General features: G+C 40.1%; 1 long non-coding RNA gene across 1 annotated transcript; it reads right to left on the bottom strand.

The window, feature by feature from the left end:
* Positions 1–15,574: 15,574 nt before the first annotated feature.
* LOC134547694 (uncharacterized) lies at positions 15,575–53,914 on the bottom strand. Its single transcript, XR_010079553.1, has 3 exons — positions 53,854–53,914; positions 17,780–17,918; positions 15,575–17,215 (listed from the first exon to the last, which is right to left on the bottom strand). It is a non-coding gene; the product is annotated as an uncharacterized LOC134547694 (long non-coding RNA).
* Between the last annotated feature and the right edge of the window lie 18,175 nt (positions 53,915–72,089).

Here is a 72,089-nt window from a genome sequence, read left to right as displayed (position 1 = left end):
TTTCCAAGGTGTAAACAATATAAACAATATTCAGGACGTATGATCTTGGCAAATGACAACCTAACGGACAAAATCCTTACCAAATATAGACATATGGGACTATTTACCTTAAGCTTAATGTTAATTCTATGTAAGTTTTATTGCTTTCAGTGTGCTGGTTTTTTGCTATGGTTTCATGGTGTTTTCTGTTGCAAAAGATAACATGAACTGTGTATGTCAGTGAGACACCTCCACGTAATGCACAGCTGTTCTGTTTATGTCTTTAAATGTTTTTGCACAATCTTCTTTATTTTCTCTCTTGCTGCCTAATAAATCACTACATTTAAGATTTGCTGTTTGACCCCATAGCAGACAGTTTGCACTGAAATCAAGACATACAATTTTCTAAGCCACTCTGTGATAGAGGCCAAGAGTGGGTGCTGTGGAAATAGTATTCCTTAGCATGACCTGACATGAACTTTTTTCATAGAAACTTCACAAGGCTCAGTATCCATACCATTATTTTCAACACTGTTAGAAGAACATTTCTTCCAAAAATACACCAAATATTTGAACTCATTTTTATTTCTGTATTATCCAGAATTTCCTGTAACACTGAGTTAGCCTTGTGTGAAAATAGGTGTTTTTTAGAATTCACAGTGATCATCTGTGATCACTTTACTTACTTCCCTGTATTCATTTGTAATTTTTCACTTCAGGAGGGGTACTAAAATGTTTAAAAGTGTATAGACATGCTCCTGATAGGAAAGAAATTTCAGCAAATGTATATCAATCTCAGTCACTATTGCCATTCTAATTCTTCTTATGGATTTATCCTTAAGAAGAATTGTTAGGGAGGCAATAGAAACTTATCCATCTAAATCCCTTAGGATTTTTAAAGAGTGTAATGAGCAATTTCATTTCCTGTGTTGAGACACTGTGTGTCTCAATATAACTCTCCTTATATTCTTCCATCATGGCACTTCAGCCTGATCAAATATCTTCTGTCTTTGAAGCTTCTAAGGGCCTTGTTCAGTTCATCTCAGTAACATTTGTATAGTGGCTGATCAGAACTATTACAGAAACAGAAAGTACTAATCCAAAGCTCACTGCAGTTAATGGAAAGATTTCCATTTCCACAGGTGCCATATGGCTCATAGGCTTCAGAAAGGAAGGGACCTGACAGCCTTCTTAAGAACATTTCCTTTTATATATTTATTATATGCTGGAGGCTTTTTCTGCAGGGCTAGAATGTCTGACATCTGCTCTTGGATGCTACCCTCAAAGATACTGCATGAGTGTAAATAATGGCATATTTTGAAGGCTGCTTATGTAATGGTGATACTGAAAATATAAAACTGTGCTGAGACATCAATGCAAAACATAATATGTCATTTATCTAATGTATTGTTTTATCACAGAAGCCGAACAGTTAAGGGCACAATATCTTTCCAGTCTGTTCAACTGTATTATTTGTCAGCTGGAATGTTATAAGCACAGCATCAATCATCACAAGCACAACATAGCTGACCTTGTAGTGTATACATATAAATGATTTAGCAGATTCCAAAGCTGTAAATTTACTTGAAGTTTATCAGAAATTTACAATGCCTCTAAATGAGGGAGTAGTGGGCAGGTAAAAGGTATAAAGAAGAATGCTTATACAGTAGTGTTCTTGCTTGTCCTATCTTGACACACCTGAACCATCCTCTAGGGCTGGCTGTCTTTAGCTCCACAATAGTAAAAAATACACATTTAGTATGTATCCCCAGCCCAGAGTCCAACACAGAACTCACAATGCTAATGTTTGTCCTTCAGGAAGATACTTAATGAAGAGGGGAAGAGATCTATTAATGTATTACTATGAGTCTCGCACAAGACTTCCCAGACTAAAGCTTACAACTTAAGGATTTCAGATTTTGAATAATGAACTTTTTGTTCTTCCTATCATTTTTAACATCTTACTTTGGTTTCCTAGTGGAATATCCTGATTGACCAGTCTTAAGACTGAGCAGGTGTAAGAACCTTACCCATTCTTCCATCAGTTGTGGCAATAACTGGACAAAAGCAACAAATTATAGTATAAAAAAATCCAGTAAGGATATGTAAATACACCTATCTACTACCCAGTGATAATGTTCCTTTTGCCTACTAACATGCTGTTTTGAAACATTAAACAAAAAGTTTGCCTTTGACCTTTGTTGATAAATGGATCAGTAGAGGAATTCAAAGTTATTTAAAATTGCAGATGGAGAGAAACCTCCCCAGGGAAAAAGTGTTCTGCCAGCATCTGCTGGCATGTAAAGGTAACTGCTAATCCCCAATTGCAAGCAAGTTATGTAAGGATTTGAGGCATTTTTAAAATTTCAACACGTTTTCAGGGTCGGATTTTAATTCAGATTGTAAACCTGTGGCAAGAGATCTCAGTTCATGTGTTGTCTGCAAAAACTGCATTTGTTACCTGATGTGCAACAAGCCAATAATTCATGCTTATGTGAGACATTGGTTATTCATTTCAGAGCTGTGCAAGCCTGGGTGCTTGTGGAATTCTTTAAATCAAGTACACCAAAACTTTTTACTATTTATACATTTTATTAAACAAAGGAATTAGTGTTCATTGGCTACAAGTTACACAGTTCTCTTATTAATTAGTATTCTGTCTTCTGTTGGTTAATGATTCTCTCGCCTCTCATGCTAATTAGTCCCCATGCTCAGTGTTTCTCTTCTTTTGGGTCAATGGGTTTCTTGTGTCAGTGGCCCTGAGTCAGTGGTTGCAGATCTCCTCTTGCCAGAATTACCTTTTACCCAGTTGGAGCTGATGTCAGCATAGTTGCTGAGTTGGGTTTATTAGTTTCTGCCTTTTTTTTGGGAGTTCTGCCAGTTGTTTTTGTGGCCCATAAATGCTTCAGCCTGTGACAGGAACAAGTTTTAAAAGACTAAAACTGAGAAAATATGAAGGAGACCACAATTTCTTTTCCTTGTCATGTTAAGAATTTAGTCAAGCCCCTCAGGTTCCTCTACAAGGAAACTGCTGCATTTGCTGGAAAAAATTGGTAGACGTATAAGGTGGTAAGTACAGCAGTAAAGTGGTGATGACGATAACATCATGACTGGGGCAAGAGATAAAATTTTCCAGCAGCTGGACTTCTCCATCATAGACTACAAAACAGAATTAGGAAATATTCTAACATTTATGTGGAGAGATTAGTTATTTTGCCCATTCAAACACATGAAAGCTTTTTTTCAAATGAGGAAATATTAATTACTGAGTAACCACACAGTGTTTTTCACTTCCTCAGTTTTCTTCAGGGGGCTTGAGACATAATATTTATAGTCTTTGTGGGAAGAAGTCACTAGAAATTCTACCTCCAAATGGTCAAAGGAAAAAATACATAATTGCAGTAGCACTATCTTGGTTTAACCCCAGCTGGCAATCAGGCACTACACAGCTGATCACTCAGTCCTGCACCAGTGGGATGGGAAGAAATTGGAAGAGTAAAAGCAAGAAAACTCATGGGTTGAGATAAAGACAGCTCAATAGGGAAAGCAAAAGCTGCATAGACAGGTTAAGCAAAACGAAGATCTAATTCATCACTTCCCATCAGCCAGTGAGTATTCAGCAATTCCCAGGAAAGCCAGGCTTCATCATGCATAATGGTGACTTGGGAAGCATCATCACTCCAAATATACCCCTCTTCCTCCTTATTCCCCCAGATTTCTATACTGAGCATGATGTCACATGATGTGGAATATCCCATTGCTCAGTTGGGGTCAGCTGTCCAGGCAGAGTCTCCTTCCAGCTTTCCAAAAAATGGGAAATGCACAAGTCCTCAGGATCTGATGACTATTCCTACAAGTATCAAGAGAGCTGGCCAATTCCCATGTAAGCCACTCTAAATTATCTTTAAAGGGTCATGGTAACTGGGGGAAGCTCATGAAAACTGGAGGACAGCAAATAACACTCCTATCTTCAAGAAAGGCAAGAGTGAGTATCCACAGAATTAGACAGGCAGTTTCTCTTCAGTGCCTCAGAAAGTGATGGAGTAAACACTCCTGGAAATCATTCCCAAACATGTGAAGGACAGAAAAATGATTTGGAATAATCAACATGGATTTTCAAAGGGGAAATAATACCTTTCCAACTTCATAGTCTTCCGAAGTGAAATGACTGTCTCAGTAGATAAGGGAAGGACAGTGAGTGTTGCCTATCTTGACTTTGTGAGGATGTTGACACTATATCTGTCACATCCTAACAGAAAAATTGATGAGACATAGACTAAAGAAATAGTCAGGAGGACTGAAAACTGCATTGCTGGACTCAAAGGGCTTGTGGCCAGCAATGCAAAGTTGGGCTGGACACCAGTCCGTAGCAGTATACCCCACAGATTGATACTGGGCCCACTTCTGTTTGCTATTTACTTTTGTGATTTAAATGGCGCAGCAGACTGCACTCTGCAAGTCCACATGCAATATAAAATGAGAAGAGTGATTGGTTCCACCAGCTGGTTGCACTGCCCTTCAGGCAGCCCTCAGCAGGGTGGAGGGTTGGGCCTGGCAGAGCGTCGTGACTGAGTCCCTGGTGCTGAGGCTGTGCTGCAGTACCATGGCCAGTTGTGGTACCCCTAATGCAAGAGAGAACACAGACACACCACAGAGAGTCCAGCAAAGGGACAGAAAGATGGTTCAGGGCTTGCAGTATCTGTCAGATGGACAGAACAGTGTAAGAGAACTAGAACTCCTCAGCCTGGGGAAAAGGAGGCTCAGGGGGATCTTACCAATGTGAGGAAATGGAGAAAAGGGGAATTATACTGTTCTCATTGGCCCCTGTTGGCAGGACAAGAAGCAATGGGTAAAACTTGAAACACAGAAAAAAGATGTTTAAATATAAGAAAATAACTTTTATAGTGAGAGTCAAAGTCTGCAACAGGTTGCCCAGAGATGTTATGAAGACTTAATCTTTGGAGATATTTGAAACCAAGGTGGACATAGTTCTGAATTATCTGCTCTACTTTGAGATACGTGTTGGACTAGACAGTATCCACAGGTCTTTTGCAATGTCATCCATTCTGTAATCTGTTTATTGTAATTCTACCCTGAGTATTTTTATCCTCTTTGGCCCCTGATTAAAACAAAAAATTATAATATTAAAAGCAAATGGCATGCACTGCTGATTGATAGAACATAATTGTTCTTGAGACAATGAATCTCTGGAAAGAATGGTTCTCCAACCTTTCCTTAGTCAATCAAATTGATAATATCATATCATTTTCATATGATATCAAACTGATGATATGAATAAGGATTCTATAGGTTTATGAGGTTTGGAGAAAAGGTTGTCTAAAATGCAGAATGTTATTTTATGTGTTAACACATTAGGTAGCCAAATACTGTTCACATATCTTTGTAGATTACTACTGAAAATTGAGAAGCAACTACAGAATTAATTATGTAATGCTGCCCACATGTTTCTGTTTTTATGCAGAGAAATGGGTGCAGATATTTTGTAGGTGTATACAGTATCTTTTGTTAGTGCACATGGTTTTATCAAGGATCTTTAGTCTGATTAAACAATAGATATAATTTCATTCATTTATCTCAGATGACTTGTGGGCAAAACTTTGAACATACAACTTTCAAGCAGAACTTCAATAATCTAACAACTTATGATTTCTTAGCTTTGTTCTCAAGACAGCAGGCCCTAATTTTATCTAATGAGAATGTTGCTTTATGGTCCTTTTAAAATCTTTTTCATTAGTAGCAAATGAACAGCTCCCTAGATGGGTGGCCACACACTCTGGCTATGTTCTGGGTATTCCTGCACAAATTAGACAAGTGCAGTGTCATAATTTGGAACAGATATTTCCCTACCCAAATTGTTACCAGATTCCAGAGAATGCTTCTCATGCTAGTAAGATGTTCAGTCAGCAAGATATATGAAAAGCAAGGCCTTTGTTGATTCCTTATTAATGGATAATATTTCTTTTGAGAATGACAGTCCTGATTTCCATACATAAATGGAAAGATAAATAGTCTGAGGGTCAGACTGTAAGGTGTGCACCCCAATAAGGCAGCTTGTTATCAGCAATGAGCAGGTGCCTGAAGCTGGACTCAGAGAATATAATGCCTGGATGTCTGGACCTCAGGATACTCACCCATATGTAGAGTTGGTCTTCGAAGCTGTCATGACAGCAGGCAGTCTGGGGATGCACAAACAGGAAACAACTGATAATCAGAGAGGTGCTCACATACCTTTTGAAAGATGCCTGGGACAAGCGGGAGCTTTGAGCCTTTCTTATGAGTCCCAGACATCTGGAGAAATCATGGTAGTAGTGGAGAAATATTGTAGTAGTGTTATTAATTGCATCAGGATAAAGATACTCTAGCAAGGTCTTGTCTCCCAAAGTTCTCTTATTCAGTCTTAGTAAGTTTTCTTATTCAGTCTGAGTCTTTGTGATGGTGCAGAAGACAAAGTTCCTAAGAGACTAATCAATCTAAGTAGTAATACTGGATTCCTGTGGCATTCAAATGAAGGGGAAACTAATGTAAAATCACTACAGGATCCCTTCCTTTTTTGTGACCATCTTAAATTTTCTAAGAAAATTTATGTAAGAGGCAACTTCCTTGCAAGCACTTTTGACTCTCTTTGAGTACAAGTGCATAACACACTGAATGTGGGGAGAAAAGGTCTCATGCTACTGTCAATATCTGGTCTTCCATGCCAGATTTCAAGATTAATTTTGTTAGATAATTTTTTAACAGTAGTCAGACAGGAACATTACTATGTCTCCATCCTGTGTGATATGAATGCAAAGTGACAGTTGTGGGCACAATTTAAGGTTTAAATGGCAGCTGTTAGGTTTTGACCAGTCCATAACTTTACTAAGATATATTTTCTTAATTGTATATTTTTAATATGATAGATTTTTAATCAGAATATAAATTCCATGTCCATACCAAGCATGGCTAATTGTGGTCTTATTACAGTGCCATAAATACAGAAACTCCTACAGATCTGTCTCCTAAGTTTTACCTACTGTTTGAAGTCACCCAACATGATCTTTTATATGCATCATACATGAAGGAAGAACAAGCCTGTCAGTCATGCAGGATCTCATGCATGATCAGAAACTCACCTGGGATTTCCGAGAGTATTCTTCAGCTGTTCTCCTGAAAGAACATTCATTTTCATTACCAGCCTGCTTAAACACGAAGATGGCTAAGAAGATTAAACTTCTGTCTTAAGAGGATGATTCAGTAACATAATTATATGAAGCTGTATACAATTCTGAAACTGTACCATGGTTTTTGTGGAGCGATAGAAGCATCAGGCTGTTGTTGTATGTTGAATGAACTTCAGCTGTCTTTGCTGTAATACTGAAAGACAACTCACATGCTATTAATGAAAGACTCAGAGTAACATGGGTCTGTTGGTATCTCATTTTAAAAATATGTGTGTCTGCTAAAATGAAAACTGCTCTTTGTTTTTAATTTACTTTGTGTGAGTCTGCCTTGTCAGTCTCTCTAACAAGACATCTACCAAAAAACATTCAACAAAGAGAAAAAATTTCCATGTTTCAGTCAAAAGAAAAATGATCAAGTCTCAGGATAGCACGATTTTAACTCAGATAAAGTCTTAATCTAAGTAGAATATGGATTTTATTCTCTGTGCCATTGGTCCATATTTGTGCATACATAAAAATATATTTCTATTAACAATATCAAACATGAACCTATAATTTAAAAGCCTGCCTTTTAATGGGTATCCAAGTCAGAGTTTAGTAATGCTGAGCCAATAAGTATCATACTGTTTGAAACATTTTATCTGGAGATTCAATGCTCTCAACAGATCATATTATAATATTCCACTCTCTGAACTATATACAAATAAGAAAAAAGACAAAACCAGGAAATGGATATTGCAAATTTCAGCATGAAGGTGCTATACCTGGTATGTATATATTTGAGCACTAATATCATTAATAAAATACTGGACTCTTAGAATTTCTTCATAGAAAAGCATTGTGCTTGATTTGACTAGTCTCAAATTGCGTTGTATTTAATTTAATCAATGACTTTCCAACAGCAAAGACACAACCTTAAACCCTGTATCTCTTGAAAACAAAATTTATTGACTTCAGGTCTCTATGTCAGATTTTGAGAAAAGGATCAAGAGTTCATATTTTTCCCAACTCAGCATGTGTAGGTGCATATTTCAACAGAGCACTTTGGGGGGACTTTAATTTGTATAATTTGCTCTTTTAATTTAGAAAAACAATACAAAATAAAATAGTTTATCCGTGGGTTGCATGAGATAAGGCCAACTCTCAAAAAGTCAGGGCCAATTTACTGCAATTTGGAGAATAAAGTAGTGGGAGTTACTATGTAACAGATCCAATTGAGTGTGAGAGAGCAAAACTTACTTATACTTTTTGTTTGAGTTCTGAAAATTAATCCTCATCCTCATTTAGGAGACATTCATGTAATAGCATAAAGCCTCTTAGTCCTTAGGGAAGTGCCATGGACAGCGCTTCCCATTACATCAGAGATTGAGCTGTCTGTACACTGAAATCAATACAGCCAAGAAGCTGATTTGGTATATCCCCTTTCTCAGCTGTGATTCATCATTACAAGTCATTTTGCTTTCAAAGACTTTTTTTTTTTTTCCCCTAGTCTGACTGTTCTGAGCAACCAAAAATACATGTTAGGAAAACAGCATGTTACCAGATTAATTTTCCATTGAGAAGCCAACACCTATTTACCTCTTTCCTTTTGAAGATGGTCTACAGAAACTTGAGAAAATAAATTAAAACAATCAGGATATGTCCCCATTTTTTTCCAACCACTGCTAACAATGTTAGCAGTTCACTCACAATGTAGCAGAGAAATTTGCAGAAGTAATGGACAAAGGATGAATATGAGAGTAAGACAAAGGAAAAAGCTTGCTATAAAACCAGTGAGGTTGATTTTGTCTAATCCCAGCCATGTAAGAATTAGACTTCTGAGCTAATCTATTGGTCTAGGATGTCTCTGCAGTCAGAACGGAGAAATAATCACCTCATGGTGGTGGTTCAACTGTTGATATTTAGTGATAGTGTTCAAAATTCAGCTCCAGATTATACCATCAGATACCTATTTTATGGTGAGCTGATTGACTTTTAATTTTGATTGATTCTGTTGACTAATAGTCCATTGAATAGAAGGATTTAAATCCTTATATAAAATTTAATAAACAGCGTACCTACAGACATTTATGTGTAAATACCTGCATTTGGGTGTCTTAATTCTGAACTGAATTCCTTCAAGGCTGGGTAGCAGAGAGAATCCCTGCAGAGTCCTCTATTGTCAACCATCTGTTGTATGCTGCCACCTGTAGTATGCTGACACTGTTAATTCATCATAGAGGTAAGACAAATGTATTATTTTAAGTTTCAGAGAAAGAAGATTTATCCAATGCACTTTAAACACATTTGAGATGGACTAGTAATGCACATAGGGTTGGGTACCTCAGTGCAATAGATTCACTCTGATCCATCAAACCATGTCTTCAGTTGGAAGGGACTTTAAAGATCATCTAGTTCCAATCCCAATCCCTCTGCCATGAGCAGGGAAGCCTTCCACTAGATCAGAGTATTCAGAACTCCATCCAACCTGGCCTTGAACACCTCCAGGGATGGGGGCATCCACAGCTTCTCTGGGCTACATGTTCCAATGTCTCACCACCCTCAAAGTAATGAGTATTTTCCTAATATCTGAACCAAACCTTCTCTCTCTTATTTTGAAGCCATTCCCCATCTTCCTGTCACAACACACTCTTGTAAAAAGTCCCACTCCACTTTTCTTGCAGGCTCCTTTCAGGTACTGGAAGGCTGCAATTAGATCACCTCTAAGCCATCTCTTTCCCAGGCTGACTAAAGCAAATTCTCCCAGCCTTTCCTCACAGCAGAGGTGCTCCACCCCTCTGATCATCTTGGTGGCCTCCTCTGGACTCGCTCCAACAGCTCCCTGTCCTTCCTGTGCTGGGACCCCAGAGCTGATGCAGCCCTGCAGGTGGGCTCTCACCAGGGCAGAGCAGAGGGGCAGAATCCCCTCCCTCACCTCTGCCCACGCTGCCTTTGATGCAGCCCAGGACACTTTTGGCTCTCTGGGCTGTGAGGGCACAGGGCTGGGTCATGTCCAGCCTCTCACACACCCTGCACCCCCAAATCCTTCTGAGCAGGGCTGCTCTGGATCTGTCCATCCCCAGCCTGTGTTGATACCGCGGGTTGCCCCAACCCAGGTGCAGCACCTTGCCCTTGGTCTTGTAAAACCTCATGAGATTCCCATGGGCCACTTCTCCAGCTTGTCCAGGTCCCTCTGGATGGCATCCTGTCCTTCAGGAGTGTCACTGCACCACAGCCTGGTGTCATCTGCAGATTTGCTGAGGCTGTACCCGACCCCTTTGTCTATGTCATTAATGAAGATATTAAATAATATTAGTTCCAATATGGACCCTGAGGAACACCACTTGTCACTGATGTGCACTTGGACTGTGAGCCTTTGACCACTACCTTCTGGATGTGACTGTCCAATCACTTTCTCAATCATCCAACAGTCCATCCATCAAATCCATGTCTCTCTAATTTAGAGAGAAGGATGTTTTGTGTTCTCTGTCAAAGTCTTTACACAAGTTCAGATGATATCTGTAGCTCTTGCTTTGTCCAGTTATATAGTCACTCCACTGAAGGAAGGCCTCTGGGTTGGTCAGGCAGGACTTGCCCTTGGTGAAACTGTGCTGGCTATTTCAAATCATCTCCTGTCCTCCATGTGCCTCAGCATAGCTTCAAGCAATAATCTTGAGTTAGAGCTGATTTTTATTCATCAGGTCCCCGATTTAAGTGCCTAAACCAGAACTGGCCCTCCTTTACTGGGAAGAGACCAAAACCTGTCCATTTAATCTCATTCTTCTTGTTGCCAGCAGAAAATGCAAAACTCTTTTACTTCAAATTATTTAATTACTATTTTTTGATCAGATAGGAAGGAGGAAAAGGAAAAAAATAAATCATTATTCCAGTGAACAGACAATTTATTTGAACTATGAGAGAATTTTTTTTCACTGTTTTGGTGATTTAATTCAAAAAAAGTGGATTAAAAGAAAGGTAGGTTTCTCAAGAAATCAGGCAGATAAGGCAGAGCTTTTGAGGTTCTAATGCCTCAAGTTTAACTAATATGTAGTGCATAGTCTGAGTGACTTGTAGATCTGCAGGGCACAGCACTGTGTAATATCCCCACTCAGACAGAGGACAACTGTCTTTGTGGAGCACAAATCTTGAGGAGACCTGCCCTCACTTTTATCTCCCACTAAGTTGCTTTAATTTGCATGCCTGTGCACATCTATGCTCAGTGGCTGCTTTGACACACAAATCTGTTTCTGAATACATCCAGTATGCTCATGACCTTCATGGTCCTGGTCAAATTTCCCTCCCAAAATTTTAGGAGACGCACCTTTGAGTGCTCAGAGTGCTGCAGATGGATGTGGGCCTCCATTTCTGTGTTGTCTCTGCTGGCTCCATGAGGGTAGCTCAGATAATCTTCAGCATCTCTGTATAGGCACCTGAATCATTGCTGAAATACCTAAAACTTGTTCTTCTAAATCTAGGATAATAATCCTTCCTACAGCCAGTAAAGAGAAAAATATACGTAGAGAGGGTGACTCAGGTAACTAACTCATCTTAGACACCTGTTTTATGATGCTTTGAGTCATTTGGTGAAGATACTTTTAATACACTATTATATATAAAGGGAGTAACTGAGTTGGACTTCAACACCTAACTTTTTAGACACAGATTTTAGGTGAAATGAATCTTTGTACTCAAAGCTAACACTGTAACTTAGCATCATCATATAAATATATGTTTACTTTTATTTTTGGCCTTAAACCGAACAAAGATGATCCTAATTTTCTAACTGATTTTAATAGCTGTTAAATCAATGTGAATAGACTGAAAACCTTGGGGGATGGCGGGAATTCTGAGAAAGGAAAAAAGGTGTTGTAAACCTCTCCTCCTCACAAAAAAACCCAACCAACCAACCAAAAAAACCCAAGAAAAAACCTCAAAATAAAAAAAAAAAAAAAAGAAAGAAAAAGAAAAAAAGAAAAAAAAAAGGAAAACACTGAAAGTAAAGGGCGTTTGTACAGAAATTGTTCGGGTTTAGAATCATAAATTTCGTAATTCTAGAATAGAAAGTAAAATGTTTGTTTCTTCTAAAATCTATGTTTGATATTGTGCTATCAACAAGAGGCTGAAAAAGCCATTGACAATGCACATCTATACTCTAGAAACAGAAGTTTGCAAAGGAAAATCAGGTCATGATTCCACAGGAGGGTGTGTAAGAATGAGCTCAAACTAACTAATGTAAAGTCTGCTCAGATGTTTCTGGTGTATGCTGAGATGAGTTGCCCACAGAAGAGGCAAAAGAGAGACTTGACTTTTGTTAATGAGTAGCTACATAAGGAACAGAAAACTGATAGCTGAAAGCTTTCCAAATCCAGTAAGCAAAGTTATAATAAAATCTAAAGATTAAAGCCTGAGGTGACTAAAATTTGGATTATGGTGTAATGCATGAATGGGTTAGGTGCAAGAATAAGTTTAGATAAAGAAAAGATGAAAATTCAGGTAAACTTGGTAGCCAGAGATTTGCTAGAGAGATCACAGTGTAGCCTTCTCAGAGATCACAGTGGCCTTTTTAGTCTTGGACTATTGACATCCAGAAATTGCATGATGACTTAAATAGAACAGGACCATTGCTGATCCTGGTAGAAAACATGGCTTTGTCTCTGTGGGACTTGCTGGTGGTCAAAGATTTATCCCCATTGACAAGAGCTGGGAACCCAAAATAAAATTATATACATTTAATATTTCTTCGAACCTCTCTGGGAATTAAAATTGCCTCAATTGCTATCGTGGTAAATTAAAGTGGTGATGTCCTGTTTCCTCAGTTTTCTTGAGGATGAAAAGCAATTCTTGTTCAAAGCTGAAAAAGCCAGAATGTTAAGTGCATGTTAGACTCTGGTCCATTGGGTATCTCCAGCAGCTCATTCTAATTTGATCATTCTGCTCAGCTGACTCCTTGGTTGCTTGCTCACTATCAGGTAAAGTCTTCTCTACTTTAGATTTAAAGTAGATTCTGTCACCTGCCTTTATTTTCATATCAAGTCTTGACAAAAACTGGAACAAAATAAAACCTCTTCAGAGCTGAGCATCAGAAATCCTTAGCTTTTTTTTGTGGCCATGCACTTCAGCCTTGTTGCAGCTGGAAGAGGCCCCGTGCCTTCTATGGCCTCATGCTATCTGGCTTTGTTGGAGCAAGTGGCACTACTGATCAGACAGAAAAACTCCATTAATAGAAATGATTTGTGGGGAACATTCTGGAAATTCAACTTAAAATTGTTTTCTATTTTGTTTGCTACTCAACTGGAAGTTTTTTCATGGCTGAGCAGAGAGGGTTTATGAGCATATTTTGAAAAATGCTATAAAGATACGCCACGTTGTAGATTTAATTCTTTATTTACCTCATGATGTCTACTAAATTCAGAGGGTTAATGCCTGCCAGATCTAACTGTTGGAAGAATATTTGGATATGTGTTTTTTAGGTAGAAGTATTTTTGGACATTACAGATAGAGGTTACACAGTCCAAAGATTTTACTTATACAGCCACAACACAGGACAAATGAGAAGAGACCACAAAATTTATGAAGGTTTTATTTACTCAGCAGATTTACTGAAAAAACACTAAGCAGGAAATTTTCAGCATATATGAATGGACCTGTAAACTTCTCCTATATTTAAAGTACTTTAATGGTAGTATAAGGACAACCATGTGTTTTTACCAACTTGAGTCTGAACACAGGTTATTTTCCAATTTTTTATCACTTTAAGTAGAAAAAAGATTAAACACAAATCTTCCCTTTGAAATTAAGGGATGAGACTACATTTTGGAAAATATGCAAATCTAAAGTAATAACAACAAGCAATAAAGTAATGCAGTAGTCTTCATTAACATTAGGCAATGGCAGATTACTCATCTTTATGCAGGCTAGCACATGAGGTGAGTGAAGCATGTGCTTTGTTAGCAAGGAATCAGTAATATGTTCTGAAAACAAAGAATCAGTAAGGATCAGAGAACCAGTTCCATTCAAGATTAGCATAAGTTAGCCTATTTATTAATCTTTTATGTTTATGCAGGTAAATGAAAGTGCACGGGTGCACATAGATTTGCAGTATTTGTAGCACAAGTAGAATATTACAATCTCATTCCCCAGGTATTTCTGAAAAAAGAGTGGAAAAAAGTGTGAATCCTAGGGTTTCTTACTGAAGAGATTTTATTGATCCTTGTCTGTATCATTAATAAAGATATTGAATAGTACTAGTCCTGATGTGGAGAGGCACCACTTGATACCATTTTGTATTTGGACATTGAACCACTGACTGCAGCTCTTTGTGTGCATCCATCCAGCTTGTCCCTTATCCATAAAATATATCACCCTTCAAATCCACCCCTCCTCTTAGAGACAAGGATGTTGAGTGAGACCATGCCAAAGCCCCTACAGGGGCACCAGTTGCTCTTAGCCACTGATGCAGAAGCTCCCATCCTAGAGGCCAGATTAGTCAGTCCTGGGCACCCTATTCAGGTGACCTTACTCTGAGTTGAAAGTATGACTAAGCTATGTCCAGAGATGGCATCCAAACTCAACACTTTTGTGATTTTTCTGCTATGCTCATCATTTTGGATGGTGTCAAATTAAAGGGCAGTATTATTTCAGTAATGTCTTTTTTTTCAATCCAGAGGTTAAATTCTAAAAGTGCCTAAACAAACACCTCATCCACAAAGTTCTCTGAGAACTGTAAATATTTTTGTTGATTATTATTTGTTGTAGGCTGGTGAATGTATGAGTGCAAAAGTCCTTGTTTAAAATATGAATTATTTGATGCAATCTGACTGAAGAACCAAAAATATGTCACTTGCTTCCATGTGGAGAAAACCAAGTTATTTGGTGAGGCTCTTCATCAACAACAGTGCTGTGAATTGGAAAAACCTAAATGTATTCTCATCCCTTGCCCAGTTAATTATCATCTCACATAAACTGTTATGGTAATTAAAAAATGGATATTGTACATGAGGATAGACCAGACTGGTGTGAAAAATCTTATGTAACAGTCATTGGTTTCATTAGACTTCCTCTAAGATAGTAAGTTTTCCTTCTTCCATATATGGACAAGGACTGCATTTTGAGATTATAAGGAGAAACCTGGACAGCTGAATTTAAGCTTTAAATTTTTTCAATCAGCTACTTTGTTTCACTAGTGGTCAACTTTCAAAAAGGAAACACAATTTGATGTGAACATGTTAGATCTGTCACAGAACCATCTCTGTTCTCTATTAACAAGAGCTGTTACAATTACTGATTATCTCAGCTAGTAAAATGGATTGCTTTTAGTCAACACTTTGTCCCACAAAATGAAGATCCTATCTTGTGCTACCATCACTTTTTCATAATATTGGATTTCCAAGCAGCTCATGGTTAGGATCCAGTATAAAACATAAACTTAGCAAATGTAAAGAGAAAATAGAATGTTAAATTATAATTTTACTAACCAGAAAGAAGATCATTAAGAGCACAATTTAACCATGTACTAACAGAAGAGCAAAACCCTGGTACTCCTTTTGCAAAGTTTAAAGCAGACCCTTAGCACTTTTAAAGGTTGTAGTGCCTCTGGGACTAACAGGCCCAGATTTACCTCTCCTAATTTCAACTGCTTAAGTGAGGAACTTTGCTGTTCAATGAAGAGAGGAAATGACAGATATTTTCAGAAGGCATTTTACTCTGATCTATGTTCTTAGATAAGACTGAATTACTGTAGACACCTATTTCTTCTCATCATTGAAAGTGAAAGCCCTGGGTGATGAGATAACTCAGCCGTCTGATAACAGTCATCCTAGCTGAGTATATAAATGTAAGGAATCTAATGTGCTCCTAAATTTGGGTTAGATGTGGAGGTGAATTTTCCCTGGAACTGAGGTTGGTCCTCAAGTTCTACCAGCGAAGGATCTGAAACAAATGCCATCAGTGGATTTTTACTTGCATCCATCTTTGGGATGCCAGTCTCAATGGGTCTAGAAAAGGGGAAGAGTCCCAGCTCCTAACCTTTCCTCCTGCCAAACTGATTTAAGAAAAGAGCAGGGGATGCCTTACAAATCAATTTACATTCCTTCAAGTGTCCAGAAGTACTTTCTTACTGGCTCCCATAAACTGATGTAGATCTACTCTTTCTTTATTTTCTGCACTGACAAAATGCCATCATTCTTTCCTGTTGCTGGAAATAGACAGGAAATATTTTCCATGCCGTAAAAATAAAAATTTTTTAAAATATGTTGCCATTGTGAATTGCAACTCTGCAAACAACTATTGTTCTCTGCTTTGAAAAGACTGCTACTCTAATTGCTACTCTAATTTGCTTGCATTTAAAACCTGGAAGGGATATAAGGGATATCGGTGAAGCTATGTTTTTACCTGGCTTTACGTGGTACCTGGTATCCCCCTTTTTTTTTTTTTTTTTTTTTTTTTTTTTTTTTTTTTTTTTTTTCGTTTTGTTTTGTTGGGTTTTTTGTTGTTGTTTGGTTTTTTTTTGTGTGTGTGTGATTTGGGTGTAATTTTTTATTTGTTGTTTTCAAAAATTACTATCCTGAAGGTAATCCCTTAAAGGATTGGACTGGGCTGCTAACTATGCTGATATCTAATTTTTGCTATTGGCATTTTCAACACAAAGATGAGGTCTATTGTTTTGTCTGTATCCTGATATTGGCACTACTGTCAGTATGATTAATTTGTACTGCACAGCAATTCAGAACAAGAATAAAGAACAGAGAAGATAAGCTTAGTTGTATTTCAGAATTTTCTAGTGCATCATTTGAATGATTCAGTTCTTGTGTTGTTTTTAAGCTTATTTTCTCCAAAACATTCAGCAGTTCATTGGTTGAAAGCTAGCTCTTGCATCTATAAAATTTCATGTGCTTGATTCCCAGCTGTTTCAGCAATCTTAAATCACTATCCACTCATGAAAATTTAGACCATGCTTCAACATTTTTAATTCTGTAAGTTGTTATTGGCAAAGAGATGAGAGTTGGGGAAGTGTGGGATCAGCTGAATAACCAAGATGGGAATCAACAGCAGTAAGATTTGCATAGATCTTGAGTTACCTGAAAATGGAGATAAAGATATGTAATAAATAAATAAAATTATCTTCAAAATCAGAATTACACACTGAAATTATGTACATAATTAAATAGTTTTTTCAGAATTTTTAGGTGTTTCAGAGTTTTCTTACAATCTTGCTTCAATGGGTTGTATACACTTTAAAAAAATGTAGCCTTCTGTTGTGAATGAAGACAATGTCAAGACAGCTAAAAAACATGAGACCTGAATATCTTCAACAGTCCTCCTCTATCCAAAATTATTTAAAATACTGTGGAGTTGTGCTCTTCAATACAATGGGGTGTATTTTGGACAAGAAAGGTTACTGACACTATTTTTTTCCACAGAAGTTTATTAGTTCTGATGTAGTGACTATAGATATGCAGAACAGCTGGCAAACCATCTCTACCAGGAGCTGAAGGGCCAGTGAGCTGCAGCCTGGGAACACTTGAAAATGCTCATAGAATTATGTGCAAAGTGGTTCATGTGACAAGAACAATCCCTTCTGGAAATTCTATGAGCTTTCTGATGCTTTATACAGATGATACCTTTTCATTTCATAGACTTACCATTTCATCCACACTCTGAGTTATTCAGAAGTTCTGGATAGATATGATAGAAGAGATACAATGCTAAATATGCTTCATAAACCATGTCTCCTCTTCAATCTTCCTGCTAGCTTTTCATGCTTATTTAGAAAAGAGGAAACTAGATGAAGAAAAAAATCATAGGAAATGTGTCAGAGTAGTACCCTGCAGGAAAAGAGCAACAGCATAGAAGGAAGGAATAATTTGTGATTATCAGCAAAGAGGGAATAGATACTGTTTGCTGATAGCAGAAACATCCCTTTTATTAATTTGAAATAGAATATTCAACTTTTGATCATCTAACTAACAGAATCCTTATCAAAGATCTTGTATTGCTGGACCTTGTCCTTCTGCATTGGAAGTTTTTAGCCAGAATGGATGCAGAGCTATGTCTCTAATAAATCAGAAATAACTTAAGACACATGATTTGCCTGCTATGCCCTCTACTGAGTACTGACAGATGCAGCCATACTGGGATGAACCTGTCTTATTATAGTGTTGGACAACTTTCAAGCAAAATGTCTTCTCTTTGACTTCATGAAATTTAGTGAAACCATGAACATCTCCTGGCTTTTCTGGTTTTAAATAAGTATTTTGTGAACATATTTTAACTGAAATCATGCATAATTTTTCATTTTTTAGTCTTATTTTTCTTGCTCTTACTTTCCAGAAGAGATCTGTTATTTTTCCGGAATGAAATCTTTCTCCAGATTTGAAAGTGAGAAATCAAATCTGGATTTCTCATTTCTCATTTCTCATTTCTATATACAAGTTTATGAGGTATCATGTAGAAAATATGCATAAATAAGTGTGTTACAAAATGGCAAAAAGTGTAAGTGAAGAACTTTTAAGGAAATTATTTTCTTAAAACTACCTTTATTTCTTTTGCCTCATGCTATTTCATTTTATTTACACAGAAAAAGAATTATCACACTAGAAACAAGGACCCTCCAAATGAAGGCAAGTAATGAATGAAGAATCAAACTGTCCACCAAGTAGAACAGATTTGCTGATTAGTGAGCCCAAAAACCTTGTCTTTACCTCCTGAAGAACATATGGAAAAAAGCCTCAATTCATTCCCAATCTTTAACTGTTGGTGGTATCGTTTTTCTTTCTGCATCATCTGTTTCAAATCATCTATAACCTTAGGTCATCTAGGAGGTCAAACCGAAACAGAACTTCACTTCTAAGATTTAAACATCTAAAGTTTGGTCTTTACCACTGAAACCATGTAGCTTTGTTTTTAACTTGGACAAACTACCTTCTTCAATAGAAAGCTGTCAACTGCATTTCTAGTATCAGAGGTTATATAGGTTATGGCTCAGTGGAGAGTTGAAATAATGATATTTCCGTTTTTAATTCTTTTGCTACACCTATTAGATGATCACATCTGGTTAATTTAGACTTTGGTCCAAATCCTCAACTGGAATACAAACCAACAAATACAAACACCAAACCTCAGAACTGATTCTGCATTTCCAGTCTAAAGGGCTTAAAGGCTGATAGTGTTTCAGCTTTCATTAGTCATTCTTCCACACCAAACAAAGAAACTAGATGTGCCATCTTCTAGCTTCTAGACACAGCTAAAAGAAATGAGAAAGAACAAATGTGTGGTGGCTGAGGACCATTTTTCTCCATTTGTTTTCATGGGTCAAAACCAAATGAGTACTTTGCAATTTACAGCTGAATCAAGAGGAGAAATCACAGGGAAGACACATTCTGCTGAAACTCTAAGTTGCATCAAGAGCTGAATGAGAATTTAAACCAGTCCTCAAAATAAGCACAGAGCTAAAATCAGCATAGTTTTGGCACAAAAAATAAAAGGGCATTTCTTTGCTGCAAATTGTTACAGATTGTTATCTAGATCAGCTCACCCAGGAAAAAATACAAACAATTGTTCTGAACAGCATCTACAAATCCAAAAGTAGATGCTCATGGTTCACCAGGTTATTGCAAAGATGCTTGAAGATGTGGTCAAGAGGTCATTTAATGGGTGTACTCCACTTATGGAGTGGGTTTAGAAAGATCGTCTGTCCATTGTCTGAGCAGATCATGTACAAGATGGCTCTGGGCTTATCACAAATTAGGTACTTTAGTACTAAGGCTCTGATAATGAGACCAGAAGAGCTGTGTATGCATGTCCAAAGAAGCCACTGAGTTTTTCCATTGAGGGGCTTGAAATGGACCTGTGGAAGTGAATTCCTGAGTGTGACCATTCACTAACTAAAAGGAATAAATCCAAGTCACCAGAAAATAAAGCCAAGAGATAAGTGTGTCAACAGGACATTTATTCAATGCATACTTGTGTCAGTACAAAAAGGAGAAAAGGAAAAAGTTTATTGCCAAAATTAATTTTGGGCTCTGTGCTTTATACATTACATTTTGCTAATTCCTGGCTGCTTGTGCTCTCTTTCATCTTAATGTATGGCTTTGGGTTTGTTTTGTTTATTTTATGCACAAAAATATAAACTTGAGGAAAATATTGACTACCTTCAGCCTTGAGAGGAAGGTTTTCATTTTCCCAGGTGCTTGAATGAGTACTCATCTGGTTTTGTTTTGTAATTTTACAAAGAACTCACAGATTTTGAACCTGACCCTTCATCCTCCTGACAAAACTTGGCAGAATTGTTCCAGTGATATAATACAGAAATGCAATGCTGAGTTGTACTTCTCCCTGTGATGTAATGCACCTACAGTGACCTTACAGAAAGTGACTCATAATACAAATTTGTCATAGGCTTAGAGAAAAAAAAGATTGCTTTTATCTGAATGAAAGTAGAAGCAAATCATTATTCTGCAAATGCAGCCATCTTCCTGCATTCAATGGGACAACAAAAATTATACTGCTAGTTTTGCTTTATCAACAGAGGAACATTCTGTCATTTTATTTCATTTGCAGCAACGGATGTGTTTTAAGTGGGTTATTTGGGATGTTGTCATGGTTTAGTCCAGCCAGCAACCAGGCCCCAGGCAGCCACTTGCTCTTTCCCCAACCAGCAAGACTGGGGAGAGAACTGGAAGGGTAAAAGACAGAGAAATCATGGACTGAGACAAAGGCAGTTTAATGGGGAAAGCAAAAGCCACAAGCAAAGTAAAGCAAGGAATAAATTTGCTGCTTCCTAGGGGCAGGCAGTTGTTCAGCCATCTCCAAGAGAACAGGGTCCCATCACATGCAGCAGTTGCTTGAGAAGACAAATGTCATCACTCCAAATGCCCCACCATCTCCCTTCTTCCCTCCACTTTATATACCAAGCATGAAGCTCTGGAATATCCCTCTGGTCAATCTGGATCACCTGTCCCAGCTGTGTCTCCTCCCACTGTCCCATACATCTCCAGCCCCCTCACCAGCCTGGCAGTACAAAAAGCAGGAAAGGCCTTGGCTCTGTGCAAGCCCTGCTCAGCAGTAACAAAAACATCTCTGCATTATCGACTCTGTGTTCAACAGAAATCCGTAACTGAGCCCTGTACCAGCCCCTGGGAAAAAATTAATTCTATCCCACCCAAAACTAGCATAGATGTCAAGAGAAGTTGTTCTGTTATAGGCAAAATGAAACAGGGAATCGAGTTAGTATCAGAAACAGAGGTAGAAAATGTAATATTGGGACTTAAACAGGATATGGAAATAAATATCCCATAATCAGGAGGATATCAGGTAATAACTCTCCTCCTAAAAGCATCCATGAAAATTGGGCAGTATGAAACAAAGAAAACCTGAATAATTCCATCATTAAAATTCTGAGCACCAAATATTATTGATTGGAGTATTGATTACTGAATGATTAAAAAAAGTAAAAGTCATTCAACTAAAGACACAGTTTAGAACCAGAATTTCAGTGGAAAAGCTCTGAGTACATTTTTCTTTACACGAATTTCTTCCTGTATGCTTTTTGTGGTGGTTTAAATTATGCATATAGTAAAAAACCCAGGTAAATATATGTAGAAGTACAAATATGGATGTATGTGGAAAACTAGGCCATAGTATAAGGGAAATAAAGACAGATTAAATTATACCTGATTTTGATTCTTAAACAAAAAACAGTTGCATACTTAGGTGTGTTTTGCATTCCATTAAGTCTCTGCTGCAATATCACAGTAACTGAAAGTATTTGTGATAAGGCTGACTCTTCATACTCTCTCCATTCCTTAGATTACTGCATTATACTTTACTGCAAGGGAGCATATTGTTTATTTTAAATATGTGTCACACCATGTCTGTGATTATAGTCATATGTGTCTAAGAAACATAAAAATGCATCCCAAGATATGTAGTAGAAGTCTCTGGAAGTAATTTGTAAGGTGCACTGCTGCCAATTTCTACTCTTAGTTTTTGTCAAGGTCTTTGGATTTCCTTTATCCTGATGATGATACCAGCCTTCTTTGTTCCCACTTCCCTGTCTAGTTTTTCTATATTATTCAAATTTTTTTATCTTTTGCTAGCTGGAACCACACCATGACCTACTTACCTACTTCCCATTTTCTTCAGCATTCTTCACTGTATATCTATATATACATAAACATATGCATATATACACTTACATGCCCTTGTTCTAACAGAGCTGAATTCCTGTAGATGAATAGACACAGAAATTTGACATATACATAGAAAAAAAATTTAATGTTGCTGAATACTGAATATATCAGTTTTTGGTGAGTGAATCTGTGGATTTCTGAAGTGATCACACAGAGGCAAGATTTATTGCTGAGATCTGGAACCTGTTTTTAATGTCCCTTAAGACTTCCTTAGCTTCTGTACACATGAATATAATTTCTTCAGCTGGAATAGCTTTTCTTTGGACATTTTGATGGACTTGAGGCCGGCATTCAACAAATCCTGAATGTTAAACTGTAAGTAGGTTGAGTGAAAGACAGAAAATAATGCTAGAAGCAATTCCTTCTTGAATGAGTCATCTATAAAGGGTTATTTTTCATTGGTGCTAGGTTTTTAAATGATAAAACAGGAAACCTCACAAACAGCTGTGTGATTTTTTTTTGTGAGACAGTGCAGGGTAGGAAGGAACAGCTGGTAAGAGGGGACAGAGAATGGGATATGTCATCTGCATGCACCATCCCTTACGCTGAAGGAAGCTGCATTTAGGCATAAATTGGGATTTCTCAGATTGAGTAGATTCCCTAAGCAACAAACATGCCCATGTATTCATTACATGGGTTTTGTGAGCTTATTCTGTCCCCATCTTTTTTTCCACTCCATAATAATGTCAAGATTCAGATTACGAATGAGGAAGTATTGGAAGCCATGGAAAGTAACTGGTTGCCCAAATTCCTGATAAGGAAAGATTTTTTGCATTTGCAGAAGGACCAAAATTTATAATAATTTTTTTTTGTTTATTTTTGCTTCTGGTTTATGATTCAGTCTGTTAAAGGAGTCAATGCAGTCTTGAAACTCTAATGAAGAACCAGATGAGGAAATATACAAGATCACTAATCTGGCTGGTATAATTCTTGTAAAAACTGAAGAATTAGGCACACCTTACCACTTCTCCATTTATATCTATAGTTCCAACATATTATGTTACACATTTATTCAAATTTTGACTAAAATTAAATATAAAAGTAAATGCTTGGTTTTAATAGAAGCAGAAGCCTCTTCCTTACATTGTCACAGAGGAATTTCCAGCTGTAACCTCCAGTTTATACTTTTTCTCACATAGAAATTCTATGTTTAGTGAATTAAAGATGAAAGCACTTGATAAAATTTGCTGACAAGGCCAATTTTGGAGAGATCACAAGAACCTTGGGAGGCACATAACGATTTTGATAAATTGAAGAAATGGTGTGTAAGAGTAAGAGGAAAACCAATGTAAACAGAGTCTACTCAGAAGCAGAGTCAGATACAAAATATAGACATTATAAATGAAAGGGAAGGAATGAAGACTGACTTTATATCTGGATTTACTAATGAAATCAAGAATAAGCTTTACTAATAACAAGATTCCTGAGCTGGAAATGTTTTCTAGACACCATAACCCTGTTATTTGTCACTGTTCAACCCTGTTATTTCTTAAACTAAAGCTTGTGAGAAAGCTCTAATGAAATCTAAACCATATTAGATTGCAGAAAGGGATCTAAGTCGGACATAAAATATCTACCTTTTTATTGTCACAAGGGAAAGCATTCATGTTCTGATGAGAGTTTTACAGAGAAATCTTTGTGGGAATATCTTTGATTCGAGGATTGCTCATCTGTCAGCTAAATTTTAAGATGAAAAAGACTCATGTGCAATGGTGAATTAGCCTTGGCCAGCAGCCAAACTCCCATCCAGATGCTAACTCATTTCCCATCCTCAGTGAAACACGCAAAACGTAGGATGAGAGAGCTTGTGGGCTGAGATAAATTCAGGATCACTTACCAGTGACCATTACAGACAAACCATGTTTGACTTGAGGAAAAATAATTTAACTTTTTGCCAATAAAAATAGATTCAGATAGTGAGAAACATCCATTAAACTAACACTTTTCCTCCTCCCTCTCCTAACTCTTCTCTTGCTCCCTGACAAGCACAGGAGAAATGGGGAGCAGAGGCCTATGGTCAGTATACAGTAGTTCCTCTCTGCTTCTTCTTCTGCTTTGGCATGGCAGCTTTCATGAGCTGCTGTCACTCAGGTGGGGTCTGCTCTGCTGTGGGGTCTCCATGAGCTGCAGTTCTTCAGGGAATATCCCCCTGCCCTAATGTGGGGTCTTCCATGGGGTGCAGTGTAAGTGTCTGCTCCCCATGTTCCCTCCACAGGCTGCAGGAGAATCTCTGCTCTGGTGCCTGGATCACTTCGTCCCCTCTTTCTCCTCTTTTCCTCACCTCACAGGGTTGTTTCTCTCAACTTTTTTTCCTCAATCCTCACTGCCTGTGCAGTGTTTTTTTCCCTTTGGCATCCCCACTCCAGCCGTGGCCCAGCTGTGCCCTGCGGTGGGTGGTTGTATCCAGCTGGAACTGGCTGGGTCCGTCTGGAACTGGCTGTGTCCGTCTGGAACCTGCTCTGTCTGCCTGGAACCGGCTGTGTCCGGCTGGAACCGGCTGTGTCTGCCTGGAACCGCCTGTGTCTGGCTGGAACCGGCTGCGTCTGTCTGGAACCGGCTGTGTCTGGCTGGAACCGGCTGTGTCCGGCTGGAACCGGCTGTGTCTGCCTGGAACTGGCTGTGTCTGGCTGGAACCGGCTGCGTCTGTCTGGAACCGGCTGTGTCTGCCTGGAACCGGCTGTGTCTGGCTGGAACCGGCTGTGTCCGGCTGGAACCGGCTGTGTCTGGCTGGGACAGGCCCGGCCTCCCCTCACGGAGCCCCCGCTGCTGCCGGGGTCTGGGCACCCACACCTTCTTACAGATGGACACACTCAAGGAACCAAATACAACTTCTCTAATGTAGAACGAGCTCAAGTCAGATCATCTTGCTATCTCTTTTTTATGCTTTACTTTATATTCTTCATGTTTTTTTTCATCAGAAGTCATAAATATTTTGTGAGAAGATACAGTAGTCCTTAGGTCTGTTACTGGGTCTACTCAGGAACTGTACAGAAAATAGGAGATTAAAGGCAGGGAAACAGCCCAATGGTTTCAACATACAAAAAGCTTCCCGCCAAAGTACTGGCAAATATCCCATGTTCACCTGTCTTTTGGAGGAGAAAGCCTGGGGAAATCTAGGGAAAACATCTTCATAATAACATCTAAAAAGTAAATAATTCTTTTAAACACAACTTCAATATTCGAGATGTATGGCCACCCTCTGTTAGACGCAGAGAGAGTAACTTGACACTATATCCTTTGAAAAGCCTTTGTATTTAACATTTCTATGGTACATCCATATGTACATGCCCCATCCTTAACAAACATTCAAGAGCTGGACAGGGCTCTGAGCAACCTGATCGAGTTGAAGTTGTCCCTGCTCATTGCAGCACCATTGGACCAAATGACCTTTAAAGGTCCCTTCCAACCCAAACCATTCTATGATTCTATGATTCTATGATTCTATGATCTTCTTAATAATATTAGTAAAATAGGATTTGAATAAATAATTTTGTGTTTTTAAACTCAAGTTCCTTATACCTTTTGTTTTAAATAAAAAGTAGAGCACCCAAATGTCTGCTGTGATATGGCCCTTACTAGCAATTCCGCTTATTTCCAGGGCAACTGATTTAATATTTACTCAGTCTAACTTCATTCTTAACCATGTCTGATGGTGCTTTTTCTATACAATGTATCTAATCAAGGAAAAGACACACATCCTGGGTAGTTCTGCACAAGTCATGGTACCAAGTTTGTTGTACAGTGACAAGAAGTGAGGCAAGGAGATAGGGCCGTGACCCTTCAAAGTGCTTCATGCTGTATTAGCAGGGACTAGCCATCTAGCCATTACACAGGACATTACAAAGGTTGCCTTATTTCCCATTAATTTCATAAGCCTCACACTGGGTTATCTGTGAATGCATGTGTATCACTTACAGTCACTTTTCTTAATAAATGATTCATATTTAATGGGAATAATAAGTGTTGCTGCAAGTTTCTAATATGATTTTTTTCACTGCAATTTCCTTCTCACTGTTCTTTCAAAACACTTAATCATCCATGATAATAATTAGCAAATTCTTGTTAGCTGAAGGGGAAATCATATCTTACAGTATTTGCACCAGATAAACTAGATCCATTATAAACTGTCTCAGTACTATATTTTGCAGGACATGGGAGGGAGATGAATTCCCAAAGCATAAAACAATGCATTATTTTTTTATCATGAGCCTAAAAAATTACCTCTTCTGATCATCTACTGTAAATATTTTTATTTGCCTTCAGTAGTAGCACTCTGGCTTAAATGATAAAAGAGAAATGAAATACAAAAAGCTGTTGAACTCCATCATAAATAATGTACACTACCTGGGGCTGTTTATGCTCTCAGTTATATATGTGCTCCTATTCAATGTATGTATTTAGCATATAACTTGGAGAATTTAGTTTAGTAAGTAATATTTTAATTTAATTGATTCTGAGAACAGTGAAAGTCTCCTAAAGTTATTCTGCTTTTGGTGGACTTTAGTACAAACCAATGGAAGAAGTGAGTGATTAAGAAAGAAGAGTGGACACAGAATTGCAGAAGTGCTGAGGTTAGAAGGGGCCTCAGGAGACCATTAAGTCTGACCTCCTTTTTAGAGCAGGGTCACCTAGAACAGGATGCTCAGAACCATGTCCAGTATCTTTCTGAACACTTCCAAGAAGGGAGCCTCCATAGTGTCTCTGGACAAGTTGTGCCACTGTCGCACTGTAGAAAGATTTCTTAGGTTCATGGAGAATGTCCTGGGTTTCAATTTGTGCCCATTGTCCCCCGTTCTTTCATTGGGTGCTACCAAGAAGAGCCTGTCCCTCTTTTCTCCTTTCCCTTTCATCCTGTATTTATATAGAGTGATAAGATCTCCACCTCCTGAGCCTTCTGTTCTCCAGAAGTTCTCCAGGCTGTGGAGAGAAGCATTTTCTCTGCTGTTCTCCCCTTGTTTGTGAAGCCAGTCATGTCTTTGTAGAAGGCTATCAGATTGGTTGACTTAACATTCAAGAATGGAAAGACATTAATTGTGAGGATATTCTGGCTCTGTATCTTAACCTGAATAAAAGAAGACTTTAAAATGGATTCGTCCAAGCCCTTATAGCCAAGTACAAGTGGACTACTACGCTTAGACATACATAATGAGATCCAGACCCAGCAATCCAGACAATAACACAAATCCAGTTTTAGAACCAATGAAACTAAAACAGAAGATAATGTGATAGTTTTTTTACATTATTGGACATATACAGCAAATATATGTCATTGCATTACAGAACTACAAAATCAATTGCTGCGAGACAGTATACCTTAACTACTATACTGATTCCTGCTTGATCCTGTGATGATAGGGCAATGGGTGGTTGAAATTATCCTTTGCTATCTGATTCACACCTCCTTCCACTGCTATTGCTGAGAAATGAACCCTGCTGAGCTGCAAAACTGAGTGCCAAAAAAAGTGAAGGTGAGGTACTTATCAATGAACAGTAGCAGCAGTGGAATTGTGTCTAATGAAGAGAGGCACAGGACCACACCATATTCCACCACAGGTGTGCTACTCTGGCGTGATAAACCGGCCGGCTGCCATGATTAGGACAGGTATTGATTTAAGACAGGCGCTGACTGATTTGGAGGCCAGCACTCCTAAGGCAGCTGTGTGGCTGTAATGCTCACCCAGATGTTCATCCTGTCCTTTGGAAGACAGAATGAACGTAAGCGACCTTGTGACACAGTGCTGCAAGAATATGCTATTGCAAATCATTCCAAGATAATTTTATACTCACTCTATCATAGTGCAGTTGTCTAAATTCAAGCGAATTTTAATTGATTTCATGTATTTGTTTTCTCTTTAAAAAGGAAGCTTCCTTTTAGTGTTATTATTTATCAGTGAATATAAGAAAAAGTGCAATTGTGTCATTGTTTATTTGTTTCTCTGATGAAATACCTTCTTTTACACTGAAAACTAGTATGTCCTCTCTGATACCAGGAAGTGCCATTCCACCATCTTTATTCCAAAATGTGATATAATTCCAGTGAGAACTGGTCTTCAATTTATGATTTTTAAAATTCTGTATCAAAATACCTTTTAATGTGACTCCAATGGATATATTCTTACAAGTTTGTCTAATACTGTCAAGTGATCTTCTTATAAAATAAAACCAATCCTGTCTCTTCAGTCTTTGTTAAAGTTGTGGAGACAGAAGCAAGTCTTTAACATATCAGTATTTACTACAAATATAAACCCATAAAAATATGTACCATTATTAGAAGAACAAATATTCACTTTCTATATGTATATGGCAGTGGATGGGGTCTCCTTACTGACACTCTTATTCTTTGATCATTAGTTAAAGCGGCATTAACTTTTTGTTAGTCCATTTTAACCACTTACTAACTAAAATACAAATAATGATCAAGACTTCTTTGCAGTCCCATGAGGTAGTGGATCCATTGAATTTAAAAGAGATCCCCTTACAGGGTCCAGTCTCTTCATTGTGGTAAGAGATGCTTAGCTCAAAAGAACTTCTGCATATTCAAATTCTGGGTAATGCCATTGTTACTGGTTATGACATCAATCGTTGTGGAATGACAGTAATTGTGGATGCATCTGTAGAACAGTGAAACTAAACTATTAAATGATTCCTAAAATTATAATCTCCATATGTTAATATATTTTTTATGTCTTAGTCTATTTCAGAGAAAGGAAAGGTTATTTCAGTATTTGTATTTTCACCCCATCATGTGAATTTTTTCTGTGTTAGACATCATGCTCTCTACAATTATGCTCTAATAACTTAGTATTGCACTCAGATCCACTAAGGTATTATGTCACTTCTGGGAAATTATTTTATTTAATTTGAATTTAATCCAAGATATTATGCAGCTATAATTTCATCAGCATTTTATCTTGAACTATATGCCATGGCAACACTTTATTTTAGAAAGCACAGAGAACTATCTATTTTGTATTACAAATACAAAATAAATGGCAATGAAAGTGGAATTGGCTGGGTAGATTTAACTATTACATGAATAGACAATAAGATAGTACATAGAATTTTAGAAAAAAAAGAATTAAGGGAGAAATATTTAAACAGAAGAGAAAATAGCATATTCACTGTTCAGAATTCAAGAAGATCTGTGGGACTTCAACATAATGGTACATTTTAATTAATCTTTTTATTTTCTGGCAATGTAAGGTGACATTCAGGCTTTCATGAGGATTTTGAAAGTGTATTACTCACATAACCATCATGGACAGACACATATCTTAGATTTAATTTGTCCTGCAGATTAGGTGATGCTTATTGTAGATTTTTGACTACTGGCAGGAAAGAAAGTTTAGGCATACATGTCAAAGAAAGCAAGCTCAGTTAGTCTTACTGAATGACATAATAAACATATCTATGTTACAATAATCATACTGAAATATCTGTACATCTGATTAGAGATAAACACAGATGAATGTGTTTCTGTTTTGCCATTATTCGGGATTATGTAAAAAGCATGTGGCCTTTCTCTACCTAATTAATTTAGAGGTATCATTAAAATACAGCAAGGCCTTGCCTGCTCTCTGGTAGTCATAGAAAATTGATAAACTTGCAGTTTTTCATAACTTACTTACGACCTTCTGAAATACGGGTGGTTTCCTTCCTTCCTTCCTTCCTTCCTTCCTTCCTTCCTTCCTTCCTTCCTTCCTTCCTTCCTTCCTTCCTTCCTTCCTTCCTTCCTTCCTTCCTTCCTTCCTTCCTTCCTTCCTTCCTTCCTTCCTTCCTTCCTTCCTTCCTTCCTTCCTTCCTTCCTTCCTTCCTTCCTTCCTTCCTTCCTTCCTTCCTTCCTTCCTTCCTTCCTTCCTTCCTTCCTTCCTTCCTTCCTTCCTTCCTTCCTTCCTTCCTTCCCTCCCTCCTTCCCTCCCTCCTTCCTCCCTTCCCTCCTTCCTTCCTTCCTCCCTTCCTCCCTTCCTCCCTTCCTCCCTCCCTTCCTCCCTTCCTCCTTTTCAAATTTGAAAAATTGCCATATACACCAAAATTTAGCTGAAAATTATTTCTGGAGAAAACACAAGTATTTATTTTTAAATTAAACCTTAATTTTACCCATAGAGTAAACAGAGTAAAGCTAATATTTCAGACTATATACCCCCACTGGATTTTTTATCTACTAAGAAGTACACAGTACTTTTAATTTTCTGCTACAACTGACTGTAAAACGTATTTACTGTTTAGATTTACTGTAAGCTTTCAGACAATATTAGTGCCTGAAATCTTTGCTCTGGTAAACAAAACCATAGAGAAAGGGGCGTGTTGGGAAGTGGCATAGTAAATTAAACTGCAGCTAAGAGTCTAATCATAATTATATGAAGAAATTATCAGAAGTGGCAATGATTCTCCTAATACATTAGTGTTCAGGAATCCAAACCTATAAATTGGCTACTACTTAAGATTATAGACTTCTTATTCTGCACACAAGCAAGTAATTAACTTTACGTTCCCTTCTTATGAGTCTCAGGCTCTTGTCCTTTTAATTAGATGATCCAGAGGGTAGCTTTTATGTTACTATTATCTCTACTAAATTTTGAATAAAAGCTGCATTGAAACTTGATATGGTAGTCATAGGTAATAGCCTGATAGCTTCTTAAATGATGTAAAGTGCTATTCTGATAAAGTAGCCAGACATTTGGGACTTTAGTTTCCCCTTTGTGCACATACAAATACTCACTTTTTTAAATGCCAGATGGGTACTTTAAAGTAAAAGTTTTACGTGGATTGCCTATATTGGCATGTTACAGAAGGCCAATCTAAACTTTTTGATATCTCATGTTTCATTTTGTTTCTATGCATGTTATCATAGGCCAAATTTCTACCCTGAAATACACAATCATTCAGTATGATATTACAGATTTGTGTAAAAGGACAATGAAAAGTTAAACTTCTTCATAGATCTGAAATACATTAATCTATTACTAACCTATTATATGCCATAAATATATTACAAATACAAATCATATATTGCAGATCTGCACACCATTGCCTTGGTTTTTTAAAAAAATATAAATTGATTATTATTTGCTGAAGTTTTGTCATTGCTGTTTCTGTTAAAGGAAAAAAAGAGTCAATAAAATATCCTAAAGTATTTTTAAACTAAAGAAAAAGAATTCTGTGAAATATGAGCAGCTCTGTAGTGCTGAACATGTTCAATTTTTGTTTTTTCCTAACTTTCTTGGATTACCATAGGTGCAGAGCAAACACATTTCTCAACATTCTTGGGACTGTTCCACTTGCTGAGACTATTGCTGTTTGCACTTGCACTTAGGTGGGCCTGGGAGGTGGCGAGTTCTTACAGAAAAATAATCAAAGGACACCAGAGGTGAAGAAAAAGCTTCCATCTTCTAACTTTCACATGATAAAGATGTTCCTTCCATGTCTTAAAGACAAGAGACCAAAGGACGGCAAACATAAACACAAAGGCTTTTGTGGTTTAGTGGCTAGAAATTGCTACCAGAATGCCCAGATTTTGGGTCCTAGTTCAAGGAATGCCTTTGCATTTCAGGTGAAAAAAAGATCTTCTGAAATATTTTTGTGGCAGGGAGCAGTACCCATGCTCCCTATCCTTTCGCCAGATGTATTCTTCATTAGATTGTGCCACATGCTCCTCCTTTGATCTTCTGTGTCTGCAACTCCTGCAATTTTCTTCTTGGATTAGACAGTTTCATCAGGAGAGGCACAGAGGTGAAGGGCTCAAATGGCAGAAGTAGGTTGGAAGTGAGCTGACCCCTCCTTCAGAGGCTTGAAAATTCCACAGGGGAACCAACCATCTGCAAACTCCACACTGAGGGTGCCAAATCCCAGTCGTGTGCTCACCTCTGGCAAACAAATGGGTGTGCAAATAACTGCTTCAACTTCTGGGGACCATACATGGGCTCTGACATTATGATGTAAGGTCTGTAGATATTGCAACTAGATAAACCAATCTTTCCTAAAATGTTAACAGCACCACAATAAAAAGATGAAAAAAAAATGATAAAGATGATAAAAGATGGTAAAATTAAAAGTATTAATGCTGTCTGCACCAAAACACTGTATAATAAACTCTGGAGAGGGGGAAAGGTTACCTCAGGCCTTTTATTTGTTGCTATAACTCATATAAAGAGTACTTAAGCTGGCAGTGCTTGTCAAAACCATCCACAAAACCACTAAGTCACAATAAAGACATGTCTACAGTGCCAACCATTGTTAGGGGAAGGGGAGTAGGAATATGAAGATCACAGGATGAAAATAGACAGTTGTGCACCAGCCAAAAATTCTAATACTGAATCTGTTCACTTGTGTTTTGACAGCTTTTGAGGCTGCAATGCTCTCCAGATTTAGGGCTGGATTGAATCCCTGCCGAGCACTGATTTTTAAAAATTATGATGCTTGCAGAAATTACATTATTTAGTATCAGTGGTGAAAATATGGGAGACAAAGGGAAAATACAACTAACCTTATTATTATATTTTTACCTCATGAGAAAAGCCCTTCAATAAATAATTGAAGTACGTTTGGAGAGGAGGAGGATTGCCAGGATAAAAGTTGTTGTTTTAATCAGAACCATACTGCTTTTAGTACTGCTTTGTGGCAAAACACTTTAAGTAAACAGATATAATTTAGATGAGTGTTCAAATGGTGGCCCTGTTGCTTGGCTGTATCATATTTTCAGGTAGGTGAATTAAATAATTGAAGAAATCCCTGGCTGCACTGGTCCTTTTAACATCTCTTGGTTTAAAATGTAAGATTACTAAATTATTTAGCTCAGTTCACAGATTTTGCCAATTGAGTAATAAAGAACAGAATAAAATCACCACATAGCTGTCAATATATATCATGAAAGGATAAATTAAAGAAATGTCAGAGATATACGATTATGAGGAAAACTGACTAGAAACACAATTTTAACTTCCCTCCAAAGTCTTTTCAGTCTTAAGTATGTATTTCTTTGACTTATATTTTTACCATCTTTTGAAGCAAGACTCAAAGAACAGAAATGCCTTAGGCATGTTTTAAATGCTGACTTTTAACAAAGCAATAAAATGAACACTCCATGACTACCTCCCTTAGTATCTTTTGATGTCTACAGTTTTTGTGCACCAACAATTTGTCTGACAAGGGACATCAGGGCTATTAAGGAGTCACAAAATAGATGCCAGGGCTGTCCCCAAAGGGATCTTTATTGATGCATGTATTCAGTCTCCTAGAAGACACTGGTGACAATGACTTCGGGGTGATGACATGCTAGGACAGTCAGAATTTGGGTGATCTGGATCTTAGGCTACCTGTTTTCCAAACCTCCAAGGCTGAAATTCCTGTGGCAGCATGTCTTGGTTGTACCAAACCAGACTGCAGTGCTTGAGCACTTTCCCTACCCCCTGTGCTGAAGCTGATCTCTGCAGCTTCACTCTGGATCTCTGCAGAAATCATTGCAGCTAAAGAATAAAAAATTGTAATTCTCAGGAACTAGGTCTGACCGTCACTGCCTTTTGCACAAGTATTCCCAAATCAAAAGACAAGTGTTCTTCCTAGCACCTTTTTCACTGGAAGATGCTAGGAACAGCTTAATATTCATCTTATTGCAGTACTAATCACGCTCTCCCTGAGGACCCTAGGTTTGCTAATGTGTGGTTGTCCAAATTCTGCAGGTTTTCTTCTGGTATTTCTGATCACCCACTATCTGATCCCAGCTGTCTGCTGGGAGAGGAGAGCTGACTCACAGACAGAGAAAGGCCTCAAGCCCTGGTGTCTCATTTTTGGATGAATCAATTAGTCAGTGGAACTGAAAAGCACACACTGGTCCCAAGCCTTTGCCCACTACATTTCCAGTGGGCAGCATAGCTTCTACAGGAGCAATGGAAAAGGGGCCAAAAGCCACATATGGATGTGCTGATTTTGGCTGAGATGGAACTGCTTTCTTTCACAATAGGTATGCAGCTGCGTTTTGGATTTGTGCTGATAACAGCACAACCTGTTGATAATCAGCAATGTTTTTGTTATTGCTGAGCAGTGTTCACATAGCATCAAGGCCCTTTTCTGCTTCTTACCTCACCCCAACAATGGGGTGGTGGTGCACAAGGAGCTGGGAGGGGACACTGCTGGGACAACTGATCCCAACTGACCATAGGGATATCCCACACCATGTGACAAATTAGCCCTGCAGTAAAATGAGTGGAAAAGGTTGGTGGGGGGATGACCTGCTCAGGGACTTAATTGGCATAGATTGGTTAATCCTGAGAAATTGTTTTCATTTGTATCACCTGCTTTTCTTGGATTTTATTCCTATTTGTTATAATAGCAGTTCTAGTAGTAGTTTTGTTGTTGTTTCTATTACTTATTATTATTTGATGTCAATTGTCAAACTGTCTTTGTGTCTACCCATGAGTTTTATCACTTTTACTCTTCCAATTCTCTTTCCTATTCCTCAGCGGTGGAGTGAGTGAACAGCTGTGTAGGGCTTAGTTGCAGTCTAGGGTTAAACCATGCCAGGATGGAATGTGCTGATAATTTCTTAGGAATGTTGATATCTTTTTGTTGGGATTCATGATTTATTTCTCTATGAGTTCTCTGTATGGTTCAGTTTTATGTACCCCTTCCCCCCTAATTGTTATGCAAGCCTTCCCTCACAGTCCCTGCACCCCAAGCTATTTTTAGCTTTTGCTGTTAAGTGTCCCTCAGCCTTCCCGCCAGAAATGTTCTCCTCCCTTTCCTCCCTGATTGGCTCTACTGCATGTCCCTGCCCCTTTTCTGTCTTGGTTACTGACTTGGATTGGCTAGCTGCGTCTAGCCACCCCCATTGCTCCTCCCATGCTCTGTCCCTTAAAACCCCTGTGCATCCCTGGCTCTGGGTCTCTCTCCGGGGAGAACCCAGGGTGGAAATAAACCTCACTGTGTGTTCCTCCCGAGAGAGCCTCTCTGTCTCCTCCTTCCTTGTTGTGGCAAGCCATCGGGTCTGCATTGCCTCTCGAGGCCAAGAACCCACAGGGGCAGGGCTGGCTCCACCATACTGCCAGCTCGCCTCCCAAAGTCTGTGTTGCCGGCGGTGTAGAGCAAGCCAGGCTAGGCAGACGGGAAACAGCAGACACCGCCGCGACATTTGGTGGCGCCCACTGCGGGGCCTTGAAGAGGCGTCAAGACCCTGCAGAAGTGGATTGGCAGCACCCAAGACCAGGTCGGGTGCTGCAAAGAAGATCCTTGGACGTTCCAGTACCTCCTGGTGAGCAGTCCCTTTGGGGAGGCGCTCCCGGAGGATTGTGAGGGTAACCGGCGGCTGCTGCACTCCAGCGTCGGTCCTCGCAGAAGGAGGATCTCCCTGAGACAGTTCTGCACCCCCTCCAGGAGCCGAGATTCCGGTCTGAGGACTGGTAAGTGGAAATTTTGTGCCTCCCTAGGCTGCGGGGAGAGCAGGTGCCATTTGGCAGGACCTGAATTGTACATATAACAGCCCATAAGGCTGTGGACGTGACCACGTGGTCCCGGGGGGTAGGATTTTTGGGTCCCTCGCCCTCGGTTGGTTGGCTCTGGAGTTTTGATTTTGTTCTGTTGGCAGTTTTTGTGTTGAAGAGTGTGCGTGGCCGTGAGAGGGCGGCACGCAGGGCTGTCAGTGTGTCGGCTGCTGTGGGTTTTACTGACAGCGAGATTTTAGTTTTGCATCGCACCCCGTGTTGTGTGTGGCTTTTGCAGCTATAGTGAGTGTGTTTTTGCGGGTTTTAAGTTTGCGGTGCTTGTCGTTTTTGTGTGGTTTTTGAGTTATACTGATCTCAGGGAGAAAGCTGCCATTTAACACCTCGTTGTTGGGAAAATGGGTGCTTCCCTGTCGGCAGCAGACAGAGAAAATTTTTCAGTTTGCGTCGCCTTGCTGGAAGCAAGTGGGGCGCGATTTTCTAAGACTTGCCTGAAGAGGCTGATCAGATGGATCGGCAAGGAATTTCAGGAGGTTTCCCGGGACAAGATCCATTGTCTCCGATTTTGGGGGACAGTGGAAGAGAAAATTGCACAATTCGGCCGGTCCCGAGGAAAAGAGGCGCAGAAATTTTCTTATTTGGTCTTGCAGTTAAAAACTGCTTTGAAAAATAAAGATCTCCTTGCCAATCCATCTACCAGGCAGTCTGCCCCTTCTTCCCCTTCCCCTAGTCCTAAGCCCAGTTGTTCCCCCAAGGGAATTCTAAGGAAAGTTGGGGTGAAAAAATCCCCGAGCTCTGCCTCTCTGCAGAATTCCCGTTCCCCCAGCCTCAGTAGTCATGGCCAGACTGCTGAGGATCCTTCGGACTGCCCTGGCCAGGCAGGCGAAGGCTCAACCCGTACCCGCTTTCCCTCATCCCCTCATCCCAGAGTTAAGTTTAATTTAACTGCGCCACAGTCCGCACAAGATGGCGGATGTGGTGTAGAAAATGGCGGCCACTCAGCCTCGTGGTCACCATCCCCATCCCCCATCCCTTCTTCTTCCCGAAATCCTTTTCGTCCCACCCACCCTCCCATTTCCCCGACAAACCCCTTCCTGTCCCAAACCCCACCCACCTCGGAGAGGTTCCCACCCTCCCGTCCCTCCCATCGACCCACCCCGGAGGTGGAGTCGTCCCGCCCATTGCCCTGCCCCGGAAGGAGGCCATCTTGGTTTCCCGATTCCCACGCTCTCTCTTCCGGTTCCCACGGTACCCCACCGGAAGATGACAGTGATTGGGATCCTGAAGTGGGTCTGTCAGTTGCGCCAGTCACTTACCGTCGGCAACGCGGTAGTGACACCCCAAAATCTCATTGGTTTCCAATAGGCCAAAGTGTAATTCGGGAATTGTGTAAGGCGCACAAGGATTATTCAAGGGACAGCCCATACTTCAGGGGTCTCCTTCAGGCTGAGCTTTCCTCATCAACAGTGGTTCCCTTTGACCTTAAGCAGCTGTTTGCTTGCCTCATGGGCCTTTCAGAGTTCAAGCTCTGGGAGACAGCCTTCCGGCAGCTGCTTAAGGACAGGATTCCCACGCTGTTGAGTGACGAAAGCACAGCAACGGACACTCAGGGCAATCCCATTTCCCTCTCCCTCCTCTTTGGAGAGCTCCAGTTCTCCACCCCTCAGGCCCAGGCCTCACTCATCCCAGTCCCCGTCCTCCAGGTGATCAAGGACCTTGCATGCACTGCTTTCTTCGCTCTGCAACCCCATGCCAAGCTTCCCCCTTTTACGCACATTAGGCAGGGTCCCCAGGAATCCTATGTGGATTTCCTGGACAAATTGACGAGGGCTGTGGAAATTCAAGTCAAAACTGTGTCCGCGCGCGAGCATGTCCTCCTTGAACTGGCATTCATCAATGCTAACGATGTTTGTCATCAAGCAATTTTAAGTCTTCCTTTAGATCCTCCGAGGACACTCGCCGCCATGCTCCAGGTCTGCGACGCCAAAGTCCCGTATCTGCTGAAGCCGCATTCCCAGCCTATGTCCAGACCTCAGCAACCCACAGGCCCTGTCAGACCCAAGGTTGCAGACGCGAGGACGCCTTCCCAGAAACCAGCAGTGCCGCCTCGCCGCAAGCCATCCTTCACCAGCAGCCGTGGTGGAAAACCCGGGTTCTGCCACGTCTGCAAACAACCGGGACACTGGGCAAATGAGTGCCCCAACAAAACAAGGCCGGCAACTCCCAAGTTGCAACGGGGGGGCATCCAACAAAAAAACTAGAGGGAGAGCGTGGGTCCGTCCAACGTGTGGACCCCAATCGGGCGGACCAATTCACCGGCATCACATCAGCCGGGAACCAGGGGGGTCAAATTGCAAATGACACTTCATCGGACGTGACACTTCTACCTCAAGGCTGTGTTAGGGCTGAACTCAGTTCACCCACTACCTGTCTCCATCATTCCTGCAGGTTGCACTTGACCAAAGGACTTCACCTCACCGGTTCCAGCTGGTCATTCATCAACGTCGACACGACGCACACCGACGCCGAGACACTTCGGGTTGGTAAGTTCATCATCGTTGGTGATTGCAAATTTACTCCGCCTGAGATTGAGGTCTATCCAGTTATGTTCCCTAACATCTCTGGTGCCATCGGTCTCTGGGTGTGCTGCACGACTCCTCCCATCTACCTGCCTAGAGGGACAGTGATTGCTCAGGCAATCACACTCTGTGATGCACCTGTCAAGGTCAACTCTGTCCACGCCATCACTCCTAGGCAAAAGATCGTCATCCCTTGCACCATCACACTAGGGAATGAATCGGTAGACAAGGGATTGGTTTTTGACACAGGGGCGGATGTGACCATCATTCCTATCAAGGATTGGCCGTCACATTGGGCATTGGAAAACGCGCCTGTGCAAGTCCAGGGTGTAGGAGGCATTCAATTGGCAAGACGTTCCCAGAGCATGGTGCAAATTACGGGGCCAAAGGGACAATTGGCTTCTGTACGTCCCTTTGTTTTGGACTACGAGGATCCCTTGATTGGGAGAGACATGATGGCCCAGTGGGGGGCCACAATTGACATTCCCGACCCCTCACACTTTGGGGCGGCGGCTGTTGCACAGCGCCCAACCCAGAAGCTCAATTGGACAACAGATACACCAGTCTGGGTTGATCAATGGCCGCTTTCCAAAGACAAATTACAGGCGCTGGAGGAGCTCGTGAAGGAGCAATTAGATAAAGGCCACATCGTGGAGTCCACGTCACCGTGGAACTCCCCGGTCTTTGTCATTCGCAAAGCGGATGGCAAACGTTGGCGTCTCCTTCACGACTTCCGCCAAATTAATAACGTCATCCAGGACGTTGGGTCTCTTCAACCAGGGATGCCTTCCCCAACCATGCTCCCCCGAGATTGGAATCTGGCCATCATCGACATTAAAGATGCCTTCTTTCAAATTCCTCTGCATCCTGACGATGCACCGCGTTTTGCTTTCTCGGTCCCTACCATTAACCGAGATGCCCCAAGGAAGAGGTACCACTGGACAGTACTCCCCCAGGGAATGAAAAACTCTCCAGTGATGTGCCAACAGTACGTCGCTTCCTTGCTGGCCCCTGTGCGTGCAGCATCGGAGGGGGCTGTCATCTATCACTACATGGATGACATCCTCATTTGCGCCCCAACTGATCATGAGCTTTCACAACTGCTTGCTCGTGTAACGGGTTCGTTAGTTGCTGCAGGGTTCGAGCTGCAACATGACAAGATTCAGAAGATGCCGCCTTGGAGGTACTTAGGCTTGGAGATCACCAGGCGGACCATTGTGCCGCAAAAATTGGAGATTCGGACCAAAGTCCGGACCCTTGCGGATGTCCATTCGCTGTGTGGAGCATTGAATTGGGTAAGACCCTGGTTAGGTCTCTCTACGGAGGACCTTGCTCCTCTTTTCAATTTATTGAAAGGGGGGGAGGAGCTGAGTTCTCCCAGGAACCTTACCCCGGAGGCGTGCACAGCGTTAGAGAAGGTTCAGCGCGCCATGACATCGCGCCAGGCTCACCGCTGTGACCCAGAGCTTCCCTTCAAGTTTGTCATCCTGGGTAAGCTCCCACACCTTCACGGTGTGATTTTTCAATGGGACACTCGCACACACACACGCGAGAAGGGTCGAGGCAGGAACGATCCTCTCTTGATCATAGAGTGGGTCTTCCTCAGCCATCACAGACCCAAGAGGATGACACAGCCACAGGAGCTGATGGCTGAACTCATCCGCAAAGCGAGATTGCGGATGAGGGAATTGGCCGGATGCGATTTCCAATGCATTCACATGCCAATTGGGTTGTCAACAGGCCAGATGACAAAACCAATGTTGGAGCACCTGCTTCAGGAAAATGAAGCGCTTCAATTCGCTCTGGATTCCTTTACGGGCCAAATTTCGATTCACAGGCCGGCCCACAAATTATTTAATTCGGAAGTTAACTTCACATTGGCGATAAGGAGCGTACGGAGCAGGAAACCGCTCGAGGCTCTCACAGTTTTCACTGACGCGTCCGGGAGTTCGCACAAGTCAGTGATGACTTGGGTGGACCCCAAAACTCAGCAGTGGGAGGCAGATATCAAGACGGTTGAGGGTTCCCCTCAAATTGCTGAGTTGGCCGCTGTCGTGAGAGTGTTCGAAAGGTTCCGCGTACCTCTCAATTTAGTTACCGACTCCGCTTATGTCGCGGGGGTGGTCTCCAGAGCTGATCAGGCTGTTTTGCAGGAGGTGTCCAACAAAGCTCTTTATGAGCTGCTCTCGAAGCTGGTCAAGCTCGTCTCCCACCGAGAGCATCCTTTTTACGTGATGCATTGTAGGTCGCACACCGATTTGCCAGGGTTCATCGCGGAGGGGAACAGGAGGGCAGATGCTCTCGCTGCTCCTGCCGCTGTGGCCCCATTGCCTGAGGTTTTTAAACAGGCACAAATCAGCCATTCGCTCCACCACCAGAACGCTCCGAGTCTGGTGAGGAGGTTTCACCTCTCCCGCCAACAGGCTAGGGCGATTGTGGCGTCGTGTCCATCCTGCTCATCCCATTCAGTCCCCACTCTCCATGCTGGGGTTAACCCTCGTGGATTGAGTGCCTGTGAGCTTTGGCAAACGGATGTCACCCATGTGGTGGCATTCGGAAAGCTGAAATTCGTCCGTGTCTCCGTGGACACTTTCTCTGGCCTTGTGTATGCGTCCGCCCACGCAGGAGAGAGAGCGGCCCACGCGATCAGTCATCTGATCCAGGCTTTCTCTTTTATGGGCATTCCTAAGGGCCTCAAAACTGATAATGGCCCAGCCTACGCCTCCAAGGAATTTGCAGCTTTCCTCCAGCAATGGGGAGTGGAGCACAAAACAGGCATCCTCCACTCTCCCACAGGGCAGGCAATTGTGGAGAGGACTCACCAAAATCTCAAAAGAGTCCTTGACCAACAGACGAGGATGCTCAAAAACGAAACTCCAGTAATCCGATTGGCTAGAGCACTTTATACTCTAAATTTTCTAAATTGCACCTTTGAAAATTTTAATCCGCCGGTTGTGAAGCATTTTAACATGCATGAGGAATACCAGCCTGGAAAGAAGCCTCCGGTAATGGTGAAGTCACCAGAGACAGGTCAGGTGGAGGGACCCTATGATCTCATGACATGGGGGCGCGGGTACGCCTGCGTTCTCACGCCCTCTGGGGCCAGATGGGTTCCCTCCAAGTGGGTCAAGCCTTTCACAGCCAGGTCACGGAAGAAAGAGCAGGGTCCGGTGGAAGACGCGGGGCAGCTTCAAGAAGCTCCGCAAGTTGAATCTGCAGCTTTGCGCCACAAGCGCAAAGTGTCGTTTGCTGACCCCCTGGAGGAGATCCGGGAGATCCCCTCGCGATGTTCCTACCCTGGTGAACCCATCCTTCCAGATTTTCTGTTTAATCCAAGTTAGTAACCTTCCCCCACAGTTTTATTTCAGGTCATCACCTTCGGCCTCAGGATGCGAAGCCTCCTGACCACCCTCGTGGCGCTGTGCCTCATCGCCGTTGATAAAGCGTGGATCGCATTGCGGGAGCTACCGACGACGATGAGCAACTGGGTGGACGACGTCCTCGGGCGCTGGGGGGTGCCGGGCTGGGCGCAACCCTTGGTCCGATGGTGCCTGATCGTCTTGTTTATCATTGCAGTTATCCCCCTTGCAGTCAAAGCCATCAGGAAAGGAACCCGCAGGCTGGTCATCTGCGTGGAAAATTGCCCCAGGAGGAGCCTCCATCTTCTCTTCCTGCTCTCTTGTGTCGCGAACACCGGACACGGCTGGATCGTCCCACAGCCCAAGTCCAATGTTTGGGCAACTCTTGCAAAGGCCATGGGGCAGGATCATATCTGCCTCAACCAGGCCAGTGCTTCTGACCCGATGTCGACATGTCTAGTGGGGATCCCTTTCACAGCTGCTGAGATGCCTAGAGCACTCTTCCAGGCCATCAATCAATCGTATCGCCAAGCGGATGGAACGCATTCCGTGGTGACCAAAAGTGGCGACCTAGACGCCAATCCGCTGGTGGGGTGGAAGAGGTTTCTGAGCGACCTTAAGGTCTTGCCGGCCGAGCCTCCCGAGCTTGAGCTCTTGGGCTCCTCCAAGGCTCAGGTTTGTGTTAGGTTCGACCACCCGCCGGTGTCTTCCTCTCTCCCTTCCAGCAGGGTTGTGCTGTCTGGCACCTCTCACCAGGAGGAATCTTGGTGCGACAGGCTCGCCAAGATATCGACCCCGATAACTTCCATGAGTCAGCCACGCGAGCTGCCTGCTGGAATGTTTCTCATCTGCGGCGATCGGGCCTGGGCAGGCATCCCCTCTCGCCTTCTAGGAGGTCCGTGCACCTTGGGAAAACTGGGGCTGTTTACACCCAACAAGACGCAAATTATGAATCTGAAGGAAAAGGAAAATGGTGCACAAAATCCCGGACACCAAAAACGTGCGGTTAAAGATTTGGACCCTGACTGCGACACAGAAATTATCCATTGGTCAAAGTCCAAAGGAATCGCAGTCACAATCTTCGCGCCATGGGTCTCCATAGCCAAGGCCCTGGGCGAACTCGGACACTTAGAGTGTTGGGTTGCTAAACAAGCAAATCTTACATCCCAGGCCCTATCAAACCTCCTACGAGATGAGGAAATAACTAGACAAGCCACCCTACAAAATCGGGCGGCCATAGACTACCTCCTCCTCTTGCACGGTCATACGTGCGAGGAGTTTGAGGGTCTATGTTGTTTTAATCTCTCGACGCGGGCAGTAAGCACAAGATCTCTAATCCAACAAATGCAAGAGCAAGTGGGCAAGATACAGCAGGAGACAGATGACTGGCTCTCCAACCTATTCCAAGGTTGGGGCATTTCTGGCTGGGTTGGATCGATTCTTAAATCGGTTCTAATGATTTTCTTTGTCATTTTAGTTGCCCTCATTTTATTTGGCATTCTTAAGCGTATGCTTTTGAAGCTGTCTTCCAGTTCTGGCACTCCCTCTGTGCGCATCGCTATGGCCTCCACATCAATGAACCTTCAAGTCGATGAAGAGGAAGACTATGCTGAGGGCCAAAGCATTTGCGCGGACTGTGATTGCCAGCAGTGCAATGAACTTTAAAAACTAAAAAAGGGGGAGATGTTGGGATTCATGATTTATTTCTCTATGAGTTCTCTGTATGGTTCAGTTTTATGTACCCCTTCCCCCCTAATTGTTATGCAAGCCTTCCCTCACAGTCCCTGCACCCCAAGCTATTTTTAGCTTTTGCTGTTAAGTGTCCCTCAGCCTTCCCGCCAGAAATGTTCTCCTCCCTTTCCTCCCTGATTGGCTCTACTGCATGTCCCTGCCCCTTTTCTGTCTTGGTTACTGACTTGGATTGGCTAGCTGCGTCTGGCCACCCCCATTGCTCCTCCCATGCTCTGTCCCTTAAAACCCCTGTGCATCCCTGGCTCTGGGTCTCTCTCCGGGGAGAACCCAGGGTGGAAATAAACCTCACTGTGTGTTCCTCCCGAGAGAGCCTCTCTGTCTCCTCCTTCCTTGTTGTGGCAAGCCATCGGGTCTGCATTGCCTCTCGAGGCCAAGAACCCACAGGGGCAGGGCTGGCTCCACCATACTGCCAGCTCGCCTCCCAAAGTCTGTGTTGCCGGCGGTGTAGAGCAAGCCAGGCTAGGCAGACGGGAAACAGCAGACACCGCCGCGACATCTTTTCTTTAAATTTTCAGTACTCTAAGTAAAAGCATATTCCCCAATGCACTGTGTAGTTGCTTGCAAATGTTTCTTACAGCATCAAGGAACCTTGAAAGGAATACCAAAGAACACAAGAAGACTTATGATCAAAGGTTGTGATTACATGCAAGTTCAAGAGATGCATCTCTGAATTTTCTCATCAGACTGTGGGGTTGACTTTTCTGTCATATATGGGGTTGTTCTTGATGGCTAACTTTCAGCAACAAAAAAATTACTTTGTTTGGTCAGTTTTGTAGGAAGCTTCTCAAATAGTTTCCTGGTAACCCAAAAATGTATTTTGTAGTCCGTATCTTTCATGTGCCGATCTGCCCAAGATTCTTACTGTCCCTTTAAGCTCCAGGGGCTTAAACCAGAATTGGCGTTTCTTGTCCTGGTTTTGAAGAGGTGGGGGATGTTGGGATTCCTCTTAGAGTCAGGAACACTCAAGGAGGGCTTTCTTTTCATTCTTGCAGGGCTGTTAAGAGAGTTGCTTCTCTAAGCAAAGGTAGCCCAAGACAGAAAGAAGCCTTTTCTTTCTCTCTAAATGCCTTCCATGGTACAGGCCTCCAAGAAATTGCATTTCACAATCCTAAACTGTTTCACAAATACTTGTCAGCAGGCACCAGCCGAGAGTGGTGGTGTCAGGGCTGCTGTGTTTGGTGCCCCGTGGAGCTGCTTCTCCCCGCCTCGCCCCACAAGGTGGTGATGACTCAGAACTGCAGGGTGACACCAGCTGGGTACAGTGGGCCGAAAAGTAGCACAGAAATTGACACTAAGGGTTCAGAGCCACTGCCACTGGGAGAGACCCTGCCGGGCAGCATGGAGCGAACATCTTGGTAGCAATTGACTGGGTTTGGACTCCAGATTTCCTTTGCTTTTGTACTTGCTCCTTGTTGGTTGTTGTTTGGAGGAAGAGGGGGTTTTGTTATTGTGGAAGTTTGGTTGCTGCCTTCCTTTATTTGTGACTCTCTCTCCACCCCATGACTGGAGATCCGCTGTTTTGCCTTTGTCCCCTGGACCGCGTGGTCTTCCATGGAGGCCACCATTTTGGTGAGGGTTTGGGGAGGGGTTCTATGCCATCTTGTTCTCTTTGTTCCTGGGAGTCCAGGCCATGCCATTGTGTTCATTTTAGTCAAACTCATATGCCTAGGAATGTACAGACATTGCAGCACAGTTTTAGATAAGCCAACAGATGAATGAATTTGCTGAAATAAAAGCTTATAAGATTAAAGTACATGTTTGAAGATGGACCAGGCTACCTGAATTCTACACCATGCTGATCTTATTATAACATTGATGCTGGAAATTTTTACATTACTTTTTGTTCAATTAACATAGAATTTTTTTTCCTATAAATTAAACAGCTACAGTCCAAATTTGCATGCTGAAACAATGGGATATGTTCATGTGACCCTCAGTCACCAGATGCTGAGTTTTACCCCAACTAAGGTAAACTCCTGAGCCAACATCCACTCACTTAGATGATTAATTTCTTAGCCTCCTGAATTTCAAATACAGAAGTGATGTGCATAAATGGTAGTGATGATCCTATATACCTTTCTGCATTATTATTTTTTTCCAACTAGAGCCATTAAAAAAAATAATTAGCAGTCTGTTTTTGGCAGCTGCACATTATTACCTCAGCAGAGAGGTTCTGAAATCAGATTTGTGTGTACTGTTTATGCTGTATAGGAAGTCTTTCAAAAACGAAGATCCATGCTGTGTACTACTTGACTTCTGCTGCCTTATTCCAATGCCATCAGAAATATTCATCAAGTATGACTTTCATTTAATCAGTCCATTCAGTTTCCTCCTGGTATTATTTCTTACTATATGTATATGAGATCTACATGAGTCAACCTGCAGTCTCTGGTACTTGCTGTAGCTTGATGTTTTAATTTTTTTTCTTTTGCTGCTTTCACAAAATTCATGTATTCTCTCTTTCTGGTTCTGGTTCCTCACAAACTTTTTATGTTGTTAAGGACTGAGGTCCACAAAAGCTTAAGGGTGATGTTAGAAGTCTTGCCTGGGAGAAAAAAAAATTCTTCTGCAAATAATTCGGCAATTACAGTAATGTATTTCATACATAGTTTTTCTTACTGAACAAGAATAACAACAGGTGTGAAACAGCACCAACTTCTACTTTCTCATGCAAACAGCAGATTTGACTTTATGACAAACACGTGTAAGGCATTTGCAACCAGTTTAGGGGTGAAAGAAATGCAGATTGTCATTAGGACCAGATGACCTTAAGAGTGTCTTTTCAACTTCCCACAGAGTGTCTGAGCTTCCTAATTAATCATTTGGATATGTTAAAAAGGGACCGGAGGAATATTTGTGTGAATTGCTCACAAATGAGGAAACATCAAATGGTGACAGAGAATGACTACGTGAGTTAGAAAACAAATCAAGTTAACAGGAAAATTTCCAACAAAAAAGACTACATTTACATTGAAAATGCAAATGTATGCCTATATTGATATCTGAATTCTTATATGCCTCAGAATCATAGTACACCAATATCAACAATATCATGATATCACATGTCATGAAAAAGAGAAGCATATTACAATAGATATTTTGGGCTGTAGGTCATACTAAAAGAATACAGATTTAATTTCTATGAAGACAACTCTGGATGTATAAAACTAGCCATTTTAAAGATTTTGACTGCATTAAACATAACCATGATGTTTTCACATGACCAGCTTTCTTCACAAGCCCTGGGAACAGTTCTCTAATGTCACTTCTAGTCCAAACTTTAAAGACATGAATCTTATGTTTCCTTTTCTGTCATCACAGATTCTTGACCACCTAAGGCCTCTTTTTCAGCAGTGGTCATAACAATTTGATTTGCTGAAACACACCAAGAAATGCTGTGAGCCAGACTCCCTGCTCCCCTAGTTGGGCAGAACTAGCAGCAAAAAAAGTGTGAAATAATCAAAACAGCTGAGAAAACACAACACAGTCTCCCTGGTCAAATCACATTTGCTCTTTGAAAGCAAAGAATTGTGTTTCAGGAGCTGCTAGCTATATAGAGACAGAAAAATGGCAGAAAAATGCTTTTCCTTTTCAGAGGCCCCAGCTCTGCCACCTTTAACTCTGAGCAGTGGAGTCAACACACACACACAGAGTCACACTTAGAAAAAGCGTGTTTTAGTAAGAATGTTTTATCTCAGCTACATTCTATATAACAACTTTTAAAGTGACAAAAGGCATGAACAACTCTGTGGAGAGCAGTGCCCCTTTCGCAAGTGAGCAGATATATACTACTACATTAGGAAGACCAGCACATACAGTTTTCTTCTTGCTACTCCCCTCTCACATTGAAAATTTTGCATCTTTCTGTGCACAACTGTTAGTTTCTGTCCCCATCTTCTCTGGACTCCCCAGGAAAGTTTTAGCCCTGAACCTAGATACTAGAAGTTGGCATTATCATCTCTTCCAAACATGTTTGTAAATTAAATGGACTGTGTGTGCATTAGATAGTCATTGTTAGTTTATGTTTACCAGACTGTATTTAAAGGTGGTATTTCAATACCTGAAGAGAAGTTTAACCTTTTAAATTTTCTGGGGGAAACACAGATGCTGTGAGAATTCTGGTATCAAAGAGTTTAAAATTCCTGGGTCTCATCTTTGACCTTGAATGCCTTGAGTTGTGCTTGTATTCCACCTTAAATGCCATGGGGTATTTTCATGGGGTATGTTCAGTGCAATCAATATGCAGTTCGTTGCTCTGATTTTAGCAGCAGCCAAAACACTGAGCTGCTTCTCAGTTTGATGAAGGGCAGAAATAGAGTAATGCATTTTTTTTTCCCTATTTAACTGAAAGTGATTTGTAAGAGATTTAGAATTATGTAATGCCAAAGTGACAGAAAGTGCATGCAGCATATAAGCACCTTCCTAATCCTACCCAGGATTGCAATGTTATTTGCACCAATGAAGATCAAATGTAATTCTGCTGAAATCAGATGAGTTATTCCCAGGTACATGGGTGGCTGTAAAGCACACAGAATGGTGTCATGGCCTCCAGACAACCATAGTTTTAGTATTTAATACTTGATAGGATACAAAAGTAAGAGTAAGTAAGACTAGCTACCCTTTTCTATTTCCAATGTCAGAATTAGCTGCACTTATTGTAGTACAACAAAATGAGAATAAGAGAACTGGCAGAACAATGTTTTCCTCTCCACAAAAATATTTCCAAATATTTTTTGAGATTTAAAGCAAAAACATAGCAAATTTATAAACAGAAGAAATGCAAGTAACAACGAATTTAAAACAAAATTCCTCTCCTGTTTTTCAAAATTCTCCATGAGACCAAGTCCTGAACTTGTATTCATGTCTCAGTGTGTTAGTGCAGACCTTTGAAGGCTCTTTAGGGGAGGAAAAAAATTACAAGGTGGCTTGACTAGGAAATATGTTTCTGTTTTCCTTTTCTTGGTAATTTAACAGAGAGTGTTTGATAAAAGGATACTATAAATGTAGGCCCATGAGTGGAAGGAAGAGACAAATCTCTTTCTTGAGACTTTTTATGTCTACAACTGTGGTTCCCAGGAACATGAGAGCCTTGCTAACACGTAGCACAAGCTAACAATTACAGCCTGACCTGTGCTGGCTGTGTAGGAGACACAGCAGACCTGGAGCCAGAACACGACAGACAAAGGGAAGAGCTGAACCCAGTGACATGCACAGCAATAACTTTCATCACTCTCAGGTATGAAGATTACACAAATACTTGATTCTGCTGATGCTGGGGCTCCCCCATCCCTAATAGTATGTTAGTAGAAGCGAGGAGACTTTTATTTTAAAGTCAAGTCTGAATATTTAACTGAATAAAAACTTCAGGGCCTAATGCTCTGTGAGTCTTCCAGAGTAACAGAGTTACTGATGCATACAGAAGCTAAAGAAATCTCAAAAATAAATTGCATGGGAACTGAAGCAGAGATAGTTATGAAAACTAAAGTCTTTGCTTTTAGTAGCAATTTTCTCTAAGAGAATCTTTAATTGCTTTGTTGAGCAATTCTGCAATAAAGTAATGTCTAACATGTGTTGGCTTGCACAATTGAGACTTTTATACTAGTGCTTCTAGTACCTGGGAAAGCTGACTAAGCCTCAGCAACTGTTTTCTAATTTGATTATATATGACAATATTAACAGCCCAGATGTTTATTCGATATATTTAAATTTGTTTATACTTACTTGGGACATAACCAGGATGCAGTGGAAACATGGCAAGTTTAATTAATTTCAAACTTTTAGCTTATTTCCTCTGCTGACACTCGGCCTGATGTTAGAAGTAATGTGCTGTGTTGTTCTTGGAACCCGGGAATAGTTAAAGTATCTGATACTTATTTTCTTCTACTTTTTTTTCCTTGCTATTTTCAGATATAAACAGGCTGTCTTTGAGAGGCATGGGTTCAAATCCAGCCATATAGTTAAATCATTTGCAGTATGTCAAGATTAGCCCCACATTCTCTTCTGAAATACTTTGTTTGGATGTTTGGAGTCAAACTGATCCCTGTTTCATATTAGCCTCATTAATAGGCATGTAACTGTAAGATAATTAAGCAATAACTCTTCTATTTCAGAGCAAGTTGTATACATGCATTTCACTTCTATGTTTTTTAATTATCCTATAAGAAATATTGCAGTTATCATCCTCACTTTATTAGAGTATTTTGTTTTCCTTTTACATGGAATAAATGATAGTGACAACTTTTTTTTTGTCAATTAATTATCAAGTACTCTTTTCACAGAAATGTTTTCTCCTACTCAAGTAACTCTATAGATGGTCAGACTGTATTAATAAAATTAATTATTTGCAATTTTGCCCATTATTTTGTGAATAATTTATCTGGAAATAATTGGTCCAGATTCTCAGATGCTTTTAATCAGAAGAGCTCTACTGGAACCCAGAGAATTTTACTGATTAAAACCAGCTGAAAATTTGATCCATCTGCTGCCATGGTGGCCTTAATGTTGAATATAGGCTTTAACATGGTATTAATTTGTATAAGCTAACATTGCTTTACTTTTATTTCTTATTAACTTTCTTAGCATGAGTACTCTCAAAACCATAATGGTATCTTAAAAATATAGCACTCATTTGAGATCAGTTACTTAGCTAAATCTTGAAAATCTTTTCAATAAAGCATCAGTTGCTCAAGGAAACCTTGACTTCAAAGAAAACCACAGACAAACCATGTTTTAGGAGCAGCATAAGGACAATCCCCTTTATATACTGATCATGACACCCAATTTCAATGATAACTACCATACTTGCAATTCCTGCTCTCTTTTCTGTAGCTACTGTTGCAAGAGTCACAATCAAAATAATTTTGTCCTGGATGTCCCACGGCACCACAGTGAGGCACATCACAGTTGAGAGTGTCTTTGTCCCAAAAGTCTTTATTCTGCCAGTAAAAAATGCTGTCACTGAGCAGCTGCTCCTGTGGACAGTAGGTGTATCAACATCTCAGCATGTGCATTATCTAATGAAGCAGGATGATAATTTTAGCATGTAATTCAGAAAAGATCACAAAATTCAGATCACGAGCTTTCTGGGTAATGCTCTAACCTGCAAGCAGACTAACAAAATAAAGGGCTGAATTGTGTAGATTTCTGTTATATTGTGAAAGATTTTCAAATAAAAATGGAATAGTAAATAGAGGAGTGAAAGGATATTTTTGACCAAAACTTTCAGAACGTTCTCCTTCATTAAATTACAATAAATGCTTTCTTCTGTCTCATTGTCACAACAGTGGTAAAACCGAATAAACCATGACATGAAGAACTTTTAACAGCATTTTTAAGGCTCCATTTCCACTTCAGCGGGAAGGACAATATTCCTGCAAGGCAATGCTGAGATCAAAAGTGTCAGGATTTATTTATAAATGCACTTCTTCAGTTTTATTCAGGAAGTTGGAAACTATTTTGTGAGACTTCACGAGAGTGTATAGGGAGAGGAGAAGATAATAGGGTTCCACTGAACTGGGCACCAGAAAATATTTTTTTTTAGAGGTAATTGGTAGCCAAGGTACCAAAGGTATCCAAATTCCACGTTCTTTCCTGTAATAGGAGCTTAGCACAAAATACCAGTATCATCCAAATATTTTGTTTAAGAGTGACCTGGTAAATACTGATTTTTTTTTTATATTGTTGACCAAAAATAAGTAAAATGTCTGGAGGAAAAATTAAATTAAAATCCTGAAAAAAAGAATAACATTTTTTTTAAAGTTTATTTACCTTCTTCCAATTCTTCATATTGTTATGGTAAATCACTGAATTTTGTGCCCTGACATTGAATGTAGTGTTAAAATTATGAATGTTTCTAATGTTAGCTAATGCCAATGTGAATTTTTTGTTACTGTTTATTTTGAAATCAAATAAACTGATGTATCATATGTGCTTCCTATTCTAAATACCTCTTTTCAGTCATTTCAGATATTTTCACATATTCAGCTCTACACCACTTCTGAATTTTAACTGCTTTTTTAGCAGGTAGGTGGAATTCTTCCTTTATAATGAGACATAATAGCTAAAGGATTTAGTGATTACCAATGGAAAAGTTAAAATTTCTGATTTCTATTACTTGAATGAATTATTTAATGATGAAATTTATTGATGTATTTGATATTGAACATAGCTCCTGCTTCGTTTTGGCAGGTAGAAGGAACTGAATAAACATTTTGGTTGGATCTGTAAAAGATTTCCTTCTTTTTTCTTCAAGGACGGGTGTATTTCCTTTCTCCACTACTTCAGCATCCTTAAGGACAACCTTCTTGTAGTAAAAGAAGGGCCTATCCTGATACTAAGGAACATGATTTTATGCATCAGGACCTCATCTTGGGTAAACAGGAAGCTATCAGCCTAGAGCTGTATAAAATCATTATTCAGCTGAGAAGCTGATCCTGGAAAATCCAATGATGTTGCTATTTTTTTATTTAGAACAAAATAAGACCTTGCAATTTCTGTAGCTACCTTTTGGTTTTTTTGTCTTTTCAATTTAAACTAACTTTGTCTAATAATATGATGTTTTCTTAAAATATGTTGTCAGAGAAAAGAATAACTTGGTAGTGGAAAGGAGTGAAAGACCAGAAATGCTTCCCAGAAGTCTTACTCAATTTACCTTTCATTTCACTATGTTTCTGAGGATTTGGGATAGAAAATATTGTGCAAGTTTTATTTGACACTGATCTTTCCTGCATCAGCTAACTGCACTCCAGTAGAATTTCACCCACTTCAGTGCCACAGATCTCAAGTAACTTCATTTCACTTCCAGTGAGTGAGAATTATTCCAATTACTCTATTTTTGGAATGTAAAAGTTAGGGGACTTTTCCTTGAAAGACATGCTCCATAAATACCTGATATGGTAGTTGCAGGCTTTTCAATCCTGAAGGTTAATCCCTCAAGGTGATTTTAACTATCCCTTTATAAATATATAGGTATATAAATATATAGGTATATAAATATAAATATAGGTATATAAATATATAAATATATAGGTATGGAGTACTGCACTGTAGGAAACTTGCTTTCTTTTGTTCCCTTCTGTAACAGTACAAGAACTGTTGACCTCATCATTACCAATGTAGGATGTTGGAATTTACTGTTTGGAAGGGGTTGACTAAAATTTCATGTGGACTAAATCCTTTTTTTTTTAGTCTTCATCCGAGCCATCTGTAATAAAGGTGTGTTGCTATCTAATGAGATTTCTGGTTTTAAATAGTAGAGACATTTTAGTCTGTTTTAAAACAGCACTTACTGCAGAAACTGATGGCAGAGCTTCTAGAGGAATTAAGTTTACCAGAAGAAACTAAAACCTGCTTATTTGGCAAACAAATTACACCCCATGCAAGACAAGAACAGTAGATTTACTCTTCAGAAACAGGTCATCAATAACAAAAAAAGGACAGAGAAACTATCGGGGAGGTTGCAATAATGAGCTACTTTTCCAAATATTTTCATGGTTGGGGGATTTAAATTTAGACTGTTTCTAACTTTCTTGGTAGATCTTAAAATAACTGCTGACAATGTCAAATTCAAGGATTATAAAAGATTTAATTGATAAGAAATAACACATTACCTATGTGTATTTTCCATTGTGAAAGTTTTATCAAAATACAGTCATTCCTTTTTCTGTGACTTCATGAAACTGATAGAACTTTTCTGCTGGTAGACTTGTAAATGTGGGAAAAATACAGAAAATATCAAGTGATGTCAAAGGCTTTTCTGTAAATCAGGTGGTTAATAAATGAGCAAACCAATGTATATCATGGTACTGGCAAAAAGCATTACTGAAAACTGTATTCATGCTCTTCACTTTATCAGTATATTCTCAGAACCTAGTTTTGCAAAGTTCTTCTGAAGCTGTTTTGAAGTCTTTCTTTGATCCATGACTTTGCCACTTTAAAGGATCACACTGATTTTCCAGATCATTTAATATCTTTCTCTCTGAAAAACTTTCTTTGAAACTTTCTAAGAAATCCTAAAAAGCATCAGACTTTTAAACTAATGAAAGCATATATGACTTACTAATTGTATTTTTAAGGAGCAGTGAAAAATAAGCTCCTTTTTTTGTATCCTTAAGATTGAATTTCTTCAGAATACAGGAAAAAAATATAATATGAAGCAGTATATCCTACAAGGCACTTTATGTATAATATAAAAATTATGATGTCTGCCTCTACAGCTGTTACTAAAATTACTAGAGAGATGCCTCTGCCTGAATTAAGGTGCAAACAAGACCATATGCTGAAGTCAATAGCATGGATTTCATTGAACAGTAAATGTGAGGGAGAGGGCTAGAGAGAGAAAGAAATAGAAAAAGGTGAGGGGGTGTGGTGGAGAGAGAGTGACAGAAAGACTAAGTAGAAAATATCACCACTCCGTGGATCCCGATGGCATCCTGTTGATCCTCTCCTGGTCTCCTTGGTTGTGATGGTCCCACAAAATACAGAGCTCTGTGGGTTAATACATGTTCAGGCTAGTTGGGAACACCCAGTACCTCCTCTGGCAGCGAAGTTTGACACTCTCTCTTGCCATAGACTCTGGACTGGTTGCATCCCTTTGCATCAGTTTGAGCAGTCCTCTGGTACAAGGCCTCAGGAATGAGTCTGGGCTGCTTTGGGGTCTCGGATGGTTTCTGATCCCTCCTCAGCTGCCTCTCTTGTGAATGTCCTGTGTGCGTGTGGCTTCCCAGGGTGGGAGGATTTTACAACCAGTAAGAAAAGCCAGCAAGGGAAGATGGGTGTTCACCACACCCCAAAAACTCTCCTCCTCTCCCCGTGGTTTGAGGGGAATGTCTGCAAACCTGGCTTCAGCAAATGAGTCTGTGGGCTATGGCCTCCCTCACCCCAAACCTGGCCAGAACTGATTCTCAGGACAGGTGCTGGGTTTGGCTTGCTTTGTGGGTATATTCCTCTCCCTCAGCCTTGTTTACTTTTCCCCAGCCTGAGATAATTGGACAATAGAGTCTCTGTTAGGTGGCATAACTCACAGTCCAGTTCCAGCCAGGAGGCATATTCAGGGAAGGGTGGGTTTTGGTGGTCACAGCTCCTTTATACAATTTTTGCCATAATGGGCAGAAGTCCTTATTAACAATGCTTAAGCCAGCAATTTTCAGTCTCTTATAGTGGCAAAGCAGTCAACAGCAGTGATGCAATATTATAATGTGTACTGCTGTGGTTTTGGCTAAGATATACAAGTGCCAAAGGGGCTAATAGAGAAGAGGTGTTTGCACACACCTTATTAAAGATGATCTCTAAATGACTGCCTCATTTACACTTCCATCTTGATCCAAAGGCTGAGTTTCCTTATCAGCTACAGAAACCAGTACAATTCTAAAAGATGGTCACTACTCTTAGACTGACCTTCAACTTTGATTGTATATCCTCAACACAAATTTACATGCATTCCATGCTGGAATATAGACCAACAAATGTGGTAATAATTCCATTGAGCATTTTTGTACACTTGCTCAGGGTATTTAACCTAAGCTTGAAAAGACCATGCTGAACATGTATTTTCTTGGGTCAAGTATTATATTTGTGCATAACTTCAGACCACTTCAGAGCAATTTTAGAAATAAAATTGTTTCTGTGTCTGCCTGGTCAGGTGAGCTGTTGATATTGAATGTAATGATGTTGTACAGGAGGAATGAACTCCTGATTTTCAAGTAATAGAGGCAATACCTGATTTTTTAAAAATTCTATTTCATTGGGACCAGTGTTTTTCCCAGGGTCTGTCTCCTGTTTGTTGTGTAATCCTTATTGAATCAACAATGCCTTACTTTGTTCACATTTAAATTGCTTACTGTATCCTTACCTCTTTCATGTGGGTGATACATACACAGTTAAATTTGGACTTCCTTTAGAGAAAGCTGCTACCTTTAAAGTACTTCTCTTAGACTCACAGACTCATGGAGTATCTCAAGTTGGAAGGGCCCACAGGGAATATTGAGTCCAACTCCTTACTTCACACAGGACTACCTAAAACTGAACTCTAAGCAGAACTGAGGAGTTATCTGGTAGATTCTGTGTCTGGTTAAACATCATATTGACAGGCTTCAGTCAATTTGTGTCTAGTCATTTCTCGTGATGCAGTCTCACCTGAAGCATGCCATCTCCTTGGGCCCATGACCGAATGCCTCCATTAATCATGATATCCACATTAGTCAGACATTTAGGTCACCCTTGCTAACAGCTAAATGTCAGCAGAGAAAATTCCCTGGGCCTAATGGAACTTGCATTTAGAACAGTAATATCTAAAAATACCTTCCCATTCCCAATGTTATGGATTTTCTCTGTCAGTAAAGACCCCATCCTTTAATACATAAACACAGTAATATTTAATCTTCTGTTAGCTAACAGAAATGTATTGTGTTTTGTGAGTATGTATTAGCTGTGGTTAGAATAATGGAGAAACAGTTCTTGTGGATCAGAGGAAATGTGCATGGATATCTCCAAACCAGGGACACATCCATAAAATATCCAGTGTATGAACTCTTATATCAACTATATCAGTCAAAATTTGATTTGCTGTACATTCAACATGTATTTCAGTAATATACCAGTTTAGAGAAAATACAGTAACTGATCATTTTTTACACTAACAAAACCACTTTTATTTGTGCCAGGAATAACTGCATATTTTCGGCAAGGAAAAAAAAAAGGAATGTTTTTCTGTGTAAATAATAGATAAAGAACAACAACAAAAAAAGCATAATCCAGCTATCTTCTCTGCAGGGAAAAATAAACCCATATAAGCTCAATTTGTGTAGAAAGACCCATTAGGCAGGAAGTTAGTAAGCCAGAATCTGTCATACGGCTCTGAAGGGAATAAGTTAATGTTGAGAGTTTGGTGCCTTAAATAAGAAATTGCGGAAGGAAGAATTTTCATCATTTCATTATTTCTCATTAGCAATTTACTCTAAAAACACTTTGGACAAGCATTTTACAATACTAGTATACAAACTAGAAGAACACTGATTGTTATAATAAAGTTATTACTATCAAGAGGCTACCCTATGACTCCTAGCACTTCCACTCCAGAGTGCTCCACGTCCCCAGGGGATGGTGTCATTGCAGAGGTGTGTCATTTTAATAAACACCATGAAAAAAAACATAAAGTCTTGAGTGTGATCTGAATGAAAGACGAATTCTCAATTTGATTACGTACAAGGAGATTTGTAAGCCTCATAAGACCATAGCCTAATACTTTCTGGGTACAGGTATGGTAATTTGCCATTTCTGTTCCATGAAGCACAGTGGTCCATGTTGCTGCATTTTTAGGCACAAATCTGTATTCTGAATGCCTGAAGGGGTTAAGATACATGTCCTTCTTGGATAGCAAAATGTGAAAGTAGTGGAATACTCTGGGTATCCTGGCACACTGCATATGGAAAGTCTACCTCCCAAAACTTAAAAAAATGAGTAAGGTTTGTCATACAAACAGCTATAAACCTAGCACTGCCAAGTGCAGCGCTGAACTGTGTCCTAAGAGTCACATATACATGTGGCTTACAAGCACACACAGTTTATAATCTTTTCCACTGAAGATTTTTTTCAATCTTTCCACTTAGGTTAATGCTGGCTGACTGAGATCATATATACATGTACACTCATTAACAAGATGGTTTTAACTGGTGTGTGTGAGAGACTTATGGCTGGTGTCTGTATTTTCTGATTATTCTTGTCTTTGCCTTCATCTCCTTTCAAGCAGGAAATGGAACCTGAAAGAACTCTTAAATGCAGCAAGGTAAAGTGGGAACGGGATCAGGGATCATAAGTGAGAAAAAAAATCAGAACTGGAAAAGCAGTATACAGCAAAAGCCCTTTATCTTCTAATTTAGGACAGGTTTCTCTAACCCAGTAGGAGTCAGGTTCCCTTAGATGTTTTGAAAATCCTACTTTATCTGTCTCTACAAGGCTGCTCTCATAGATAGGTATGATGTACTGCTGATTACTTACGAAGACCTAAGGACTCCACAAGGAACATGCCTGATAGAAAGTTTTTGTGAAAATTACCCAGCTCAGATTTCCTGGAAATGCAGTCACAATAGTACATAAAAGTCTAAAGGATGTCTATGGGTGTGATGCAACTCTCATCAAAATTACATGGTGATAGATCACTCCATAGAAATACAGTGGCAATACTCTTGAGAGAGATTCAGTGATGCATGTATTACAAATCAGTCCTGCAAGGATGACTGTGCATAGCAAACTTCTGTGACATAAAGTTCAAAACTCACAAAATGGTCTTTGATAGTTGTCGTGGATTGTGCCACTATTTAATGGTTTTACAGTTACTGTACATTGTGTTTCTTCAAAAAGAGTAGGCCAGGCTGTAGGGAGGAAGACCGAGACGTTATTTTGTTCTGCCTGCTGCACACTGGATTGCACTGGGAGCTGCCTGCAAGAAGGGAGATGTGTTCTTTCCAGATAATAACAGGGCTGCTTCATGGCAGGGTCACTTCAGATTGTGAGGTGGGATTAGCAGAGTGAAAAGGGAGGAGTAGAAGTCATCTCAGCAGGTTAAATGTCCTCAGAAAGGGCAGGAGTCTTCTCAACAAGGGAGATTGCAGGGGACAGCAAAAAGCAGAGGGATGGCTCCCATCATCAGTGGCTGCTCTGGGGTTAGGACAACCCATGGGTTGCTGCAGGACTTGAAGGCTGAGAAAGGTTGAACTCTTCTTCACAGACTATCGCAAGTATAGCTCAAGAAGAAAAATTCAGCAGCCATGCATCTTCTCTTTCCAAAGCGGTGTTAAACAGGACATAGCCTTAACTCTTGGTGGTCAGTGTCACTTAGGGAAGGGGGCTTTTGCACTCCCTTTGCAATTTGTCCGGCTCTACCTTCTGGTTTGAAAGGGGCCTGTACTCTTTTTTGTGGGATTTAGCACATTTCTTTCAGCCTTCCTTTTAGACAAACTGAGGTCTATTTTTTTGTGGATACATTTTTACAGCTTCTACATGCTTACATTGCTGGTATTTTTACACCATGGTAAACTAGTAATCGATAGTAATAACACTTGTCTTTTCCCCGCTTCATTTTTACAGGTAGTTATTGTCAAAAAAGTGTCAAAATGTAAGCGTATTCTGACTACCACATACATATCTTTTATACCATATTGCTGACCTCAAACTGAGGTATTTCTGCCTTTTGACTCTTTATATTGTATCTGTGAAGGGGAACAGAGAAAACAACAACAAAACCCACAAAAACAAACAAACAAACAAAAAACCACAAAAAATATTTCGTTCTATCTTTGACCCTTTTCCCTGGGCTTTCTCCATTGGTCCCACCTCAAAATCATATCTGGAAAGTAGCAGGAACCAATCCAACACTCCTGCCAAACAATGCAAGGGTATAAGTCTGTGCCCACTACACAAGATCCAGAACATGTTTTTCTTTAGGCAAAGAGCAAAGCAAAGCAATTTGACATAAGGATAACTCAGCAGCAGAAAAGTAGAAAGAAAATAACAGGGACCAGAATCAAATCATTGGGACAGAGAGATTGGAGCTAAAAAGTAGATTAAATCCAAGAACACAAAAGGAAAAGGTAGGCATATTTTTAGGGGAAAACTATAGTAATTTTATTGAATATATTCATTTGCAGTCATGCTTTATACGATAATAAAAATTCAAATCAATGTTGCAGTAAATAAACAGGAATGATGACAGAAGACAGGAATATTTGAAAAAGTAAAAACCTCAGTGACATCCAAGACTGTATCAGGTGTTTTCCCATATTGCATATATTTTTTGTCTGGAGTGATTAGTATGCAAGGCAATCTCAGAGAATTTCAGGTACCTGTGATATTTTTTTCCCTTTAAGCCATCAGGGAGTCTTTAATTTCTTTGTCTTCCCAGGCTATGAAGCCTCTAGAATAAAAGTCCAGTGTCTAGATGGGAAGACAGCTGTGCAAACACATTACAAGTAAGTATTGACCATATTGTCAAAACAGACCTGATCTAACTATGCACGTATAGATGGACGTCACATGCCATTTCTTTGTACAGTCAATACATAAAAATTCCTCTCTGAAACTTCTAGCAATGGTGGTACAATCTTCAAATGTATCTCATATTTATGTTGGCAGAAATTAGGTCCCACACTTGAGATAAGGACATAACAGCATGGAGCTGGTTCTTAGTAGATATTTTGTTTGCCCACACTTGGACCTATTGTAAACAGCTACATATGACTCAGCCTCAGTATTCAGTTCAGAAAGCTGGAAACTTTTTGAAAGTGATAGATCAGCTCTCTGCTAGAGGAAGTTTGTCAGCAAATGGTCCTCTGTTATGAGGACATTTTACAGAGACAAATTTGTTACATAAAAATAAACACATTATACTGAAAGGATATTCTCCTACTTTTCCTTCTCTTGGTAAATGCAAGAATGCTCTTTCATCTTGCAGTGTGAGAGGTGTTTTGATTGAAATTTGTGTGCTGGTAAAACAAATATGGTTCTGTCCCTGTTTTCACCAGTATGAAATTCCTTTTGTTACATGAAGAAATGACCCTATACAGATACAACTATTCTTTTATCAGCAACAGTATAAATTGAAATTAGTTCTGTTTGGTGCACAGAAATTGAGACTAACACTTACATAGGTAATTGTTCCTACAACCCGCACAAACATGTGAAAGAAGTTTCAAGGAAAAAAAAAACACCAAGCAAAAGTGAACTAATCCCCGAAGGTCTTTGCAAAGAGCTTCTTGTTGATTTTTAGTGAATCAATCAGTTTATTGACTTTATCTTTTAATAATGTTATGTACAACATAACATGAGAAGTGGGAACACTTCCTTTAAGAAAAGAAGAATGAAGTGAGAGATAAATGCAAATGACAGCTTGAGGGTTGCTAGCTTCTAGCTATGAACCATGGTGGTCACAATCCATGAGAAGCTTGTTAAAAATAAATCAAAACCCAACAGGTTTCTTTATCTGGATCATTATAGACAGAATTGTTTCTCACAAACTACACATCTTGTAATGAGCTATACGGGAGGGAAGTGTGAACCTTGTTAACAAGAAGAATTTGGTAATTTTTCAGACTACAAGAGGTAGGATGATCACAAGTGACAGAAAAACACTATAAAGATTATGGAAACTGAATTGATGAAACCTACTGAAAACAGAAGCTCTAGACAAAAACCCTCAGAAAACTTCAAACCTGGGAAGCCCTTGTTTAGAAGATCACAGAATCACAGGTTGTTTAATAATTCTACACAAGAAGGCAAGGTAAATTTTATTAAGCTGGGATAATGTCATGGGTTGTGTAACCAAACAAAAAGGTGTATTCTATTTCATCTGTAGAAAGCAGTTGGGGGATGGTTTCTTTTTTCTTTATCTCTTGTAACTCCAGGGGGAGGGGGCGGATGCCTTCTGATAATAGACCAGATGTTAAAACCAGGTCGGGCAGTGTTTTTTATCTCTTCCACCACTGTCCACCCTCTGGGGGATATCTTCTGTTAATGGGCCATTAAGGCTCACCAGTGACATGACACATTACATCATCCCGTTGTGAGATGCTCCACCCAGTGGGGAGGAGCCAACCATTCCCTACCCAGATAAAAATGGGGACACAGGGACCCCAGGCATCCTCTTTTCCACTGGATTCTCAGAGGAATACTGGACTCATCTCACCACCACTGAACCTGTCTACAGGATCATCTCTGCTCCAGCAGAACCACATCTGTCACTCCAGAAGGACTTATTTGGACTGCTTCCAACACCCTGGCAAACAGGGTGTCAGGTTGTTTTCCTGACTCTGTCAGGGTTTTCTAGGATTTTTGTTTGTTTGCTTGCTTGTTTTGTTTGTTTTTTTTTCTGTTACTCCATTTGCATTTTTAGTATTCCTAGTAAAGAACTGTTACTCCTATTCCCATATTTTTGCCTGAAAGCTCCTAATTGCAAAATTGTAATAATTTGGAGGGAGGGGTTTTTACATTCTTCATTCCAAGGGAAACTTCAGTTTTCCCTGAAAGATACCTGTCTTTCCAAACCAAGACAGATATCGAAAAGGAAACAGAGCCAGCTGGGGTTACTGAAAGTCAGAAATATGTGATTCTATGTGATTAGTCCAAGGTTGAAACACCTAAATTGAGCAGACACATGATTCCTTATTGTGTAAATTTAGAAGAATCCTAAGTTTTTAGTACTTAGAACATAAAGCCATCTATACCCATCTAAAAACATAGCTCAAGAAACCAAAATAACTGAACCAGATTTCAAGTACATGCAATGGATTCCCTGAAAAGGTCAAGTTTCCATCACAGTGTACAGAATCCATATTTAGGTCCAAAGTACCAGTCTCAATTGTTTCTTTTATACTTTTTCCTTTTTTTTTCCCTTATATGCCCCATGAGAGAATTAGAGCTGACCTGAACATATTTTTTTAAAAAAATAAGTTTATAAAAACCCAATTTGAAAAAAAAAAGAAAAGAAAAAGAGCTTTGCTTGTGGCATAGAAATAGAGCAATAGTAAAAAGAATAAAATAAATAAAGCCAGGAAAAATGAAAATGAAATGCTTAAGGCCACTCTGAGTAAACATCAGGCAATCTGTTTATAAAGAGAAAGAAACAAGATATTACCACCATGAAGTAAAATAAATTGCCCAAGCAAAATAAATTCACTCCTTGGATGAATGAAAAAAGGGAAGCAATTTGATAACTATAAATTGAAATGGTCTGCTCTTGAAGAAGGAGTAGCTTCAGGGAATACTTACATTTCCCAAACTTTGTGATTTTGAGAATATAAGGATTGTTAAGGAGTTCACAGATTTTCTTTAAAAAAGTGCTGGGGGAAAATCCAGCTGTGATCTCTCCTACATGCACGAGAATAATGCACAATGGTTTAAATAATACTAGGTGCAATGGCAATCATTACTAATGAAATGAGAGCTGTCGTCAAATATACAAAGGTAAAACAGAACTGGTAAACAGGAAGGTGTGTTAATTGAGGCAACATTCAGAATAGCATTAGCAAATGCCCAGTTGGAAGGGTCTTCAGGTATAATGCTGGATACAAACCAAAGCTATGTATAAAGAAATTTTTTTCAGAATATGAGTAATTCACACGTAGAAAGGCTTCATGCTCATCAGTAGCACTGTGTACAGTACACACAGTACCTCTGTGTGCAAGAATTTGGCTTAAGGGTGTATTGAAGATGCCACAGCAGGAGAAATAATTTTTAAAAAGACATCCCGCAAGAAAAAAAAAGTTTTTACATTCTTTTCAGTGATATAGTGCAATATTAAAGGACATAGATGTCTTACCTGATGGAGAGTGATACAAGATGTGTAGTTCAGATGCCAGAGTTATTGAAGAATGTTAGATATAAAAATACTACCAATTGCAGTAGTAAAGTGGTCCAAAATTCTTTGGGAAAGGACTGAAACAGGAATCCATTTCTCACTGTGTACTTTGAGGTGAGCACAAAGATATGCATTTAGAGGCTGGTGAACTATAGGGAGATAGTTAAATTTCTGTATGATTCATGGATAATGCTATTATAATGAATCAGTAAATTGTTAAAATTTCTTTTCCACAATAAGAACAATTCTGTAGATCAGTACATCAAATGGAATTAATTTTCTTGCAAGTGGTCCCAGCTGGGGCCTGCCTGCCTAGGGCAACTCTGCTGAAGATGTCCTGGGGGTCCTGGTGGGAAGGGTCTATCCCTCTCTACTTAGCATTTGCTACTTCCATCCCTGCAATTTTTCAAGCCCTAACTGGATAAGGCCCTGAACAACCTGGCCTGATCTCAGAACTGACCCAGCTTTTAAGCAAGAGGTAGAACTAGAAACCTCCTGAGGTCCCTCTCACCCTTAGTTATTCTATGATCCTACAGTCCTAATCACGAGAAAAGATATCATTTGGTTAATACAATGACAGACAAAAGGAGAGAGAGTATATGGATGGAAAAGGTCATTCTCTTTCTGTGTTATTTACTTTGGGGCAGAAAGACAACATATTTCCTATATGTATAGACAACAGAAAACTAACCCCAAGAATCTCTGACTTTAGGAGAGATTTTAAAGGTTTATAAATAACTTAGGCAAAAGGTTAGCATTTGTATTTTCCTATTAAAGTGAAAACAATCACAAGTCCCTAATCATCACTTAGGTTGTAGCCTAAAACTCAGAAGGAAAAAGTCATATTTGTACTGAACTTGTCCATGTCCTGCACCATTTCAAAAGTATTGGAAGACATTGCACAGAGGATCTCAGTAAAGAAGTGTTCACTGACAAAGTATTCCATCTGGCTATATCTGTAATTTCAGATATCATACTGAAAACTGCACAAAACTTACCAGAAAGTGTAAATTTCCAGAAATCTGTATGTCTTACTGTGGAAGGAGAGTGTCAGGATTGTGTAATAAACCAAAAGGCATAGCTCTTCTTCAGACCTTAGAACAAAATGTGTCTTTTCAATGAAGGAACCTAGATAGATAAATAAATAAATGCTCAAAGACTATGAGGACCATAATCCTATAATGGGTTTCCAGGAAGCAATGTGCTTGGTTTTTCAGTCACAGATACTGTGACTTCTGTCATGATCCTTAACAAAGGCTGCTGTGGGATGAGGAGTTATTGATCCGCACAGCAGCTGACCTGAGTAGGTTCCAAATAGGACTTGGCCTTTAGGGCTGTGCTAAATGGCACAGATCTCTTGACGTGGGATCACTGGTAATGACGCCACCAGCATGTCCTTGTCTTTATCTCAAAGCGAAACAGGATGTTTTCAGATAAACTCCTTTTGCTCAACAGCAGAAATGATGAATAGAGTTGTTGTAGGAAAACCCAATAAAGGCTTTAATGCTGGTGAACTTCCCCATGGACAGGTTATATACCGTACGCAATGCCCTGAGCAGAGGTCTGTCAGATGCTGTGTCATCACAGCATTGCCAGAGTCAGAACAGACATAACATCTTGTAATTTAGTATATATTTTCTGGGAGCTTAATAAAATAGTTATCTTCTTTGGAAATTGGTGTAACTTTCTTATTTGGATTCAAAAATATCCAGCACTGTTGTTATGATTTTCGGACAGCACAGAAATAACAACATGACTCTCTATATGATGGTAAAATGAGAGCCAACTTTATTCTTCTAAATTCTACTTTTATAGAGTAGTTTGGTATAAAGAACGTGATTGGTTGTTCAGAGGCTACGCCCTTTAGTAAACATTTCTCACTTCTCAAGGATTGGGGGTTTTTTCCCTCCTTAATATTTCCCAGGCCACTTTCTTAGGCCTGTGTGAAGGTAGTATGTGATGATTTCACTCAGACACAGTGGCTGCCTGATGCTTCATTTTAGACCATTGTCAGTACCACACAGCACCTCCTGGAATAAAACATTGTACAAAAGACAATGTTATCAGACAACTACTGCCCAGTTAATTGTCAGCAAGAGAAGACCAAAAAGCTTTACAACAGATGATTCACAGCTTCTTTAGTCTTGTAAGTAAGGCCAGACTCCACATATCTTATGTGTCCTTTCTTGAGTAAGCAACCAGAGGTCAGCCCACTGCCAGTACTGAAAAGCTTTCTGTCATTGTCTACATATGTGTCAAGATCTTTAATACTTGACAAGAGAAAACAAGAGGCTTCAGTTTGAACATAGTCTAATAGAAAAGGGTTCAGAGATGGTCTTTTCTTCATCATTTGCAATTTATAATGGCACTAACTTAATCTGTTTGATTTTAGCAGCTCAGATAGATGCTTAGATGGATCTGGGAGTGCTCAGATTTTAACTTCACTGCAACATATACTGCTGGCTAGTGGGGATGATAATTTTTAGCTGGCATAGGGCTGTATAACAGGCAGAATACATGTAGAAAACAGTCCTGAGGTCTCTGCACACTCTAAAATTCCCAAAACAGTACGGGGATTAAAATTAGAGATTAAGTGACTGGAAGATTTATAGTACCAAATAAAAACAATGACATATTTAGCTCAAAGAAAGAAATTAGAAATAAAGGGAATCCTGTGAAGTCAGATAATTTCTGTAAGAATGACCAATATCATGCAACTCTGATGGTGTTCAAGATGCCGGATGTAGGACCTCCAGGGCCTAGCTGAGCTGTTAATATCATGTAGGGAATGAAAGAGTTACAAAAAGCAAGTTTCACTTGGGAACAGAGCAAACAATAAACCTAGCCAGACACAGTGTTTTTGGCTTGCAATGTGAGAAAACATACAACATATTATCATGAGAACTTATGAACGTGTGAAGCAGGAAGCCCAGATATACTTAGCAGACATAAGTATTATTTCCTCAACACCAACCTTCTTTCTAGCCCCATTGTTTCCTCATTTGATTATGCCCTGAAGCATGTGAGCAGTTTCACTTACAAGTGATTTTATTTGTGGTGACTCCATATAAACATTCTTTTAATACTCGTATACTGTTGAACACCATGTGGCAATTACATAAGTCATTTACACAGTTTGTAAACAAATGCTATCTTATGTTGTTTTCTATGCAATTACACATGCTGGCTTAAGTAGAATCAGAAAACCTTATTAACCATTATTTTATATATTTTCTAATCTTTTAGGCTCTTCTTTAATAGAGAGATTTCCATGACTCATTATTTTTACCATGTGCATTTACTTACAACTCCGCTGTAATATTATTCAATAATTGTCAGACTTGTTAAATTATGGAATTGTTTAAGACATTGTTATAATAATCTTTCACATGGATCAGTTTTCCATATCAGTGTTCTAATATTTTTTGTTGCCCAATAAATTGCTTAAGAAGTCTCCAAGAGGTTGCACAAAGACTAAAATCTGTTTCTAACAAGGTTAACTTCCCAACAAACAGTGTCTTTGACAATTTGCAGCGTTCTGGATGAGATTTTTAATATTGTGGAGTAATTTTCTCTTTTTTTTTCTTATATGGTTTTCCCCTTTTCTTCTTTCTTGCGTGACGAAAAGTAACTTTGTGGATACATATGAAAAGAATGTTTAAGGCCCCTAAATCTGTAGATTGTGTTCTAGTATATCTTTATTTTAAAAGTTGACCAGTTTCTCACCTTGGAGGTTCATTATCTCTTACCCTGTGTCTATTTAATTTCATAATTGCCTGTTTAGTGGGTTACTTGAAATGATTCCTGAAGTACAAATAAAATAGTTGGATATCCTATATTGACTGTTTAGCTGAAATATTACAACTGTTATTATCCATTAAAAACCCGTATGATTTTAACAAGATGATTTATGATTCTCACTCCAATTACATTTTCAGGTTTCCTGTTCAGATTATTTCTGCTCATTTTTGGTGGCACATTAGAGGTTGTCAAATATTTAATCCTTCAAATTTGCCTCTAATTTTTGTAAAAAAGCAGCTCAGCTGTTTAACTGTAAAATACTTCCAGTACTGTCAGAGGAAAGATGTCATGTTATGCCATGGACCCCCTGTGCTGTAATATTCATTAATCATCCAAAATCTTAGAATGGTGTGTGTTGGAAGAGACCTTGGAAGATCATCTAGTTCCAATCTCCCCGCAGTGGGCAGGGACATCTTCAACTAGATCAGGTCATTCCTAGCCCCGTCCAAGCCGACTTTGAATGTTTCCAAGATGGGTCATGTACAGCCTCTCTAGCCAACCTGTTCCAGTGTTTCACCACCCTCAACGTAAAAAGCCACAAAACCTCTTCACATTTCTAGTCTGAATATACTCTCTTTTAATTTAAAACCATTACCCATTGTCCAATTGCTACAGGACCTAGTAAAAGGTCTGTTCCCAACATTCTTATAAGCCCCCTTTAAATATTGAAAGGCTGCAATGAGGTCTCCCTGGAGTCTTCTCCAGGATGAACAACCCCAGCTCTTTCAGCCTGTCGGCATACAAGAGGTGCTCCAGCCCTCTGATCATCTTTGTGTCCTTTCTCTGCACTCTGGACTCTGGAAAGGTTCACATCTTTCTTGCACTGAAGACCCCAGAACTGGATGCAGCATAACAAGGGGGGTCTCATGAAAGTGAAATAGAGGGCAAGAATCATCTCCCTCGACCTAGTGGCCATGCTACTTTTGATGCATCCCTGGATATGATTTGCCTTCTGGGATACAAGAGCACATTGCTGAGTCATGTTCAGATTTTCATCCACCTTAAGTTCTTCTCCTCAGGACTGCTCTCAATCCATTCTCTTCCCAAACTGTATTTGTACTTGGAATTACTGTGAGCCAGGTGCAGGATCTTAAACTTAACATTATTGAATCTCACGAGACTCCCATGGGCCCACTTCCTAAGCTTGTCCAGATCCCCTCTGTCTGGCATCCTGTCTCTCCGTCATGTCAAACCAAACCACTCATTTTGATGTCATCTGAAACCCTGCTAAGGGTATCCTTGATTCTGCTATGTCATTGATGAAGACATCTAGCAGTATTTTTCCCACTATGGGTCCTGAGGGGCACCACTCATAACTGATCTCCATCCAGACACTAATCCATTGGCCACGACTCTCTGGATGTGACCATCCAGTTTAGTTGGATGTTTCTTAACTGCCTCTTTGTGTGCATCTGTGTTAAGTGGGTCCTTAGCTTTATGTGAAAAGATTACCCATCCTGAGTATCACTTTCAGCAGAAGGAATCATTATATAAAATCATTAGTTCCCTTCATGTCATTTCCTTATTTCCTTCCTTTTTTTTTTTTCTGTTTTGTTCAGATTCAAATCTTTTCCCAAATCTTATTTTTGTGAGTCTCAAATTAATTATGCATTTCTAATTTTAGTAGTTCTCCAAAAGAATTATGGATTGTCCTTACCTGATGTTGACATTGCTGTTGCCCCTGGACTAGAGTGAATCATCTCCTAGGAAGACTAAAACCAAAACTTATTACAAAAAATACTTAGTTTTTAATTTAACTTTAAAAAACCATTGACTGATTCAGAAGGAAAAGAGCTCTTCTGACTGGAAAGAAGATGTCCAAGCCTGGGCACCTAGTCTTCTGTATGTTGAAAACTGTGGGTCATGTAAAAATACAGTGTGTTTGTCAGACCTTGAGCAAGCATGCAAGAGTGTGCATGTTTCCCTGCAGAGTGTTCAGCAAGGTGACACCAAAGTTGGACAGCTTTGGGTTGTTAACAGGTACAGAGTGAACAAAAAGATGAGGATATCAAGGCAAGGATATTTCTGGTGGATTTCTAGCTGAATTGTGTAACATGCTCCTTTGGGCCAAGCAAAGATAGAATTAATTTTAGAGCTTTTGCTTCTGCTATTCTGTCAATATTGGTTTGTATGACTTCTAGTACCACCTTTCAAATTTGATGTAATGTTGTTGCCTGTCACAATCAACACTGCTTTCTTTACAATTTAATATGGTCCTTCTACTTCTTCTTGAAGAAAAGAACTTCAGTTTTCATAAACTGTCACATTGACAGACTGGGCCTGTGAGAACTGTGTACCTGAATATTCAAACACTTTAGCCCTTCCAAACCTTACAGGTTTTTGCCATTGTGCTGATTTTGGCTGGGATAGAGTTATTTTTTCTTTTCGTAGAAGCTGGTATGGGGCTGTGTTTTGGATTTTTTGTGAAAATAGAGTTGCTTTTGTCATCATTAAGCAGTGCTTACACAGCATCAAGGCCTTTCCTGCTTCTTACCTCAGCCCACCACTGGGGAGGATGTGAGTGCACAAGAGGCTGGGAGGGGATGCAGCTGGAACAGCTGATCCCAGCTGGTCCAAGGGATATGCCACACCATATGGTCTCATGTTCAGCATATAGAGCTGGGGCAAGAAGGAGGAAGAAGGTGGGGGGAGGAGATGTTCACAGTGATGGTGCTCATCTTCCAAAGTTACTGTTATGCATGATGGAGCCCTGCTGTCATGGGGATGGCTGAACACCTGCCTGTAAGAGGGAAGGGGTGAATGAATTCCTTGTTTTGCTTTGCTTGTGTATGCAGTTTTTGTTTGCTTTACTTAAGCTGTCTTTATCTTAACTCATGTTTTTTCTCAATGTTACCATTCTGATTCTATTCCCCATCCTACTGGGAGGTGGGGGCCAGGTTGAGCAAATGTCTGTGTAGAGCTTGATTGCCTGCTGGGTTTAAACCATGATACACATACACCACCAAACTCTCCATGCTTTAAAGTCTTGAAATTGATCATGCATAGTATGAAGAGAGATATCTGTAAATGACACCAATGTAAGTCTCCTCAAAATACAGTTTTCAGCAGATCAGATATCTGTCCCGAACACCATTAGGCCCCAGTTAACTTCAGCTAGAGTCATGCTCACTTGATGTTAGCAAACCCCTGTTTGATACTGGGTAAAGCAGAGACTGAAGCTTCAAGGAAGACAACACCAGCAGGTGTAATCTGTGACTGCATACTTCATCAGTTCTTGCCACCAGAAGCCAAATCGGATGCTAATTTTTCCAGAAATTGAAAACTTGAATCTTATCATCTGTACAGAATTAAAATGGAAATTATTTGAAATAAATAAAGAAGAGGAAAATTGTTAAGATATTGGAAAGAGACAAAATAGATTCTAATTTATTCAGATTACAGAACTTTCGAAGTACAGAAATATGCTTTAACTCAAAGGAAACAGATGAACTGTTAGCTAAAAATGGCAAAAAACTGCCTTGACTTTCTTGTTGAAAGGGCGGTTATTTTCTACAGTTTCTGCAATGAGCTAAAATGAGCAATTTATTTTGTATTTATTTGCCTTCAGACATGTTTCTATTTATGGCCACATGGTATGCTCAATGGAGTCTTAAAATAGTGAGGCTGGGTTCACAGGATGACTCAATGGATCAGCATGTAGGAGAGGGTGGATGCAGCCTCTCTGTCGGGGGCAGGATGGCAGCAAGTGCACCTTGTTACTCCCCTATGGGTGTCCACAGGCTTCTGTGGACGCAGCTGGTCCAGTCCCAGTATGACATTTTTGAAATAAACACAGTATTTGACATCCCTGTTGGTCTTACCAATTGAAAGGCTAAAGGCTAAGTAAACTGTGGTGAAAGATATTGGCTCTCGAATTTTGTGACCACTGGGGTCAACTCAAATAACAATTACGGGGAAATGCTTCCATTACAGCCACTGGCAGCACATGGACCATGCGGTCTAAACACTGCATTCTCTGTTCAATAATGCTGTACAGGGTGCGGGTGCCCAGGCCCCGGCAGCAGCAGAGGCTCCGTGAGGGGAGGCCGGGGCTGCCCCAGCCGGACACAGCCGGTTCCAGCCAGACACAGCCGGTTCCAGCCGGATCCAACCTCCCACTGCAGAGCTGAGCCCATGATCGGGGCATGGGGGTGCCTCAGGGGAACAAATTCAAGAAAGGGCAAAACATGACACAGAAGATTCTGAGGAAAGAGTAGATAAGAGAAACAACCCCATGAATACCAAGGTGAGAACAGAGGGAGAGGGTGATGCTGCTCCATGCCCTGGAGCAGAGATTCCCCTCAGCCTGTGGAGAGTATCATGTTGGAGCAGGTATTCAAGTCAGAGTTGAGTTGGTTTTTTCTGATGTAGGGTTACTTTTCTTCACAGTGGTTGGTATGGGGCTATATTTTGGATCTGTACTGAACAGAGGGTTGATAATAGAGATGTTTTTGTAATGAGAGGTTCGGAGGAAACACAGCCAGGACAGGTGACACAAACTGATAAGAGAGATTTTCCAGAGAGTACAACATCATGCTCAGTAGATAAAGTAGAGGGAAAAACGAGGAAGGGGTTGGACATTTGGAGTGATGGCATCTGTCTTCCCAAGTAGCGGTGATGGGGCCCCGCTCTCCTGGAGATGGATGAATGCCTGCCTGCTCATGGGAAGCAGTGAATAATTCCTTGTTTTGCTTTGCTTGCTCTTTCCCTATGAAACTGTCTTTATCTCATCCCACAAGTTTTCTAGGTATTACTCTTCTGATTTTCTCCCCAGTACTGAAGGGGACGGGGGCAGGTGGAGTGAGTTTGGCTGCATGTGACTTGGTTGCAGGATGAGGTGAAACGACAACAATAGCCCATGGAGGATCCTCACACTGGGCCAGATGGATATTTTTCAAAAGAACTGCAGCCCACGGAGAACCCATGGTGGAGTATATTTATACTGTAAGAATACAGCCCACAATGGGGAGGACCCCCTTTGCATTATTGAGTCTGAGGAGGAGTTAGAGGAGTTGGAAATGAAGGGCTGAAGCTGTTCCTGGGAAAAAGGGGTGGATGGAGAGAAGATACGTTATTTTTTTTTTCTCTCACTGCATACATTTTTAATTGACAAGAAATTAAATTAGTTTTTCTTCAAGTTAAATCTGTTTTGCCCATGATGGTTGAAGGTAGCTAATCTCATAACCTTTATCTCAATATCTTTTTCCTTTATTTTCCCACTCATCTTTTGAGGAGAGAGAGACAGAGAGAGAGAGCAAGCAGATGAGTAGTGGCCTGCCAGGCAGCCAAATTCAACCCACCACACACAGTGAACACTAAATTAACTAATTTCTATTTTAAATAAACAAATTACTCAATTTTTAATTCAAGCATTTTTCAGTTCTTAAAAGTCAACACTCTTGATTGAGATTTAGCATTGGAGTAGAATTCTTGAGTTAGCATTCTTGCTTATGAAGAGGGTTTTTCTAGTCTGGCAGCTTAGGATGCCATTCATGT

This window comes from Prinia subflava, chromosome 2 (assembly GCF_021018805.1).
Source record: "Prinia subflava isolate CZ2003 ecotype Zambia chromosome 2, Cam_Psub_1.2, whole genome shotgun sequence".
Classification (NCBI taxonomy): Eukaryota; Metazoa; Chordata; class Aves; order Passeriformes; family Cisticolidae; genus Prinia; species Prinia subflava.
Note: the sequence above shows the minus strand (reverse complement) of the source record. Positions and strands in the feature narration are given on the sequence as shown.